This window comes from Triticum aestivum, chromosome 2B, assembly GCF_018294505.1.
Source record: "Triticum aestivum cultivar Chinese Spring chromosome 2B, IWGSC CS RefSeq v2.1, whole genome shotgun sequence".
In the NCBI taxonomy this organism is placed as follows: domain Eukaryota; kingdom Viridiplantae; phylum Streptophyta; class Magnoliopsida; order Poales; family Poaceae; genus Triticum; species Triticum aestivum.
In genome coordinates, this window is record NC_057798.1 from 125,981,561 (window position 1) to 126,053,649 (window position 72,089).

Consider the following 72,089-nt stretch of genomic DNA (forward strand, 5'->3'; position numbering starts at 1 on the left):
CAAACCTGATCCAAAGGACTTGGAGTGGAAGTCAAGAAACAAACGAGGCAGCCACGAGGGTGGAGGGCGCCCCCCTATATCGTGGGCCCTCGGGAGTCCACCGACCTACTTCTTCCTCCTATATATACCCATGTACCCCGAAAACATCAAAAGTAACCACGAAAAACTATTTCCACCGCCGTAACCTTCTGTATCCGCGAGATCCCATCTTGGAGCCTTCGCCAGCGCTCCACCGGAGGGGGAATCAATCACGGAGGGCCTCTACATCATCTCCAAGGCCTCTCCGATGAGTTGTGAGTAGTTTACAAACCTTCGGGTCCATAGTTATTAGCTAGATGGCTTCTTCTCTCTCTTTGAATCTCAATACCATGTTCTCCTTGATCTTCTTGGAGATCTATTCGATGTAACTCTTTTTGCGGTGTGTTTGTCGAGATCTGATGAATTGTGGGTTTATGATCAAGTTTATCTATGTGAAATATTTGAATCTCATCTGAATTCTTTTATGTGTGATTAAGTTATCTTTTCAAGTCTCTTCGAATTATCAGTTTGGTTTGGCCTACTAGATTGATCTTTCTTGCAATGGGAGAAGTGCTTAGCTTTGGGTTCAATCTTGCGGTGTCCTTTCCCAGTGACAGCAGGGGCAGCAAGGCACGTATTGTATTGTTGCCATTGAGGATAAAAAGATGGGGTTTATATCATATTGCATGAGTTTATCTCTCTACATTATGTCATCTTTCTTAATGCGTTACTCTGTTCTTTATGAACTTAATACTCTAGATGCATGCTGGATAGCGGTTGATGTGTGGAGTAATAGTAGTAGATGCAGGCAGGAGTCGGTCTACTTTTCACGGACGTGATGCCTATATACATGATCATGCCTAGATAATCTCATAATTATTCGCTTTTCTATCAATTGCTCAACAGTAATTCGTTCACCCACCGTAATACTTATGCTATCTTGAGAGAAGCCACTAGTGAAACCTATGGCCCCCGGGTCTATCTTTTATCATATAAGCTTTCAATCTACTTTTATTTGCATCTTTACTTTTCCTATCTATATTATAAAATACCAAAAATATATTTATCTTATCATATTATCTCTATCAGATCTCACTTTCGCAAGTGGCCGTGAAGGGATTGACAACCCCTTCATTGCGTTGGTTGCGAGTTCTTGTTTGTTTGTGTAGGTGCGTGGGACTTTTGAGGAGCCTCCTACTGGATTGATACCTTGGTTCTCAAAAACTGAGGGAAATACTTACGCTACTATTGCTGCATCACCCTTTCCTCTTCAAGGAAAACCAATGCAAGCTCAAGACGTAGCAAGAAGGATTTCTGGCGCCGTTGCCGGGGAGGTCTTCGCTCAAGTGAAGACATACCAAGTACCCATCACAAACTCATCTCCCTCGCATTTACATTATTTGCCATTTGCCTCTCGTTTTCCTCTCCCCCACTTCACCCTTGCCGTTTTATTCGCCCTCTCTTTCCCAATCTCCTCTCTCTTTCGCTTGCCTTTATGTTTGCTTGTGTGTTGGATTACTTGTCGCGATGGCGCAAGATAATACCAAATTGTGTGATTTTTTCAATACCAATAATACTGATTTACTCCAATTGCTCCTCTTAATGATGTTGAGTCTTGTGAAATCAATGTTGCTTTGCTGAATCTTGTTATGAAAGATCAATTCTCCGGCCTTTCTAGTGAAGATGCCGCTACCCATCTAAACAACTTTGTTGATGTGTGTGAGATGCAAAAGAAGAAAGATACGGATAATGATATTGTTAAATTGAAGTTATTTCCTTTTTCACTTAGAGATCATGCTAAAGTTTTGTTTTCGTCTTTGCCTAAGAATAGTATTGATTCGTGGAATAAGCGCAAAGATGATTTTATCTCTAAGTATTTTCCTCCCTCTAAGATCATCTCTCTTAGGAACGATATTATGAATTTTAAACAACTTGATCATGCGCATGTTGCCCAATCTTGGGAAAGAATGAAATTGATGATTCGCAATTGCCCTACTCATGGTTTGAATTTATGGATGATCATACAAAATTTTTATACCAGATTGAATTTTGCTTCTAGAAATCTTTTAGATTCGGCCGCGGGAGGCACGTATATGGAAATCACCTTAGGAGAAGCTACAAAACCCCTTGATAATATTATGGCTAATTATTCTTAATGGCACACCGAAAGATCTACTAGTAAAAAAGTGCATGCTATAGAAGAATTAATGTTTTGAGTGAAAAGATGGATGAACTTATGAAATTGTTTGCTACTAAGAGTGCTTCTGTTGATCCCAATGATATGCCTTTGTCTACTTTGATTGAGAATAATAATGAATCTATGGATGTGAATTTTGTTTGTAGGAATAATTGTGGTAACAATGCTTATAGAGGAAACTTTAATCCTAGACCGTTCCCTAGTAATTCCTCTAATAATTATGGAAATTCCTACAATAATTCTTATGGTAATTTTAATATGATGCCCTCTGATTTTTAGAATGGCGTGAAAGAATTTATGATCTCTCAAAAGAATTTTAATGCCATGCTTGAAGAAAAATTGCTTAAAGTTGATGATTTGGCTAGGAACGTTGATAGACTTTCGCTTGATGTTGATTCTTTGAAACTTAGATCTTCTCCTCCTAAGCATGATATCAATGAGTCTCTCAAAGCTATGAGAATTTCCATTGATGAGTGCAAAGAAAGAACCGCTAGATTGCGTGCTAAAAAAGATTGCTTTGTAAAGGCGTGTTCTTCTAGTTTCCATGAAAATAATGATGAACATCTAAAAGTTATTGATGTGTCCCCTATTAAATCTTTGTTTTGCAATATGAATCTTAATAATGATGGGAATGGAGATGAGTCAACTTTAGTTAGAAGGCGTCCCAATGATTAGGAGTTTTTAGATCTTGATGCTAAATTTGGTAAAAGTGGGATTGGAGAGGTCAAGACTTTAAATAGCATTGAACCCACTATCTTGGATTTCAAGGAATTTAATTATGATAATTGTTCTTTAGAAGATTGTATTTCCTTGTTGCAATCCGTTGTGAATTCTCCTCATGCTTATAGTCAAAATAAAGCTTTTACCAAACATATTGTCGATGCCTGGATGCAATCTTTTGATGAAAAACTTAATTTGGAAGTTTCTATACCTAGAAAACTTAACGATGAGTGGGAACCTACTATAAAGATTAAAATTAAAGATCATGAGTGTTATGATTTGTGTGACTTGGGTGCTAGTGTTTCCACGATTCCGAAAAATTTATGTGATATTCTAGATTTCCATGATCTTGATGATTGCTCTTTCAATTTGCACCTTGCGGATTGCACTATAAAAAAGCCAATGGGAAGGATCAATGATGTTCTCATTATTGCAAATAGGAATTTGGTGCCCGTAGATTTTATCGTTCTTGATATAGATTGCAATCTTTCATGTCCTATTATTCTTGGTAGACCTTTCCTTAGAACGATTGGTGCGATTATTGACATGACGAAAGCGAATATTAGAATCCTCAAATTCCACAAGGAAAAAAGATATGCTCAAATTTCAGTTTTTTAAATTTTGGTTAAATTTGGTCAAACTATGGTCAAACTACTTATTCAAGAAGTATTAATGTTGCTACATAATTATTCAAGAATATTAGTGTTACTAAATAATTATTTCAATTTTTTGAACTTTGGTCAAATCTGGTCAAACTATGGTCAAAATGTGGTCAAACTATGGTCAAACTGTTTCAAGAAATATTAGTGTTACTAACTGTTTTTTGAATAATAGTTCCAAACTCAAACCATGAAACGTGTGACCTAATGCTCAAGCTAAACTGCTTAGGGTTAATAGGATTGACAGCTTACATTTGTCAGGAAAACAACAAGTGCAGACTTGGAAAGTAGGGGGAATAGAACTCCGAGTTAGAGCATCTCCACCCACGCCCCCAAGACGCCCCCAAGCCACTTTTTGCATGCCGGTGGTAAAAAAAATCTCCCAGTCACACCCCCATAGCTTTGATTTGCGCCAGATTTGCGCAAAGTTAGTGCCGGCGTTCTCAACCAGAACCCGGCGCGCTGGGGGCGAGCTGGGAACACCGGCGCTGGCTTTTGCATGCAACTGGCCCACCCTCAGCCTCCCACCTCCCTCTCTCCTCTTTTTTTATCTGGGCCCCCCTCACCCTCTCTCCTCTCCCATGCCTCTCTCTCGCGCGCCGACGAGGCCCCGGCCTGGCCGCCCAAGCCGCCGTTGCGCTTCGGCACGCCTCACCACGCCTCCGCCCGCGCCTGCCGGCGTCCCCTCAGCGCCGCAGCTGGGCGGAGCGCGGCGGCCTGGTGGGCGAAGCACGGCGGCCTGGTGGGCGGAGCATGGCGCCGACCCTCATCCTCCCGGATGGCACCGGCACGGCACCACGAGGGCCGTGTCCCAGGCGTTTGGACGGTCTGCGGCAACGGCGTCGAGCGCGGCTGGGTCGCCGCCGTCCATGAGCTCCTCCGCGGCTAAGAGCGCGCGCGGGTCCCGCGACCATGATGTGAGCAGCAGCGGCAACCCGAGCTCCTCAGGCCGCCCCCGCGAGCGAGCAGGGGGGAGCGGCGCCCACGCGAGGAGGACGGCGCTGGGCGTGAACGGGAGCGTGGGAGGGCGCGGACGGGAGCGTGGGAGGGCGCCGCCTGTGAGCGGGAGCTGGCACTTGTGGCCGGGGCGGAGCTCGCCCGCGCCCCCTATGTGTTGCCGGGGCGGAGCTCGCCCGTGCCCGCCTGCGTGGCCGGCTACGAAGATGGCGGCCAACGCGAAGATGGACGCTGGCGGGAGCACGAAGTTGGGGCCCGTGCGCCGGTCCATCACGCTGCCCTGCTTGACAAAGAAGGTGGACGGTTGCACCGTCGTGATGCCGAACAGGAGCATGGCCCCCAGATGGGCACCATCGACACCACCAGCTTCATCTCCTCCACCCGCGTCAACGTGGCCAGCCTAGTCAAGACACCGGAGCTGCTTCGTGTGCCAGAGCAGCCTCTTCTTGACGTCGTCCTCCTCGTGCAGCTCGCCGACGTCGGCGAAGGCCGCTTCCTGCCGGCGGCCACGACGACCCGCAGCAGCGGCGTGAGCGCGCGGCCAGCGAGTAGGCGCGGCCTGGGAAGATGCGAAGCCGTAGGTGGAGGCGGCATGGCCGAGCAGAGGAGAGACAAGCCGTTGGGGACGTCACCGACGAGCTCAAGCTCGTGTGGCCCGGCAGTGCCCATAACATGTTTGTTGTAACGACAAAGCGAAAAAACTAAGACACAACCTGGGGGGCACAACGGCTGGAAATTTTTTGCACCCAAAGCCAAAGTTAGCGCCGGGGCCTCCCCAGGAGGCCGAAAAAATGCCTCCTGGGGGGCACAACGGCTGGAGATGCTCTTAAGCATGCTTAGGCTGGGGGAGTGTGAGGATGGGTGACCGGCCGGGAAGTTAGACGTTTTGGAATGAGTGATCCACACTTGAGTAGTTAATGAAGGAAATATGCCCTAGAGGCAATAATAAAGTTATTATTTATTTCCTTATATCATGATAAATGTTTATTATTCATGCTAGAATTGTATTAACCGGAAACATAATACATGTGTGAATACATAGACAAACATAGTGTCACTAGTATGCCTCTACTTGACTAGCTCGTTTATCAAAGATGGTTATGTTTCCTAGCCATGGACAAAAGAGTTGTCATTTGATTAACGGGATCACATCATTAGGAGAATGATGTGATTGACTTGACCCATTCCGTTAGCTTAGCACTTGATCATTTAGTATGTTGCTACTGCTTTCTTCATGACTTATACATGTTCCTGTAACTATGAGAAATATGCAACTCCCGTTTACCGGAGGAACACTTTGGGTACTACCAAACGTCACAACGTAACTGGGTGATTATAAAGGAGTACTACAGGTGTCTCCAAAGGTACATGTTGGGTTGGCGTATTTCGAGATTAGGTTTTGTCACTCCGATTGTCAGAGAGGTATCTCTGGGCCCTCTCGGTAATGCACATCACTATAAGCCTTGCAAGAAATGTGACTAATGAGTTAGTTGAGGGATGATGCATTATGTAACGAGTAAAGAGACTTGCCGGTAACGAGATTGAACTAGGTATTGGATACCGACGATCAAATCTCGGGCAAGTAAAATACCAATGACAAAGGGAACAAAGTATGTTGTTATGCGGTTTGACCGATAAAGATCTTCGTAGAATATGTAGGAGCCAATATGGGCATCCAGGTTCCGCTATTGGTTATTGACCAAGAATAGTTCTAGGTCATGTCTACATAGTTCTCGGACCCGTAGGGTCCGCACGCTTAAGGTTTCGATGACAGTTATATTATGAGTTTATGAGTTTTGATGTACCGAAGGAGTTCGGAGTCCCGGATGAGATCGGGGACATGACGAGGAGTCTCGACATGGTCGAGACGTAAAGATCGATATATTGGACGACTATATTCGGAGTTCGGAAAGGTTCTGAGTGATTCGGGTATTTTTCGGAGTACCGGAGAGTTACGGGAATTCGCCGGGGAGTATATGGGCCTTATTGGGCCATACAGGAATTGAGGAGAGAGGCCGAAAGGAAGGAGGCGCGCAGCCCCCCTCTAGTCCGAATTGGACAAGGGGTGCAGCCCCTCTTTCCTTCCTCCTCTCCCCCTCTTTCCCCCTTCTCCTACTCCAACAAGGAAGGAGGGAGTCCTACTCCCGGTGGGAGTAGGACTCCCCTTGGCGCGCCTCTCCCTGGCCGGCCGCCTCCTCCCCTTGCTCCTTTATATACGGGGGCAGGGGGGCACCCCATGGAACACAAGTTGATCTACGGATCGTTCCTTAGCCGTGTGCGGTGCCCCCCTCCACCATATTCCACCTTGGTCATATCGTCGCGCAGTTTAGGCGAAGCCCTGCGCCGGTAGAACATCATCATCGTCACCACGCCGTCGTGCTGACGGAACTCATCCCCGACACTTTGTTGGATCGGAGTCCGGGGATCATCATCGAGCTGAACATGTGCTGAACTCGGAGGTGCCGTACGTTCGGTACTTGGATCGGTCGGATCGTGAAGACGTACGACTACATCAACCGTGTTGTCATAACGCTTCCGCTTATGGTCTACGAGGGTACATGGACAATGCTCTCCCCTCTCGTTGCTATGCCATCACCATATGATCTTGCATGTGCGTAGGAAATTTTTTAAATTACTACGTTACCCAACAGTGGTATCCGAGCCTAGGTTTTATGCGTTGATGTTATATGCACGAGTAGAACACAAGTGAGTTGTGGGCGATACAAGTCACACTGCTTACCAGCATGTCATACTTTGGTTCAGCGGTATTGTGAGATGAAGCGGCCCAGACCGACATTACGCGTATGCTTACGCGAGACTGGTTTCACCGTTACGAGCACTTGTGCTTAAAGGTGGCTGGCGGGTGTCTGTCTCTCTCACTTTAGCTGAATCGAGTGTGGCTACACCCGGTCCTTGCGAAGGTTAAAACAGCACTAACTTGATGAACTATCATTGTGGTTTTGATGCGTAGGTAAGAACGGTTCTTGCTAAGCCCGTAGCAGCCACGTAAAATTTGCAACAACAAAGTAGAGGACGTCTAACTTGTTTTTGCAGGGCATGTTGTGATGTGATATGGTCAAGACATGATGCTATATTTTATTGTATGAGATGATCATGTTTTGTAACCGAAGTTATCGGCAACTGGCAGGAGCCATATGGTTGTCGCTTTATTGTATGAAATGCAAACGCCCTGTAATTGCTTTACTTTATCACTAAGTGGTAGCGATAGTCGTAGAAGCAATAGATGACATAATGACAACGATGCTACGATGGAGATCAAGGTGTCACGCCGGTGACGATGGTGATCACGACGGTGCTTCGAAGATGGAGATCACAAGCACAAGATGATGATGGCCATATCATATCACTTATATTGATTGCATGTGATGTTTATCCTTTATGCATCTTATCTTGCTTTGATTGACGGTAGCATTTTAAGATGATCTCTCACTAATAATCAAGAAGTGTTCTCCCTGAGTATGCACCATTGCGAAAGTTCTTCGTGCTGAGACACCACGTGATGATCGGGTGTGATAGGCTCTACGTTCAAATACAACGGGTGCAAAACAGTTGCACACGCGGAATACTCAGGTTAAACTTGACGAGCCTAGCATATACAGATATGGCCTCGGAACACGGAGACCGAAAGGTCGAACGTGAATCATATAGTAGATATGATCAACATAGTGATGTCCACCATTGAAAACTACTCCATCTCACGTGATGATCGGACATGGTTTAGTTGATTTGGATCACGTGGTCACTTAGATGACTAGAGAGATGTCTGTCTAAGTGGGAGTTCTTAAGTAATATGATTAATTGAACTTAAATTTATCATGAACTTAGTCCTGGTAGTATTTTGTAAATTATGTTGTAGATCAATAGCTTGTGTTGTTGCTTTCATATGTTTATTTTGATATGTTCCTAGAGAAAATTGTGTTGAAAGATGTAAGTAGCAATGATGCGGATTGGATCCGTGATCTGAGGTTTATCCTCATTGTTGTACAGAAGAATTATGTCCTTAATGCACCGCTAGGTGACAGATCTATTGCAGGAGCAGATGCAGACGTTATGAACGTTTGGCTAGCTCAATATGATGACTACTTGATAGTTTAGTGCACCATGCTTAACGGCTTAGAATCGGGACTTCAAAGATGTTTTGAACGTCATGGACCATATGAGATGTTCCAGGAATTGAAGTTAATATTTCAAGCAAATACCCGAGTTGAGAGATATGAAGTCTCCAACAAGTTCTATAGCTAAAAGATGGAGGAGAATCGCTCAACTAGTGAGCATGTGCTCAGATTGTCTGGGTACTTCAATCGCTTGAATCAAGTGGGAGTTAATCTTTCAGATAAGAGACTGATTGACAGAATTCTCTAGTCACCATCACTAAGTTAGTAGAACTTTGTGATGAACTATAGTATGCAAGGGATGACGAAAACGATTCCCAAGCTCTTCGTGATGTTGAAATCAACGAAGGTAGAAATCAAGAAAGAGCATCAAGTGTTGATGGTTGTCAAGATCACTAGTTTTAAGAAAAGGGCAAAGGGAAAGAAAGGGAACTTCAACTAGAATGACAAGCAAGTTGTCACTCCCGCGAAGAAGCCCACAACTGGACCAAAGCCTGAAACTTAGTGCTTACACTACAAAGGAAATGGTCACTGGAAGCGGAAATGCCCTGAATATTTGGTGGATAAGAAGGATGGCAAAGTGAACAAGGGTATATTTGATATACAGGTTATTGATGTGTGCCTTACTAGTGTTTATAGTAGCCCCTGAGTATTTGATACTTGTTCAGTTGCTAAGATTAGTAACTCGAAACAGGAGTTATATAAACAGAGACTAGTTGAAGGAGAAGTGACGATGAGTGTTGGAAGTGGTTCCAAGATTGATATGATCATCATCGCACACTCCCTATACTTTCGGGATTAGTGTTAAACCTAAATAAATGTTATTTGGCGTTTGCATTGAGCATGAATATGATTTGATCATGTTTATTGCGATACGGTTATTCATTTGAAGTTAAAGAATAATTGTTATTCTGTTTACATGAATAAGACCTTCGATGGTTATACACCCAATGGAAATAGTTTGTTGGATCTCGATCGTAGTGATACACATATTCATAATATTGATGCCAAAAGATGCAAAGTTAATAATGATAGTGCAACTTATTTGTGGCACTGCCGTTTGGGTCATATCGGTGTAAAGCGCATGAAGAAACTCCATAAAGATGGATTTTTGGAATCACTTGGTTATGAATCATTTGATGCTTGCGAACCGTGCCTTTTGGGCAAGATGACTAAAACTCCGTTCTCCGGAACAATGGAACAAGCTACTGACTTATTGGAAATAATACATACCGATGTATGTGATCCAATGAGTGTTGATGCTCGTGGCAAGTATCGTTATTTTCTGACCTTCACAAGATGATTTGAGCAGATATGGGTATATCTACTTGATGAAACATAAGTCTGAAATAGTTGAAAGGTTCAAAGAATTTCAGAGTGAAGTGGAAAAATCATCGTAACAAGAAAATAAAGTTTCTGCGATCTGATCGCGGAGACGAATATTTGAGTTACGAGTTTGGTCTTCAATTAAAACAATGTGGAATAGTTTCACAGCTCACGCTACCTGCAACACCACAACATTATGGTGTGTCCGAACGTCGTAACCGCACTTTATTGGATATGGTGCGATCTATGATGTCTCTTACTGATTTACCATTATCGTTTTGGGGTTATGCATTAGAGACAGCTGCATTCACGTTAAAAGGGCACCATCTAAATCTGTTGAGACGACATCGTATGAACTATGGTTTAGAAGTAAACCTAAGCTGTCGTTTCTTAAAGTTTGGAGTTGCGATGCTTATATGAAAAAGGTTTTCAACCTGATAAGCTCGAACCCAAATCGGAGAAGTGTGCCTTCATAGAATACCCAAAGGAAACTGTTGGGTACTCCTTCTATCACAAATCCAAAGGCAAAAACATTCATTGCTAAGAATGGATCCTTTCTAGAGAAGAAGTTTCTCTCGAAAGAAGTGAGTGGGAGGAAAGTAGAACTTGATGAGGTAACTGTACCTGCTCCCTCATTTGAAAGTAGTTCATCACAGAAATCTGTTCCTGTGACTACTACACCAATTAGTGAGGAAGTTAATGATGATGATCATGAAACTTCAGATTAAGTTACTATAGAACCTTGTAGGTCTTACAGAGTAAGATCCGCACCAGAGTGGTACAGTAATCCTGTTCTGGAAGTTATGTTACTAGACCATGACGAACCTACGAACTATGAAGAAGCGATGGTGAGCCTAGATTCCGCAAAGTGGCCTGAGGCCATGAGATCTGAGATAAGATCCATGTATGAAAACAAAGTATGGACTTTGATTGACTTGCCCAATGATCGGCGAGACATTGAGATTAAATGGATCTTCAAGAGGAAGACGGACGCTGATAGTGTTACTATCTACAAAGCTAGAACTGTCGCAAAAGGTTTTCGACAAGTTCAAGGTGTTGACTACGATGAGAGTTTTTCACTCGTATCTATGCTTAAGTCTGTCTGAATCATGTTAGCAATTGCCGCATTTTATGAAATCTGGCAAATGGATAAACAAAACTGCATTCCTTAATGGTTTTCTTAAAGAAGAGTTTTATATGATGCAACCAGAAGGTTTTGTTAATCCTAAAGGTGCTAACAAATTGTGCAAGCTCCAGCGATCCATCAATGGACTGGTGCAAGCATCTCGGAGTTGGAATATACGCTTTGATGAGTTGATCAAAGCATATGGTTTTATACAGACTTTTGGAAAGGCCTGTATTTACAAGAAAGTGAGTCGGAGCTCTGTAGCATTTCTGATATTATATGTGCAAGACATATTGTTGATTGGAAATGACATAGAATTTTTGGATAGCATAAAAGGATACTTGAATAAAAAGTTTTTCAAAGAAAGACCTCAGTGAAGCTGCTTACATATTAAGCATCAAGATCTATTGAGATAGATCAAGACGCTTGATAAGATTTTCAATGAGTACATACCTTGACAAGATTTTGAAATAGTTCAAAATGGAACAGTCAAAGAAAAAGTTCTTGCCTGTGCTGCAAGGTGTGAAATTGAGTAAGACTCAAAGCCCGACCATAGCAGAAAATAGAAAGAAAATGAAAGTCATTCCCTATGCATTCAGTCATAGGTTCTATAAAAGTATGCCATGCTATGGACCAGACCTATTGTATACTCTGCCCTGGTTTGGCAAGGGAGTGCAATAGTGATCTAATAGTAGATCACTGGACAACGGTCAAGAATATCCTTAGTGAGGACTAAGGAAATATTTCTCGATTATGGAGGTGATAAAAGAGCCCGTCATAAAGAGTTACATCGGTGCAAGCTTTTACACCAATCCAGATGACTCCGAGTCTCAATCTGGATACATATTGAAAGTGGGAGCAATTAGCTAGAGTAGCTCCATGCAGAACATTGTAGACATAGAATATTTGCAAAATACATACGGCTCTGAATGTAACAGACCCGTTGACTAAGCTTCTCTCACGAGCAAAACATGATCACACCTTAGTACTCTCTGGGTGTTAATCACATAGCGATGTGAACTAGATTATTGACTCTAGTAAACCCTCTGGGTGTTGATCACATGACGATGTGAACTATGGATGTTAATCATATACAGATATGAATAATGGTGTTAAATCACATGATGATGTGAACTAGATTATTGACTCTAGTGCAAGTGGGAGACTGAAGGAAATATGCCCTAGAGGCAATAATAAAGTTATTATTTATTTCCTTATATCATGATAAATGTTTATTATTCATGCTAGAATTGTATTAACCGAAACATAATACATGTGTGAATACATAGACAAACATAGTGTCACTAGTATGCCTCTACTTGAGTAGCTCGTTTATCAAAGATGGTTGTGTTTCCTAGCCATGGACAAAAGAGTTGTCATTTGATTAACGGGATCACATCATTAGGAGAATGATGTGATTTACTTGACCCATTCCGTTAGCTTAGCACTTGATCGTTTAGTATGTTGCTACTGCTTTCTTCATAACTTATACATGTTCCTGTAACTATGAGTAATATGCAACTCCCGTTTACCGGAGGAACACTTTGGGTACTACCAAACGTCACACGTAACTGGGTGATTATAAAGGAGTACTACAGGTGTCTCCAAAGGTACATGTTGGGTTGGCGTATTTCGAGATTAGGTTTTGTCACTTCGATTGTCGGAGAGGTATCTCTGGGCCCTCTCGGTAATGCACATCACTATAAGCCTTGCAAGCAATGTGACTAATGAGTTAGTTGCGGGATGATGCATTATGTAACGAGTAAAGAGACTTGCCGGTAACGAGATTGAACTAGGTATTGGATACCGACGATCGAATCTCGGGCAAGTAAAATACCAATGACAAAGGGAACAAAGTATGTTGTTATGCGGTTTGACCGATAAAGATCTTCATAGAATATGTAGGAGCCAATATGGGCATCCAGGTTCCGCTATTGGTTATTGACCAAGAATAGTTCTAGGTCATGTCTACATAGTTCTCGATCCCGTAGGGTCCACACGCTTAAGGTTTCGATGACAGTTATATTATGAGTTTATGAGTTTTGATGTACCGAAGGAGTTCGGAGTCCCGGATGAGATCGGGGACATGACGAGGAGTCTCGAAATGGTCGAGACGTAAAGATCGATATATTGGACGACTATATTCGGAGTTCGGAAAGGTTCCGAGTGATTCGGGTATTTTTCGGAGCACCGGAGAGTTACGGAAATTCGCCGGGGAGTATATGGGCCTTATTGGGCCATACGGGAATTGAGGAGAGAGGCCGAAAGGAAGGAGGCGCGCAGCCCCCCTTTGGTCCGAATTGGACAAGGGGTGCAGCCCCTCTTTCCTTCCTCCTCTCCCCCTCTTTCCCCCTTCTCCTACTCCAACAAGGAAGGAGGGTGTCCTACTCCCGGTGGGAGTAGGACTCCCCTTGGCGCGCCTCTCCCTGGCCGGCCGCCTCCTCCCCTTGCTCCTTTATACACGGGGGCAGGGGGGCACCCCATGGAACACAAGTTGATCTACGGATCGTTCCTTAGCCGTGTGTGGTGCCCCCCTCCACCATATTCCACCTCGGTCATATATCGTGGAGTTTAGGCAAAGCCCTGCGCCAGTAGAATATCATCATCGTCACCATGCCGTCGTGCTGACGGAACTCATCCCCGACACTTTGCTGGATCGGAGTCCGGGGATCGTCATCGAGCTGAACGTGTGCTGAACTCGGAGGTGCCGTACGTTCGATACTTGGATCGGTCGGATCGTGAAGACGTACGACTACATCAACCGCGTTGTCATAACGCTTCCGCTTACGGTCTACGAGGGTACGTGGACAATGGTCTCCCCTCTCGTTGCTATGCCATCACCATGATCTTGCATGTGCGTAGGAAATTTTTGAAATTACTACGTTACCCAACAGTTAAGAGGGGTGATTAGAGACTAAATCATCAAATAATTCAAAAAATTGAAAATCGAAAAAAAAACAAATATTTTTTACAAATTTTCGAAAAAAATTCAAAAAAAAACCTTTAGTACCGGTTGGTAACACCAACCGGTACTAAAGGTCCCCCATACCATGCCGCGAGCTCACGCCACGTGGTGGGCCTTTAGTGGCGGTCTGTGCCGAACCGGTACTAAAGGGAGGGCCTTTAGTCTCCACCCTTTAGTGCCGGTTTTGAAGCTCCGTTTTCTACTAGTGAAGGGTGCCAATTGCCATTGCCAACTAACCTACCAAATTAATTAAGTGTTGTTGATGTTGTTGAGCACAAATGCATTGCTATTTTTTCTCAGTTTTCTTTCATGTCTAGAAACTTGGCTCTATGTTTATATATATATGCTTCTAGATACTAATCGGTCTCTTCTGCTGCTTATTAGAGATGAGGAGAGGCCGTCATTGCAGGCTCTGCTCTGCCACACCGGAGTACGAGTTGGATGCTTCCGAGTTCTTCAGTATCATACTTGAGACTTCCTCCAAGAGGCAGGTATATAAAATGAGAGATCTCCCCTTCACCCATCTCATTATGATAACTCTGCTGTTTGCTACATCACTCCTTGTCCCAAACTGCAGAGGCTGCCTGACACTTTTATGACGATGTTGTACGGCCATCGGCCAAAGAATGTGAAGCTGCGACAGGCCGGCAGCGGGCTTCGCAGGCTTTGGGACGTGGAGTTGGTGATTAGGTATACCTGTGTCGTGGCTGGGAGCAGTTCTACCGTGCCTACGACCTGCGGCACGGGTACTTCTTTCTCTTCAGGTACGACGGTGACGCCATGCTCACCGTGAAGGTGTTCAACACGACTATGTGTCGCATGCGCTACCAGGACGAAGATGATGCCAGTACGTTCTGCCTCTTCTTCCTCTACATTTTGCTTTGTCTCACATTGATTGTTAATGGTCATTGTTGCATTTGGTCAGGCAATAGGAGCAGCAGCAGCGACTCTGGCTACGATGGTGGTGGAGTGGGGAAGAAGAGGAGGAGAGTGGGGATGAGGAGGTGCAGGCTGACGATGGGCAATAGATGGTGGTGGCTGAGGATGACGTAGCGACGGTGGTGGGTGATGATAGGCAAGAGATGGTGGTGGTTGAGGATGACCTAGCGATGGTGCCGCCTGAAGATGGCCTCGCGATGGTGGTGGTGCCTGACAATGACCTCGCGATGGTGGTGGCGCCGGCGATCCCAGAGCCGGGCGACATGACCATGCCAATTATGGTAGAAGACTACATCCCACTGCCTCCACCGCCTCGCCGCTCTTGGCGCATCAGGATGAGGAAGGAGAAGGAGAAGAAGAATGAGGAGTGAACTATGTTAGGTATGTCAGATCTCCAGAATGATCTATATATACTTAGCTTTGTTTCCTCCGAAATGACATAAGTTAGCTCTAATATGCTAAGTTATCTCTAATATGCTTAGTTTCCTAGGTTTGCTCAATAATGACATATACACTTGGCTTACTTGTGTAAAAAATGGCATAGTTATGCTTAGTTAACTCAAAAATGGCATAATTAGTTAAGTTAGCTCCAAAATGACCCATTTAACCTAGGTTAGCTCCAATATGATCCATTTTACCTAGGTTAGCTCCAAAATGACCAAGTTTACCTAGGTTAGCTCCAATTTGATCCATTTTAGCTAGGTTAGCTCCAAAATGACCTACTTTACCTAGGTTAGCTCCAAAATGACCAAGTTTACCTAGGTTAGCTCCAATATGATCCATTTGATCTAGGTTTGCTCCAAAATGATCAAATTTACCTAGGTTAGCTCCAATATTATGAATATATTCCCAAATTCAAATAGATTATTGATTTAAATTCAGAGAGCAAATAAACTTGATCTCTGTCTAGGAGTTGCAACTAGTTTCTGGTGTTTGTAGGTAGTGCTAGTAGTCTACCAAGTGGCACCCGGTACAGGTGATCTTGGGACAGACTAGGCACAGTGGCACGATGTACCAAGTGGCACCCGGATGCTGGGCTTGGGAACCCTGCTCACATTGTTTGGGGCCATGAGTGACACCCCGGCCGGATCTCCTTGCGGATGGAACCCCAATAGTCGATAAACCTGGACGAGAGACTTGTGTGGTTAGTCAGGTCGTGGTCGACACCCTCGCTGGGCTTCCGCTTGAAGGTTGCCGAGTACATGTCGTGTAAATGGCGCTAAGTGGTGAGAGTGTGTGTGAAGAGGTACACCCCTGCAGGGTTAACATTATCTATTCGAATAGCCATGTCCGCGGTAAAGGACTTCCGGGTTGCCTGTACAACTCATAGATAACTTGAAGTGGATACTCTAAAATGCGCAAGATAAGCGTGAGTGCTATTGATGGCGTTCTCCTAGGGAGACGGGAGCAGATCCATAGTGGTGTATTGATATGGTGAATATGTGGACTCGTGTGCGCCACCTCAAAAGAGTTACTTGCAGTCGTAGTTCAGGATAGCCCCCGAGTCAAAGCTGGCTTGCTGTAGTTAAACCCCACCATCCCCTTTGTTGATAATGATGCATATGTAGTTAGTTCTGATGTAAGTCTTGCTGGGTACATTTGTACTCACTTTTTCCTATTTTATGTTTTTGCAGAGAGACTTCAGTCTCACTAGTAGTTCCGCGTGAACTTCGACGTTTAGCTTGTTACCTCAGCTACGATCTTGAGCCCTTGGCAGGATCTAGTAGTTAGTCAGGCTTCTCAGCCTTTTTCATTTGTAGATGTCTGTACTCAGACATGTTAAGCTTCCGCATGTGCTTTGACTTGTATGCTCTGAATGTTGGGTCATGAGACCCATGTTTGTAATATCTCGCTCCTCGGAGCCTATTGAATAAAATACTTGAGTTGTAGAGTCATGTTGTGATGCCATGTTGTATTTGCACATATCGAGCATATTGTGTGTATGTTATTGAAATGCTTGGTATGTGTGGGATCTGACTATCTAGTTGTTTATCCTTGGTAGCCTCTCTTACCGGGAAATGTCTCCTAGTGCTTCCACTGAGCCATGGTAGCTTGCTACTGCTCCGGAACACTTAGGCTGGCCGGCATGTGTCCTTCATTCTTGTGTCTGTCCCTTCGGGGAAATGTCACGCGGTGTCTACCGGAGTCCTGTTAGCCTGTTACAGCCCAGTTTACCGGAGTCCTGCTAGCCCAGTTGCTACAGCCCGGATTCACTCGCTGATGACCGACACATTCGTTGTTGGGTCATGTATGCATGTCCCTGTAAGTTAGTGCCACTTGGGGTTCACGACTAGTTATGTCAGACCGGGCTCCTTATCATATGAATGCTAGCGACACTATCATATATGTGTGCCAAAAGGCACAAACGATCCCGGGCCTGATAAGGTGACACCCGTGGGAATACCGTGCGTGAGGCCGCAAAGTGATATGAGGTGTTACATCATAGATCGGTGTGCCATTGAGTCGGGGTCCTGACATATATGATCCATTTTAGCTAGGTTAGCTCCAAAATGATCTAGTTTACCTAGGTTAGCTCCAAAATGACCAACTTTACCTAGGTTAGCTCCAAAATGACCTAGTTTACCTAGGTTAGCTCCAATATGATCCATTTTAGCTAGGTTAGCTCCAAAATGACCTAGTTTACCTAGGTTAGCTCCAAAATGACCAAGTTTACCTAGGTTAGCTCCAAAATGACCTAGTTTACCTAGGTTAGCTCCAAAATGACCAAGATGGCATAATATGCTTAATTCACTCAAAGATGGCATAATTAGCTAGGTTAGCTCCATTTTACCTAAGTATATGCTTACTTCTTATTCTAGTCTTCTTCTTCTTCACTTTCTTCTTCTTCATGTTTTTCTTTTTCTTCTAACTTTCTTGTTTCCCATTTTGTAGATCTCATTTAATTCACGGAAGCTTGCATGGATGGAGTGCTTCTTTTCCCTTTCTGCTTTTATTTTGTATCGATGAAATTGCATGGATGGAACTTGTTATATGGATGGATGGATAACGGTGTTGGATGAACAATGTGAAACTTTTGTAATATGTATGGATGGAACTATGTACATGTTGGTTATGTGTGTATATATGATGAAACTTGTGTGTTGGATATGTCTTTTGTGAAATTTATGTGTTGAAATTTGTGTGTTGAAACTTGTGTGTTCAAATTGAATGAATTTAAGAAAAAACAAAAACAAATGGGGCTATACAGGATCTTTGTTGCGGACGACAAAGCATTTTGCCATCAGCCAGCGGACGGCAAAGATGCCACGTGGTAGCTCCCTGTTCAACCTGGGGCTGTCCTATTTGGTTACTTTGTCGTCCGCTAGCTGATGGCAAAGATCACCATTAGCCCCCTAACGGCCGGACGTTGTCACGTGTGCCGTCCAGGACCGTTGCCGTCAGCCGGCTGACGGCAAAGATCGTTTCATCTTTGCCGTCCGCCAGCTGACGGCAACAGGTCCGGGTTGCCGTCAGTTGGCGGATGGTAAAGAGACCTTTGTCGTCCGCCTTGTATGCCTTTGTCGTCCGCCATGGCGGACGGCAAAGAAGCTGATTCCAGTAGTGTTAGTGTTAACATGGTTCAAATGACGCTTAAAGCAATAAACCCAAGAATCAAAGTCCTTATTTTTTACAATCTTAGGGGGAGGACCAACATGATTCAAATGAGTGGAAGTAATTGGTCCACCATAAGTAAGTGGAGGTTCCACATGGGCAAAGATGTCGTGTCCATTCTTACCACTAGAAGAAGGAGCCTTTTCACTAGTAGCTTCCCCCTTGTTGGAGTTAGCATCAGTCACCTTGTTAGTGGGATCACCCACTTTCATCGGCGCGGTAGATAGTTTGAGCCCTTCTAAGAATTTATTAAACATGCTTTCAACCTCGGTCGTCATAGAGGTTTTCAATGTGTCCAAAGCCGCATTGAATTCCTCACGAGAGACTGCGGTTCCCCCATCGGCCGTAGACGAGACCGGATTCACACCGGAGTGCTCCTCCCCACCGTCTACGGTGTCAACCATACTCTTCGGACGACAAAGTCCTTAATAAAGAGATGAGGCTCTGATACCAATTGAAAGGATCGATATAGTTGACTAGAGGGGGGTGAATAGGCAACTAACAATTTTTAGCTTTTCTTTACCAATTTAAACTTTGCATCAAAGTAGGTTGTCTAGATATGCAACTAGGTGAGCAACCTATATGATGCGATAACAACAAGCACACAAGCAAGCAAGAGATGCAACACAATATAAGCTTGCACAAGTAAAGGTACGAGATAACCAAGAGTGGAGCCGGTGAAGACGAGGATGTGTTACCGAAGTTCCTTCCCTTTGAGGGGAAGTACATCTCTGTTGGAGCGGTGTGGAGGCACAATGCTCCCTAAGAAGCCACTAGGGCCATCGTATTCTCCTCACGCCCTCACACAATGTGAGATGTCGTGATTCCACTATTGGTGCCCTTGGAGGCGGCAACCGAACCTTTACAAACAAGGTTGGGGCAATCTCCACAACTTAATTGGAGGCTCCAAACAACACCAAAAGCTCCACCACAATGGAATATGGCTCCGCGGTGACCTCAACTGTCTAGGGTGCTCAAACACCCAAGAGTAACAAGATCCGCAAGGGATTAGTGGGAGGAATCAAATTTCTCTTGGTGGAAGTGTAGATCAGGGCCTTCTCAACCAATCCCTAGAAAATCAACAAGTTTGATTGGCTAGGGAGAGAGATCGGGCGAAAATGGAGTTTGGAGCAGAAATGGAGTTTGGGGATGGAAGAGGTAAGTGTTCTTGGAGAAAAAGACCCCTTTAAATAGTGGGGGGACACATCCAACCGTTATGCAGCCCGCAACCCGCATCTGGGCGGTACTACCGTTGCTGGAGTGGTAGTACCGCTGCCACAACGGTACTACCGCTGTGGCAAGCAGGCAAAAGGGCAACCAGGACTGAGGGAGAAGAAGTACACGCACTAGGGCGGTACTACTTCCCTGAGGGCGGTACTACCGCCGATAGGCGGTACTGCCGCTTCCTACAGCCGCTGGAAAACAGGGGAGGGCAGCGAGCTGAGCGGCAGTCAGAGCGGGAGTAGGAGCGGTACTACCGCCGAGAAGCGGTACTACCACGCCCTACTGTCGTCCCTACTACCGCTCCCCTGTGTGGTCCTTTACGAAAACCCGACACGAAAAATTGAGACCACAGCAGGGGCGGTAGTACCAGCGGTACTACCGACGATAAGCGGTACTACCGCCGATAGGCGGTACTACCGCCCTGGCCGCGGTACTATCGCTTAGCACAAGGCACCCCTTGTTTTGCACAACACGGAAACTCCAACGAAGCAGGAAGAAAGCGTGGGTGCAAGGAGAACGTGAACGTGATGATTCCACCCATACTCTTCCGAAACGGATCCCCTCTTGATAGTACGGTTGTCCCTATGACTCAATTCCACCGAAAAGAAACTAAGGAAAATAATCCGTCTAAAGTGAAGTCCTCGAGGGGTAACAATCGCATAGTGCCCTTATATTAGATCACCTGAAACGCTTAGTGCACACGATTAGTCCGCAAACGTATTGTCATCAATCACCAAAACTACTAAGGGATAAATATGCCCTTACACCCGACACCTTTGCACGGGGAGAAGGATGATGGGCGCCTGGAAAAGAAGAACAAGGCGTGCAACATCCTGGCGGCCAAGCGCGCAGAGCATAGGTTGTTGGAGGCTTTTGGTGAGTTGCAAGAGGTGAGCAAAGTGGAGGATGTTGAGCAAAAGATGAAAGCATAGCTGGACATGTAAAAAAACGCTCTCACCGCAAGTGATCATCACATTGAGCACTTTGGCGGGCATCGCCTAGAAGTCAAAGATAGATCTTTCATGATGTTTTTCACATGATAATGATAACCCATGATGTTTCTAGGATGAGGCACAAGAGTCATTGATGAACTCTCTTCGGCGAGTGATGGTCAGTTTGGTTGCACGTGAGCCAAGCCTAATTGCTCTGGGCCTTGACGCTATGATGTCTGACTCAGATGATGCCCCTTGATGTTGTAGTTGTTTTGTCCCTGTCCCTAAGCTCTAGTGTTTTTTTATGGTTTTCTATTTTTTTTTGTTCCCATGTTTTCATTTGATTTTTTTTATTAACCGGGAATGTGAGGTTTTTGGGTCCATTTTTCCTTATAAATTAGATCATCTCTCTTCTTCTTAATGAACCGAGGGAACCCGCTGCCCTCAAAAGTCACAACGAGGTTTCTCAAAAAAAAAAGAGGAGAAAACATCTTCTGATTGATGCCAAAAGAAGAAGACATATTCCAGTGGAAGCAGCCGCAGAACTGGCATCAGAAACGGCCATCTCAACACAATATCTGCACCAGGAATTCTGAACATCGGTGGGGGGCTGATGCAAATACGAGTGTCATATACAGAGGGGAGCATCAGAAACGGCCATCTCAAATTCAGAACATTTTTGGGTCTGACGTTGATGGATACGAGTCTCATTCATATACCAGCGTCAGAAGTTCAGAACATTTCTACGTCTGACATAGATAGATACGAGTCTCATACTAGAGAGGGGCTACATCATTTACAGTCCAAGAGTCACCAACAAGACCTCGCCAAAACGGCGGCGCAGTGGCCAGCCATCCAGCTCTTGTTCAAAGCAAATCAGGAGATTTGCCTTCAGCTCTGCCACATCAGTACCACCTCAATCCGCATGACAACCATCCATGGAAACATCTCCAACTACCACGAAGCTAACACGGTCTACACACCATTACCCCTAGTCCTAATGAAGTCCTCCCGCAATACGTTCATCTCGGATCGCCAGAACGAAACGAACGGACACACCTTCACTAGCATGCAGCTAAAGTTCACTAACTCACTGCTCCTTCCAAATCCTCCCGGTGACCCGCAGCTTGAGCTCCTTCCTGTCGCCGCCGGAGAAGCACAGGGCCATGTTGCGCTGGATGATGAGCCCGTCGTAGCTGTCCCGCACTTTCCTGTGGCTATCCCTGATGCTCCGAGGAATGCCCTGCCAGGTCATCTTACGGTTGATGCCTCCGACCTCCAGGCTGTAGGTATAGTTCTTGGCCTCGGCGTCGTCTCCCATGAACCTCAGGAAGGCGATGTAGACCGGCGCCATGCCCAGCTGGAACGCCTCGAAGTGCAGGCAGAAGTACTGCCCAAAGCAGCTGAAAACCTGGACAGATATTCTAGAGTTAGTTCCACAACTCTCACTTCCATGAAGAGGGAAAACACAAGCAGAAGCTGAATAACAATAGCATGCAGTGTCAACAGTAACCTTACTTAATGGAGTTGTTAAGTATGCACACACTTGGTAAACAATCAGCAATCCATAAGACCATAACTCATGTTATCAAAATTATCCAAGATACACCTTGGATCTCTTGGAAAGAGGATGTGAGGACTAATCTACTGCGTAGTGTTTCAGATCATAAATACAGATGTAGCTGATAATTACCGTAAGCATCCATGTAGCATTCTCAACTTCATGAGGATTTGATTTGACATAGCGATGATTAAAGGTGCTTCCACTGTGCATGTCAACCTTATGATCATCCTTCAAGTGATTCACTAGATACGGAATGTCACCAGTGACAGTGCATTCAGATCCCGCATATGGGCAAGTGTAGGGTCTGTATTGGCACTGTGATTCATGCTTCAGCTTGCAATAATAAGGATATATTCCCACGCATCCAAAGTTCTGGAACTTGCATGGAACCTCTAGAGAGGCAGCAACCTTCTCTAGAGCAAGGCATCTTATGTTACCCAATTCACTCCTGCAAGTTGGACAGCGATTATGAACCCTTGGCTTGCATCCAGAACAAATGGTATGACCATTGGAGCACTGCACGCACAAATGTGACAGAATAGTTAAAAGAACCTCTAGACACATTCATATCAAACATTCTTCTGAGCTTAAGAATATGCAGTGTAAATTCAAAATAATCATGAGATATCAAGCTCTCCTACTAGAATCATTTGATAATGAACAATCTGGATAACATTGAAAATGAAAAAGAAGACTGTTGCAATGTATAAGTTGAAAATGTTTGCAGGGAGCTAGTTACAGGTGGGCCTGATGCATCAGGATGTCACCTATTAGGGTGAAAACGATTCATAGAAAAAGGTCACCAACCAAAACCCTATTTTACCTCTGTCTACCTTGAAAGAAATCAGCAATTATATATTCTTTTGCAACTGGATATTCTTATATGATCATACATGTCAGCAAACACATGGAAAGCCAAAAGCCTAGAACAAGGCTTAGTATAATGCAACCGATATGCTATAGTTAAATGTAATTAGTTCAGCAAGAAGGCATACCTGATGAATTGGAGGATACATGGCGACCAAACACACAGGGCATTCCAATAGCTCACGCACATTGCTAGAAACTATGACATTTGGTTTCGGTGAGTGCTCGATAAGATCACCGACGAGTTCTGTGACATCTAACATCTCAATCTTTGGAGGGTCGATAACTTCAGCATCAATGTCGTCAAGATAGGCAGCTGACGCCATGACCAAACCTATAGATGCAGAATCCTGTATGGAGGAAAAAGAAATCAAGAGAATTTTTTTAGGCTTGGAAGTAATTGAAACAGATATTATTCATCATTTCAAAAGATAGGAACTTCTTTTATCCACAAAAAACATCTCCAGATCAAATTAACTCACTTTTCTAAGGAACGCACAAACGTAAATTTCATGATAAGCCAACCATAATATGACTCGGCTGCACTTAAAGGTTCTGAGAGCACTAACGATGCAGACATCATGAGCTCATATGGGTTTGATCTCAGAAAAGTTTGTAATATTTGACCCAGCAAGTCGTGTTAGGTTACATCATTACACACCAAACAGAAAACATATATGCCATTTTTCAGCAAAAGATCTGAAGGTTTTCAGCCTTTTACTACACTTTTGGTTCCGCTTTCTAGTCAACTGTTTTGTTTAGTGTGAATCCATGTAACTGAATCCAATTTAGTTAAGTACTCAGAACAACTTTGATTTGCTGAAAAATCAGTGGACACTGCACAGCGACAGCTGAAGACCACATCAATGCCACTTCTCCAGATATATCAAAGGAAACTAGTAAGAAAATGTTGGTTGGTCAGTTAACCATGAGGGCAGAGGGGCTTGGATCTCAGAAAGAGTTTGTAATACTTGACCCAGCAAGTGCTATTAGGTTACATCTTTACACGCTAAACAAAAAACATAGATGCCATGGCGCTTGTTTTCACCATTTTCAGCAAAAGATTGAAGGTTCCCTTCACTGTACGTTTGGCCCAGCTTTCTAGTCAACTGTTTTCTTCAGTGTCAATCCATGTAACTGAATCAAAATTAAATTCGGTACTCAGTACGACATTATTTTGTTGAAAAATCAGTGCACACCGACAGCTGAGAACCACATCAGCGCCACTTCTCCAACTATATCAAGGGAAACCAAGGACATGTTGGTTGGTCAGCTAATCTAGCTATAACTAGTAACCGCTTCAGTGGGAAGAGCGGAGATGCAAGAGCAGGAACTATGATAGCAAAGGGAAATGATGGAGTGGTGGAACAGGAAAGGGGAAAGGGGGTGGCACTTACATGAACCTCCACTACACCTTGTATTGCACTCTCACAAGAGCAGCAGCTGCTGCTGCTGCACAAAGTTGCAATGAACAACTGAAACAAGAAGTGCAGGGGCATGGAGTTCATCACATAAAACATCTTTCCACCTTATGTAAGGAGATGCCAGCAGCGTGCAGGAGCTGTAATCATTGCCAATCAACAGCACCCCTGCTGAATCTTGTCTATCTTCCTTTTTCAGATTAGAAATCATGACTCTTGGAAGTGGAGACGCAGAGATAAACAGAGCAACCAAAACATCATTACCTAACTCGAAAACACAAACTAGCAGGCTGCAGGGCTGAGCTTTACACCAACGAAACTCCATCATCAGATCAGCCGTACGAACCCCCGCGGCGATAACCGGATAATCTAGCAGCGATTGACCGTGTCCCGAGCTCAAGTGCCCTAGCACCGTAGCGGGCGGGGAACTATTGTAACGCGCATCTAGACATGAACGAATACTCCGAAGAAGCCACAAAATCTCCCAAACCCCAACCGAAAACCCTAACAGGCAACCGCCGCCGGCGCACCAGGCACCCGCATTCCCGACCCCACGCGCGCATCCGAGCCAGAAACCCGGACGCGCGCCTCAAAATCCGACACAAATCCAACCCCCTACGCATCCAAGAAACAAAAACAGGGGAAACGACGCTACCTCGGGAGGCGTGGATGGAGGGAGGCGGCGATCGGAGCGGCCGGCCGGAGAAGAAGGGGGGGCTGGCTGGTTTGACCTCCCCTCGGATAGATAGGGGATGGGGGTTTGGCGTGATGCTGGTACTGTGGCGGAGGGCTCGAGATGGGGAGGGGGAGGAGGACGGAGGCGAGCGCGTTCGAATTAAAGCCGCAGTCTTTGCGAGGCTCCGTCTCTGTCCTCTCTCTCTCTCGGCCGAGTCGCCTCTTTCAGTCTTTCTCTCTGACGAAAGAAAGGAGGGGTGGGCGTGTTTTCCTCGGGGTTTGGTTTGGAGGGAAGGAAGGGAAAGGGGCTGTTTTTATCGGGGCAAATCTCTGTTCATTTGGTAATAGTGCGCTGATGAGTGGGTAGGGCCCTGTCCCCCGGCCGGATCACGCAGGGATCAACGGTCAAAAACAGTTACTCCGGTCCGGCCATCTGGCCTGTACTGGTATTAAATGGAGATCAGGGGCCCATCCAAAAAAGATTGGTTGGAGATCAGGCCGGTAAATTTGATGAAAGTTCAAGACAAAGTACTTATTGAAAAAGTACTTTGAAAAATTACTGCTCGTAGATACATTTTGAAATACATGTTAATATGTAGATTTTCATACATTTTTTTCTTAAAATCTAGAAATCCTTGCATGAGTGTGGTCGCATCTCAAAAAGAAACTGATCTAGCTTATAAGAAAAACCGGATCGAAAACCTTAACAGCCCGATGAGCAAGTAAATCCGGTCAAAGAAAGAACACCAAAAACACGCACGCAAAAAAGAAACACCACCGAACAACATCTTCGACCCCATTATGCGGAATGGTAATCTTATTCGAAAGAAAGCACCGTCGTCAGAAACCGTGGATTTCGATACTCTCTCTCTCTCTCTCTCTTCCTCAATGTCTTCTAGATAAATAATATTTAAAATAATATGTTGGTGAAAAAAAGATGTTTTTTTCGAGTAGTCAAAGGGTGACCTGATATGTCAAGAAATGTTTGGAACAAGTCAAGTGGGAGGTGACAAAAACACACGACGCAGAAAAGGAGGGAGGGGAGAAACCAATGCCCGTGATCACCAACATCCCTTCGCTTTCTCGCCCTGCCCTGCCCTGCCTAGATTAGTCAGATGGTGGTCGTAAACCCCTCGCCCTGTCCCTGCGATGACATGTCGATGGCAAGCCGGCGAAAAAGAGAAGCGAGGCCTCAGGATTCAACTTCTTTTTAATTGCGTAGTGGGAATCGGTCAGCTTTGGCGCAGCAGCTTGCCAAAGGAAGGAGGACGCAGGGAGCCAGCTTTGGCAGCGCAAGTCTGGTCTTTAGTCTTTGCCCCCCAAAAAGGAAAAAACGCAGAGCAAGCATTTACTAAAGAGAAACGGAACTCGAACGCTCCTAGCTCGCCAACAAGGAAGAAGAAATTGTCTTCCACGGAAATCACCAACAAGGTTTGGTGAAGGCCTAGGTGTTTATACACTTGGTTGTTATCGAGAGAATGTTATTTTACCAGAGCACTGGTGCACGATTAAATTACTGGTCCGGCGTGTCTGAGATGAGATTACCGTTGCAACCTGTTTGAATTGCTACCTGCCAACAGGCTACAACTTGAGCCATTCAATGACACGAACCACTATACCGGATGGTGGAGATCCACCCTGGGTGCCTTTTCTTTCTGCCTCGGTGGCTCAAAACTCTTACTCCGTTTGAGCAGGCAGTAACAAGCACAAAATCCATCTCGAAAGGTGGTGGTAAAAAACAAGGAGAAAAGTACAGCGCACTTCACCTACTGTGACCGTACGGCCCCCTCCTCCGGTGCCGATCGGCGCGTGGTTAACCACAGAGTAATCACGCATTTGCTAACACTGGGGAGTGGTTAACCACCATCTTAACTCGGTGCCGCAGACTTGCTTTACTTTCACATAATAACAGTAGTAATAAAAAACCAGGTTTGGTACGCCCGGTACTACTACTACAGCGCTGCCTACTTTCACAGTGGAGCGTGGTACTTTAATGATTGCTCATAGATACTTGCCAAAGGTACGCATGAAAAACTACTTTCTAATTCAGATCCAGTTCGTTTTGCAAGGGGCAACACATGCTCCATGATGATTCAAATGTCAATAAGCAGCAGTAAAAATTTATCATTGTCATGTGTTACAACAGGCATGGAACAGACATGATACTACAAGGGTTTGCTCTCAACGCTAGGTTGAGTGAGATTACAGAATACAAGAGCTTATTGGTTTCACAGGGGTTCCAGCTTCTCCCCTACCTCGAACCAGAAGAAGACGGACCTGCGGGCGTAGATGGCCCGCACGCGCTGCAGCGCCAGGGTCCCGTTGGTCCGGATGGCCTTGGCGCCGCCTTCGATCCGGGTGCGGACGACCGTCACGCCGTGCCCCTGCTGCTCCTTGAGCGACGACGATAATGGATTGTATTCGATCGCCGTGCTGACTATCGGGAAGGACAGGTAGTCCAGAGGGTTTGGCTCGCACTGGAGCAAGCACTCCTGAATAGTTAGCTTGCCGCTCCGATGGAGCAGGCAGCATCCGAGCTCAGCCTTGATGGTGAGGTTCGCGATCTTGCAGGTGGAAAGGAACTCCAGTGCACTGCGCAGATAGGTTGGTACACAAAGACATGAGACGAGGTGGGGAATGGCAAGGTAAACAAATAGGAAACACCTAGCGATTTCTAGACTCGTACTTTCTTAGTTTACTGATGAACATTCACAAACAAAGGAGTTATAAACTACTCCCTCTGTATCCCTTTGTATTAAAAAAAACGTCTTATATTTTGATACGGAGGGAGTATATTCCCCTAGCATCTGGAAGGCAGGTGTGTCTCGAAAGCTTTTCCTTTCTACCACAGCACATGCAAAAAAGGTGCTTTCAACTAACTGTTACCAAAAACATAAAATAAAAAAGGCGGTTTGAGAAAAAAATGCTATGTGAAACGAAGCATTGTAAAAGCTAGCATAGAGCAACCTAGCCATCACGCAGGATAAATGTAATTTACAGGAAGCTTCATAATCTGGTTTGTGAAGTGTACTGAAGGGACCAATTTCAATTGCAGGAGAAGCTCAGTTTCTAAAAATGAACTTATATAATGATACTCCCTCCTTCCCAAAATATAAGGCGCGGTTTGACTTTTCTGGTCTTCATTGCACAACTTTGACTGTGATGTTCATGTATTGCATGTCTGTAAAATTAGTATACATACATATGAAATAAAATTATTTTGCAAGACAAATACGGCGATGCCATTTATACATGTTCAATCCATGTACTTTGATATATATTAGTGCTCAAAGCCGTGCATCAAAGACCGTAAAAAGTCAATCGCACCTTATATTTTGGGAAGGAGGGAGTAACACATAATGACTGGCAGCAACAGTAGGAAGCCATAAAAAACAGTACAAAACACAGGGAAATATAAAAACTGAAGAAAGGAGCATACTTATCGGAGCCACGGGAACATGTCAATACAGTGTCATCAGGAAGCTCACCCCCGCCAATCTGATGGAATAGAAAATGGCAAGCATAAGCACACAGTTGCACCAACAATACAATTGGTGAATAATGCAGGAAACATTTCACCAGAGAAAAATTCTACAGAGATAACAAGGAAGATGGATGGCAAAACTTACAATGCAAAGGGGCTTCTTTATTTGGATATTACATGCAAGATAGGTGCCACCGGCAGCAATTAGAATAGTGTCACCAGGCCTTCAACAAAGCAGAGGTCATCCCGGACATCCTTCGTCCCGCAATGGAAAATGAGATGGAAAAAACGAACCTAGCAGCAGAAATAGCAGCCTCAAGATCTGGATAAACTCCAGGCTCCTTTACATCTCTGAGCGGCCTCTCAACGCGCAACCACAACCGAGGATGGCATGCAAGGAAGCGCCATCTGTGGCAAACGAGGGCGGTGTTATACCTATCTGCAGGTTCAAAAATGAAATGCTAAAAAAGGCTCATTTCCATGGAAGAGAAATGACAGCAGTGACACAATCAAGAACCTTAGCAGTAAGTTAAGGTTTGGCTATCTAGAAATGCAATCAAGATAACTTATGCAAAACCATCATTTTCCACTGTGTATATGATCAGATTATTTGTTTTCCACTGGACCAGCTTAACCAATGGGCATGTGAGAACGATACCTGACTCACTAACTGTAGTTCTCAAGGAATAAGACCTGACATAGACCAATTTTCCATTTGTGGCAGTCTAAACAAGACCAATCAACATCTTTGCATTCACACTACATAACAAGTGCATGAACTCGTTGCTTGGTTTAACCAATGAAAACCAATCAAAGTCATTACACACATTGTTTATAAGCGGTCAGGCGACCTAAGGCGAGCACCACCTGCTCTAGCGCCTAGGCGACGCCTAAGCGCCTAAGGCGGGCATATTTGTAAGGCGCTGCCAGGGCGCCTTATCGCCTAAGCGTGTAAGGCAGGACGCCTTAAAACAATGATTACACAATCAACCGCGCCAAAATTCTCTGGTCCAGCTCAACACAATCAGCTTAGCAAAAGATTTCTTGATGTACAAAACTTTGCCCAGCACAGGCATTAAGGTATATCATTGTTATCAGAACAGCCAGCAGGCAAACGAACTAGGTGACCAATGGTTCACAATGTAGCGGCGATGCCAAAAAAGGGTTGGATATCAGTGCCCTCCTCACAACAACACATCAGCTAGACCAATATGGTATCAGCTCATAAAGTCTGTCAATCTCAGATTGAAACGTGTTCAAGCCCTGGCAATTTAGTTGGATGACCACTTGAGCAAACACTCCTCCCTAGTCCCAAGTTCAAAGCCCAAACCTACACAAGATCTAATTTTGAGTCATCGTTCACTACCAAAGGTGTTTATCCCATCACATCCAACGGTAAATCCCCAAATCCCATTAATTTAGAAAGACGTCTGCTTGAAACCAGTGCCCAATACAATAAAACACCGTAAAACCCTATCTTGTTCCTCACAGAAGCAGGTCAAACTCCATTTTTTGGGCCCACTCTCCTACTATTCCGAGTATTTAACCAAAAACTACCACAATTCACGGAACCGTGACGAAAAACTACCACTTTACGATATTGTCCCGAAAACTACCACTTTCTCGCTAATCTGTGACTAAAAACTACCATGTCGGGAAAGTGCTTGATTCGCCTCTTCTAAACGCATTTCTGACAGGATGGGCCCACCTGTCAGCATCAATCTTCTTCTTCCTCCTCCTCCTCTCTCTGGCATTTCCTCGAACACCTCGCGTGCACTCCGGTGACCCTCTCGCCCGCACTTCGCCGCGTCCACGACCACCTCGTGCAGCTCCCCGTCACCATTGTCAGCGCCCGCTGCTTCCCCTCTACTCCGTGGCCGCGCGCCGGAGCTCGTGCTCCGAGCCGCACCCGCACGCGCGCGCCCGCGGCGCTCGTGGCCGCCCCTCGCCGTGCGCACCGTGGCCGCGCACCTGGCCGTGCCCATGGCCGTCTGGCCTCGCCGCGCCCCTGGCCGCGCGCCCGTGGCCGCGCGCCTGGCCGTGCCCATGGCCGTCTGGCCTCGCCGCGCCCCTGGCCGCGCGCCCGTGGCCGCGCGCCTGGCCCCGCCGCGCTCGCCCGCGGGCGCCCCGCTCCCTGCCCACGGGCGCATCTGGCCCCGCCGCGCCCCTGGTGGTGCCCATGGCCGCGCCCCTGGCCGTGCCCATGGCCGTCTGGCCTCGCCGCGCCCCTGGCCGCGCGCCCCTGGCCACGGGCCTGGCCCCGCCGCGCTCGCCCGCGGGCGGGGGCAGCAGCGCGGCGCTGGCGGCCACGCGGCAGCGGCCGGCCCCAGAAGCTTGGTGGGCACGACGACGGCGAGGTGGGAGCGGGCGCGCGCGTGCGGGTGCGTCTCCGGCGCGAAGGATGGCCAGGGTGGCACCTGGTTCGTGGGCCCAAGCGGTCAGATTTGTGCTTAGCACGGGTTAAGCGAGCGATTTCGCGACTTGGTAGTTTTTTGCCACGGATTAGGAAAAAAGTGGTAGTTTTCGGGACAAAATCGTAAAGTGGTAGTTTTTGGTTAAATACTCTACTATTCCACAAACTCTCCACACAAATCCAATGCCAATCACGCAGCAAAGCGAACCGGACAATATCTAACGATTTCGCTCCAATAATTTGTCCCGCTAAGGTGAGCGGATCAAATAAAACCCTAGCAATTTGGTTGGACAACCACTTCAAACACTCCTAGCCCCAAGTCCGCAAAGTCCAAACCCACACATGGTCCAATTTTGGAACATTTTCGTTACTGAAAGCTCCTCTTTCCCGAATTCCACTAATTTAGCAACACCGCCGCGTGAAATCGGTGCCAACACAATATATCACCTAAGAAACCTATCTTGCTCCCCGAAGGAGCAAGTCAAAATCAATTCTTTTTTGGCCCATTCGCCTACATATCCAATAACTCTCCACCCAAATCCGAAGTCACTCACGCAGCGAAGCGACAACAACATCTACCGACTTCTTCTCAAATGATTTCTCCTGCTAAGGTGAGGGGAGCGAAATCGAACCGAACCTGGAATCGGGCTGAGGAAGCTGAAGATATGCATGAGGCAGCCGTCGTCCAGGCCGTTCACCGGCGAGCCCGGCGCCTCCCCCCACGGCGCCGCCTCGCGCAGCCGCTTCGCCATCTCCTCTCCGAAGACCCCTCCCCCCTCTCTCAGATGCGGTGCCGCCGTTGGCGAGGTCGACTAGAGCACGGGTACACGACACGATATCTCTCCGCTCCCCTGATTTTTTCTCTCTCCACGGGCTTCCTCGTCGGCCCTGTTGGGAATCATGGGCCTGATGTGATCAAATCCCTCCACTTTAATGCTAACGAGGGCTTGCATCAAAAAACAAAATGTTAACGAGGGCGCCTATAGTCAGCCCGGCCCAGTAGGACGTGCTCGTCATGCTGACGTCACTTGAATTTTTCGCCAATTTCTAAAAAGAACATTAAAAACTTAAATTTTTCGCTTTTCTATTAAATTTTTTGCTAATTTCTCAGGAAAAAACATTAACAACATGTTTCCGCTATTTTCTCAAAAAAAAAGTTCTTTTCTTGCTTTTTTACTTTTATATTTTACTAGCGCATATGCCCGTGCGTTGCAACGGAAGACTTCAAGGGAAGCGAATCAAGCTAGGAGACATGTGCTTTACTACTGTGGAAATGCATGTTACTACGAATAAGGGCTGGCAAGGTCGATAAACTGGTCGCGGGACACATGTTGCTGATGACAATAACAATGGACCGATTTATTGTAGGGTTATTCAAGACGGTAGTTCGGAACATGAAATATGATCCCGAGTCAATTGATCTGGGTGAAACACAAACTTCTAATTATTAGTGCATACAGAAATTTAAAAGTATAATAGGAAGAAATAACATTATTCATTGTCACTAACGATGCCACGGCCTGAATAGATTTTATGCCATGCAACTTGACATTATCGGTCAAACATAGTACTTGCTATATATACACCATTAATTACTGTTTAGGCATGTGGAAAGTGGAGATTGCTCGAATATGTCAAACTATTGTTTTCATATTAGTGGACACTCTAAGAAATCACAAGCTTACTAATAGGCATGACAAGAGTAATGCAAATTTTTGTAAAGAAATGCATCAACAAAAAGTTTTCATATTTCAAAGAAAGCTAAATTTCATCAGCTTGAAAGTGGGCGGCGTTTCTAGATCGAAGCCGAACGTGAAAGCTTCCATCGATATCGTTCTGCTCCATGTCCTTTGTGTCGGCGTTCTGGGAACGGGGGTCCCCAGACTTGCCTGCCTGCGGCCTGCGGCGTGGCTCGGGCAGCGGCCCAGTGCGGCCCGTCTTCGTCAACTCAAGCTCAACACCCTCGTGAGGGGCCAAGCCTCGCGGGACGGACGACAGGAAGCTTCCTCAGAGGCGGCCTCACCAGGCAGGCTCGCGAGGAGGCGGAGAGATCAAGGCAGGGTACCTCGCGAGGTGCTCATGACGCAAGCCATGACGATCGAGACCAGGCGGGCGCTAGGCGGGCGCCGGCCTGGGCAGTGTCCTTGATTCCTCTTTGGTGCAAAGAGGGCAAGCGCAAGCGCGGAGTACCGAGGCATCAGGCAAAGGTTGCCATTTCGGTGCAACAAGACCAAGACCAGCGGAGCGGCAGGATGGAGGTCACCATGGAGCCCAAGACGGCATCATCATCAGGGCCTTTGACAGTCAAAGACCAACTTTAGTCAGGATAAGTGTACTAGATGTTCCCCTTCAAAATGGCCGTTGTTGGCGCCCTTCCCGCTCAATATTTGGGAAGAGGACCAGGGCCTCTATATATAGGACTAGCCACCACAACAGAGGTGGGGGGAGACCTCACCCATAGCCAACAGAGACGAAGCAATTCCTCTCCAAACACACCACCACAAGAACTCCTCCCCTCGCGAGGCAGTTCTTCCTTTGTATTGTTCATCATCAGCCCCTGAGGCAATCCACACACCACAAACTAGAGTAGGGTATTACACCACAACGGTGGCCCGAACTAGTATAAACCTTGCGTCCCTTGTGTTGTTCATCTTGCTAGCCTAGATTCCGAGCGAGGCGTTGTGACGTGGGTTGGTAGAGGAGAGATCTTCGCGCGCACCCCAAAGTTCAAACCTCAAGGGTATGCCGGAACCCGAAATCCGACATTTGGCGCGCCAGGTAGGGGTGCGCCAGAATCCTTCCTTCCGCCATCTCGTGTTTCATCGTCCGTCACGTCCATGGCTAACGCTCGCCGAGCGTCGGGCTGCCCTCGCTGCCCATGTCGACCAGACGGCTCCTGTCGGCGGGCCTCCCCGTCGTTCCCCGCCGTTTGCCGCCCACGCCGCGACCGGCCCGGCGGGTAACGAGCAGCAAGCGTCGTTGCTGCATCCCTCGGTGCGGCGAGAAGGCCGCACCGCCACCCCGTCGCTGACTCCAGCGGGCTCGTCATCGCACGCCCGCTGCGCCCCCGCGGACGCGCACGCCGCATTGCTCCTAGCACGTGAGCTCCTGCACTACCTTCCCATCGACGACCTCTACAAAGAGTGGCTCGCTCGCATCACCGAGCTCGTCAGCGCCGCAGGGGGCTCCCCTGCGCCGTCCCTTTCGCTGCATCTCCCTCCGTCCTGTGCGGGCAACGCAGCCCTGGAGGCGCCTCCGCCGCCTCCTCCCCAAGAAGGCGTGCTACGTCTTGAGCTTGCTTTGGTTTTCCTCGAAGAGGAGAGGGTGATGCAGCAATAGTAGCGTAAGTATTTCCCTCAGTTTTTGAGAACCAGGGTATCAATCTAGTAGGAGGCTCCTCAAAAGTCCCACGCACCTACACAAACAAACTGAGAACTCACAACCAACGTGATAAAGGGGTTGTCAATCCCTTCACGGCCACTTGCGAAAGTGAGATCTGATAGAGATAGTATGATAAGATAAATATATTTTTGGTATTTTATAATATAGATGCAAAAAGTAAAGATGCAAATAAAAGTAGATTGGAAGCAAATATGATAAGAGATAGACCCGGGGGCCATAGGTTTCACTGGAGGCTTCTCTCGAGATAGCATAACTATTACGGTGGGTGAACAAATTACTGTCGAGCAATTGATAGAAAAGCGAGTAATTATGAGATTATCTAGGCATGATCATGTATATAGGCATCACGTCCATAACAAGTAGACCGACTCCTGCCTGCATCTACTACTATTACTCCACACATCGACCGTCTCCTGCCTGCATCTAGAGTATTAAGTTCATAAAAACAGAAGAATGCCTTAAGCAAGATGACATGATGTAGAGGGATAAACTCATGCAATATGATATAAACCCCATCTTGTTATCCTCGATGGCAACAATACAATACGTGCTTGCAACCCTTTCTGTCACTGGGTAAGGACACCGCAAGATTGAACCCAAAGCTAAACACTTCTCCCATGGCAAGAAAGATCAATCTAGTAGGCCAAACCAAACTGATAATCCGAAGAGACGTGTAAAGATAACTCAATCATACATAAAAGAATTCAGAGAAGATTCAAATATTATTCATAGATAAACTTGATCATAAACCCACAATTCATCGGATCTCGACAAACACACCGCAAAAAGAGATTACATCAAATAGATCTCCACAAGAGAGGGGGAGAACATTGTATTGAGATCCAAAAAGAGAGAAGAAGCCATCTAGCTAATAACTATGGACCCGTAGGTCTGTGGTAAACTACTCACAACTCATCGGAGGGGCAAGGATGTTGATGTAGAGGCCCTCCATGGTCGATTCCCCCTCCGGCAGAACACCGGTGAAGGCTCCAAGATGGGATCTCGCGGATACAGAAGGTTACGGTGGTGGAAATTGTGTTTCGTCTGCTCCTTGGATGTTTTCGGGGTATGTAGGTATATATAGGAGGAAGAAGTACGTCGGTGGACGCCCGAGGGGCCCACGCGACAGGGGGGGCGCGCCCTCCTATCTCATGGGAGCCTCGGCTGCTTCTTGGCTTGCATTCCAAGTCCTCCGGATCACGTTCGTTCCAAAAATCACGCTCCCGAAGGTTTCATTCCGTTTGGACTCCATTTGATATTCCTTTTCTTCGAAATACTGAAATAGGCAAAAAAACAGCAATACGGGTTGGGCCTCCGGTTAGTAGGTTAGTCCCAAAAATGATATAAATGTGTAAAATAAAGCTCATAAACATCCAAAAGGGGTAATATAATAGCATGGAACAATCAAAAATTATAGATACGTTGGAGACGTATCAAGCATCCCCAAGCTTAATTCCTGCTCGTCCTCGAGTAGGTAAATGATAAAAAGAAATTTTTGATGTGGAATACTACCTAGCATAATTCTTAATGTAATTTTCTTTATTGTGGCATGAATGTTCAGATCCAAATGATTCAAAATAAAAGTTCGTATTGATAAAAGAAATAGTAACACTTCAAGCATACTAATCAAAGTAATCATGTCTTCTCAAAATAACATGGAAAAAGAAAGTCCATCCCTACAAATTCATATAGTTAGGCTATGCTTCATTTTCGTCACACAAAGATGTTCCCAACTTCTATACCCCCGATGACAAGCCAAGCAATTGTTTCATACTTAAATAATCTCAAACTTTTTCAACCTTCACGCAATACATGAGCGTGAGCCATGGATATAGCACTATGGGTGGAATAGAATATGATGATGGGGATTGTGTGGAGAAGACAAAAAAACAGAAAGTCTCACATTGACGAGGGTAATCAACGGGCTATGGAGATGCCCATCAATTGATGTTAACATGAGGAGTAGGGATTGCCATGCAACGGATGCACTAGAGCTACAAATGAATGCTCAACAAAAGAAAATTAGTGGGTGTGCATCCAACTTGCTTGCTCACGAAGACCTAGGGCATTTGAGGAAGCCCGTCGTAGGAATATACAAGCCAAGTTCTATAATAAAAAATTCCCACTAGTATGAAAAAGACAAACTATGAGACTCACTAAATGAAAAACATGGTGCTACTTTGAAGCACAAAAATATGAGACTCACTACATGAAGAACAAGGTGCTACTTTGAAGCACAAGTGTGGAAAAGAGATAGTAACATTGCCCTTTTTATTTATTTTATTTTTTTCCTTTTTCTTTTTCCTTTTTTTTCTTTTTTCTTTTTCTTTTTTTGGGCCTTTTTTTGGCCTTTCTTCTTTTTTTCCTTTTTGGGCAATGTTCTAATAATGATGATCATCACACTTTCATTGATTACAACATATGAATTACAACTTGAAACTAGAACAAGATATGACTCTATAGGAATGCCTCCGGTGGTGTACCGGGATGGTGCAATGAATCAAGAGTGACATGTATGAAAAATAATGCATGGTGGCTTTGCCACAAATACGATGTCAACTACATGATCATGCAATGGCAATATGAGAAAAGTAATGTATGTCATGATGATGATGAACGGAACGGTGGAAAGTTGCATGGCAATATATCTCGGAATGGCTATGAAAATGCCATAATAGGTAGGTATGGTGGCTGCTTTGAGGAAGATATAAGGAGGTTTATGTGTGATAGAGCGTATCGTATCACGGGGTTTGGATGCACCGGCGAAGTTTGCACCAACTCTCAAGGTGAGAAAGGGCAATGCACGGTACCGAAAAGGCTAGCAATGATGGAAAGGTAAAAGTGCGTATAATCCATGGACTCAACATTAATCAAAAGAACTCATATAATTATTGCAAAAATTTAGAAGTCATCAAAAATCAAGTACTACGCGCATGCTCCTAGGGGGATAGATTGGTAGGAAAAGACCATCGCTCGTCCCTGACCGCCACTCATAAGGATGCACAAGCCAGGTACACTTTATGTTTCAAATTTGTTACACAACTTTAACCATATGTGCATGCTACGGGACTTGCTAACTTCAACACAAGCATTCTTTAAATTCATAATCACCCAACTAGCATGACTTTAATATCACTACCTCCATATCTCAAAACAATTATCAAGTATCAAATTGATCATAGCATCCAATTCACTTTCTATGATAGTTTTTATTATACCCAACTTGGATGCCTACCATTCTAGGACCAATTTTATAACCATAGCAAATACCATGCTGTTCTAAAAGACTCTCAAAAAGATATAAGTGAAGCATGAGAGACTAGAAATTTCTTCAAAATTAAGACACCACCGTGCTCTAAAAGATATAAGTGAAGCACTAGAGCAAAAACTATCAAGCTCAAAAGATATAAATGAAGCACATAGAGTATTCTAGCAAATTCTAATAAAATAGGCTTCTCCCAAAAGGTGTGTACAGCAAGGATGATTGTGGTAAACTAAAAAGCAAAGTCTAATATAATACACGACGCTCCAAGTAAAACACATATCATGTGGCGAATAAAAATATAGCTCCAAGTAAAGTTACCAATGAACAAAGACGAAAGAGGGGATGCCTTCCCGGGGCATCCCCAAGCTTAGGCTTTTGGCTATCCTTGAATATCTTGGGGTGCCTTGGGCATCCCCAAGTTTAGGCTCTTGCCACTCCTTATTCCAGTCCATAAAAGCTTTACCCAAAACTTGAAAACTTCACAACACAAAACTCAACAGAAAATCTTATAAGTGAAAGAAAACAAAACCACCACATAAGGTACTGCAATAAACTCATTCTTTATTTATTTTGGTGTTAAACCTACTGTATTCAAACTTCTCTATGATTTATAAACTATTTTACTAGCCATAGATGCATCAAAATAAGCAAACAACACACGAAAAATAGAATCTGTCAAAAACAGAATAGTCTGTAGCAATCTGTAACTAACGCAAACTTCTGAAACTCTAAAAATCCTACCAAAATAGGAAGTCCTGTACAATTTATCTATTGATCATAATCAAAAATAATCAACGCAAAATCACGTTCCAGTGATTTAACAAAACTAAATTGGTGCGCGCAAAGTTTCTGTTTTTTAGCAGAATCAAATCAACTATCATCATAGGTTATCCTATAGGTTTTACTTGGCACAAACACTAATTAAAAGATAAAAACACATCTAAACAGAAGGTAGATGCAAGATTTATTACTAAACAGGAGCAAAAACAAAAACATAAAGAAAAATTGGGTTGCCTCCCAACTTGCGCTATCGTTTAACGCCCCTAGCTAGGCATAAAAGCAAAGATAGATCTAACGAGTGCCTTCTTTGGCACTAAATTCATAATTAGCCCTCATGATAGATTCATAAGATAATTTGACTTTCTTTCTTGGAAAGTGCTCCATGCCTTTCTTTAATGGAAATTGGAATCTAATATTTCCTTCATATCAATAATCGCGCCAATCATTCTAAGGAAAGGTCTACCAAGAATAATAGGGCAAGAAAGATTGCAATCTATATCAAGAACGATAAAATCTACGGGCACCAAATTTTTATTTGCAACAATAATAATATCATTGATCCTTTCCATAGGCTTTTTAATGGTGGAATCCGCAAGGTGCAAATTTAACGAGCAATCATCAAGATCATGGAAATCTAGAATATCACATAAAGTTTTCGGAATTGTGGAAACACTAGCACCCAAATCACACAAAGCAAAACACTCATAATCTTTAATTCTAATCTTTATAGTAGGTTCCCACTCATCATTAAGTTTTCTAGGTATAGAAACTTCCAAATTAAGTTTTTCATCAAAAGATTGCATCAAGGCATCAACAATATGCTTGGTAAAAGCTTTGTTTTGACTATAAGCATGAGGGGAATTAACAACGGATTGAAACAAGGAAATACAACCTTTTAAAGAACAATTATCATAATCAAATTCCTTGAAATCCGAGATAGTAGGTTCAATGTTATTTGAAGTTGTGACCCCTCCAATCTCACTTTTACCAATTTTAGCATCAAGATCTAAAGACTCCGAATTCTTGGGACGCCTTCTAGGCAAAGTTGATTCATCATCAGTCCCATAATTATCAAAATTCATATTGCAAAACATAGATCTAATAGGAGACGCATCAATAACTTTAAGATCTTCATCATTATTTTCATGGAAACTAGAAGAACACGCTTTTATAAAGCTATCTTTCTTAGCACGCAATCTAGCGGTTCTTTCCTTACACTCATCAATGAAAATTCTCATTACTTTGAGAGACTCATTGATATCATGCTTAGGAGGAGAAGGTCTAATTTTAAGAGAATCAACATCAAGCGAAAGTCTAGCCAAATCATCAACTTTGAGAATTTTTTCTTCAAGCAAAGCATTAAAATTCTTTTGAGAAATCATAAATTCTTTCACACTATTCTCAAAATCAGAGCGCATCTTATTAAAATTACCATAAAAATTATTGTAGGAATTTCCATAATTATTAGAGGAATTACTTGGGAACGGTCTAGCATTAAAGTTTCTTCTATAAGCATTGTTTCCAAAACTATTCCTACCAACAAAATTCACATCCATAGATTCATTATTATTCTCAATCAAAGAAGACAAAGGCATATCATTGGGATCAAGAGTAGTATTTTTAGTAGTAAACAATTTCATAAGTTCATCCATCTTTCTACTCAAAACATTGATTTCTTCTATAACATGCACTTTTTTACTAGAAGATCTTTCGGTGTGCCATTGAGAATAATTAGCCATAATATTATCAAGAAGTTTTGTAGCATCTCCTAACATGATTTCCATAAACGTGCCTCCCGCGACCGAATCTAAGAGATTTCTAGAAGCAAAGTTCAAACCGGCATAAAATTTTTGTATAATCATCCATAAATTCAAACCATGAGTAGGGCAATTACGAAGCATCAATTTCATTCTTTGCCAAGATTGGGCAACATGCTCATGATCAAGTTGTTTAAAATTCATAATATCGTTCCTAAGAGTGATAATCTTAGCAGGAGGAAAATACTTAGAGATAAAAGCATCTTTGCACTTGTTCCAAGAATCAATACAATTTTTAGGCAAAGACGAAAACCAAACTTTAGCATGATCTCTAAGAGAAAACGGAAATAACTTCAATTTGACAATATTGTTATATGTATCTTTCTTTTTTTGCATATCACACAAATCAACAAAGTTGTTTAGATGAGTATCGACATCTTCACTAGGAAGGCCAGCGAATTGATCTTTCATAACAAGATTCAGCAAAGCAGTATTGATTTCACAAGACTCAACATCATTAAGAGGAGCAATAGGAGTACTAAGGAAATCATTATTATTGGTATTCGAGAAATCACACAATTTGGTATTATCTTGCGCCATGGCAACAAGTAATCCAACACACAAGCAAACAGAAAAAGGCAAGCGAGAGGAGAGGAGGAGATTGGGAAAGAGAGGCCGAATAAAACGGCAAGGGTGAAGTGGGGGAGAGGAAAACGAGAGGCAAAAGGCAAATAATGTAAATGCAAGGGAGATGGATTTGTGATGGGTACTTGGTATGTCTTGACTTGAGCGAAGACCTCCCCGGCAACGGCGCCGGAAATCCTTCTTGCTACATCTTGAGCTTGCGTTGGTTTTGCTCAAAGAGGAGAGGGTGATGCAGCAATAGTAGCGTAAGTATTTCCCTCAGTTTTTGAGAACCAAGGTATCAATTCAGTAGAAGGCTCCTCAAAAGTCCCACGCACCTACACAAACAAACTGAGAACTCACAACCAACGCGATAAAGGGGTTGTCAATCCCTTCACGGCCACTTGCGAAAGTGAGATCTGATAAAGATAGTATGATAAGATAAATATATTTTTGGTATTTTATAATATAGATGCAAAAAGTAAAGATGCAAATAAAAGTAGATTGGAAGCAAATATGATAAGAGATAGACCCGGGGGCCATAGGTTTCACTAGAGGCTTCTCTCGAGATAGCATAACTATTACGGTGGGTGAACAAATTACTGTTGAGCAATTGATAGAAAAGCGAATAATTATGAGATTATCTAGGCATGATCATGTATATAGGCATCACGTCCATAACAAGTAGACCGACTCCTGCCTGCATCTACTACTATTACTCCACACATCGACCGACTCCTGCCTGCATCTAGAGTATTAAGTTCATAAGAACAGAATAATGCCTTAAGCAAGATGACATGATGTAGAGGGATAAACTCATGCAATATGATATAAACCCCATCTTGTTATCCTCGATGGCAACAATACAATACGTGCCTTGCAACCCTTTCTGTCACTGGGTAAGGACACCGCAAGATTGAACCCAGAGCTAAACACTTCTCCTGTGGCAAGAAAGATCAATCTAGTAGGCCAAACCAAACTGATAATTCGAAGAGACTTGTAAAGATAACTCAATCATACATAAAATAATTCAGAGAAGATTCAAATATTATTCATAGATAAACTTGATCATAAACCCACAATTCATCAGATCTCGACAAACACACTGCAAAAAGAGATTACATCGAATAGATCTCCACAAGAGAGGGGGAGAACATTGTATTGAGATCCAAAAAGAGAGAAGAAGCCATCTAGCTAATAACTATGGACCCGTAGGTCTGTGGTAAACTACTCACAACTCATCAGAGGGGCAAGGATGTTGATGTAGAGGCCCTCCATAGTCAATTCCCCCTCCGGCAGAACGTCGGCGAAGGCTCCAAGATAGGATCTCGCGGATACAGAAGGTTACAATGGTGGAAATTGTGTTTCGTCTGCTCCCTGGATGTTTTCGGGGTACGTAGGTATATATAGGAGGAAGAAGTACGTCGGTGGACGCCCGAGGGGCCCACGAGACAGGGGGCGCCCTCCTATCTCGTGGGAGCCTCGGCTGCTTCTTGGCTTGCACTTCAAGTCCTCTGGATCACGTTCGTTCCAAAACTCACGCTCCCGAAGGTTTCATTCCGTTTGCACTTCGGTTGATATTCCTTTTTTTCGAAATACTGAAATAGGCAAAAAAAAGCAATACAGACTGGGCCTCCGGTTAGTAGGTTAGTCCCAAAAATGATATAAATGTGTAAAATAAAGCCCATAAACATCCAAAAGGGGTAATATAATAGCATGGAACAATCAAAAATTATAGATACGTTGGAGACGTATCAAGGCGTCCTGGCTCCAAGGCGCGTGGCCCCTGGGCGAGACCCACTGCCCCCAGCGCCCGTGCAGCAGGAAAGGAGTTGCCAAGAAGTCCCTCGCCCTCAAGAAGGCGCTCGTGTGCTTCCTGCACCGGTGCGTCATGATCGCGTTCCTGCTCCGGCGCGCCAAGACCCTGCGCTGCTCGTGGCGGCAGCGCGCGGAGACCCCCAGAATCAAGCCCTTCGTCGGCAAAGGCCCCCGGTGGCCACCGCAGGCTGTCGCGCCTTCACCGCCGAGCTGCGCAGCGTGGCCTGGCCGGGCAAGTTCAAGCCGAATCTGCCTCCTCGCTATACGGCACCGCTGACCCTGCTGAGTTCCTCCAGCTCTATGAGCTGGGCATTGAGGCGGCCAACGAGGAAAAAAAAGTCATGGCGAACTGGTTTCCCATGGCGCTCAAGGATGGTGCCCGCACCTGGTTCCTGAACCTGCCTTCCAGCACGATCTCCTCTTGGGACGAGATGCGTAGCCGCTTCATCGCCAACTTCCAAGGCACTCGCGACTGGCCCCGGCCATGAGTGACTTGCACCGCATCAAGCAACAACCTGGAGAGACCCTGCAGAAGTACATTCAGCGCTTCAACAACGCTTGCCTCAAGATCCCCAGGGTGACTGAGGAGGCCATCATCTCAGCCTTCTCTGATGGCGTCCGCGACATCAAGATGAAGGAGGAACTGGCGATCCATGAAGACCTGTGCACATCTTTGGAGCTGTTCAACTTGGCGACCAAGTGCGCCAGGGCTGAGGAGGGGCTCCTCTCCCTCCTCGAGCTCCCAGCCGCTGACCCTGAAGAGAAGAATCCCAAGGCCAAGGACGTGAAGCGTAAAGGAGAAGTTGTGCTCGCAGCTGAGCCACACACCAAGCGCGGCAGAGATCAGCCGGAGTCATCCAAGGGCAGCCAATACTGCGTGTACCACGACCTCCACACTCACAACACCAACGAATGCCAAGAGCTCAGGGCCGTGCGAGATGGACGTGTCGGCCGACGCCCCGAGCGCAGCGATCAGGGCTACGACCGAGGAGGAGGAAGAGGTGGAGGACGATGGGATGATCGTGGCCCTCGTCAAGGGTGGCGTGACCGCCCTCGCGAGGACCGTTGGTAGGACCAGCCTCGGGAGGGGGCTTGGAAGGATCAGCCTCATGAGGATCGCCCGTAAGGCAACGCAGGCCTCCCTCCTCTGCCACCGCCGCCAAGGAGGAATGAGGACCAGCATTAGGATGAGGGGGCTGGGGGCTTCCAGGAGCCACGTGCTATCGCTTGCATCTTGGGCGGGGCTCAAGCCCTAGCCTCTCAGCGCATCTTCAAGCAGTTTGCTCGCGAGGTGAATGCAGTCCTCCCAAAGCTCGAGGCCTCGCGCCCTCTCAGGTGGTCCACATGCGCCATCACGTTCAGCTCAGCGGATCAGCTCAAGTGCGCAGCAATAGACGGGGTTCTCCCGATGCTCTGTTCCCCAGTCATCAGCAATGTACAGGTCACCAGGACCCTCATCGATGGTGGCGCGGGGCTCAATGTTCTGTCTGTTGAGACGTTCAACAATCTCCAAGTGCCATATGATCAGCTTCAGCCAACCAACCCTTTCTCAGGAGTCACTGATGGTTCTACCACCCCGATAGGGCAGGTCCGCCTCCCGGTCACCTTCGGACAGCGCAAAAACTATCGTACTAAGCTCATCGACTTCGACGTTGCCCACATTCGCCTGCCGTATAACGCCATCCTCGGGTATCCAGCCCTAACCAAGTTCATGGCAGTGACTCACCATGGCTACAACGTCCTCAAGATGCCAGGAAGCGGCGGAGTCATCACAGCCCCCCGTGAGGAAAAGGATGCAGTGTGTTCTCTCGAGCGTGCCTTCCAGGCCGCGTCAATTGAAGACCCAGATTGTAAAAGCAGGAGCCTTCCCGAGGCAGTTCCCAAGAAGAAGAAGACATCACCTGGTCCGAGCCCTCAGGAGGCAGGCACCTCCAGTGGCACGGCGCTAGGGTCCGCGCCCGTTCAAGGGACGCCTCCCTCTGTCGCATAGGAAGGTGCGCCCGGCGCCCTCCTTGGGCAAAGCTCGGGGGCTCTCTCCTGGAGGGCCACTGACTTTGCCCAGATCTTGAGGGAGGCGCTCGGGCACCACTTGGAGGCGTGCCATACGGCACATTTTCCTCGGGAAGGTACAAAGCAAGGAAGGTCCCACCCTCAGGAGTTCATCACTAAAACCACCCAGGAGCTACAGGAGTCAAAAGTCATGCGCGGCAGCCGCCGCTTACTTGCCGTAGCTCCCCATCCAGGCGAGGATGGTGGGCTGCGCATCTGCATCGACGTACCGGGGCTCAACCGAGCCGCGTCTCAGGAACGCCTCTGGCCTTCGCGCGTGGGACGTTGCGAGGGTCCGCCTCACGGCTACGTTCGCATGCCTCTCGGCCTGCCGAACGCGGCCGCTACTCATCAGCGCCTGGTGCGGAGCATTCTGGAGGCTTAGGAGGTCAGGCGCAGTGCGGTCCTGGCAGAGATGGAGATGGTCCTCGAGGAGCTGCCTAGGCCCCTGGAGCCTCCCGAGGCTCAGGGCCCTGGGGGCTCGTGAGGGTCGGCTTCCTCACCGCGCGTCGTCAGCTACTCCAACACTCCTTCGTTTCCAACGGTATCAGGTGACATCTTTCAAGTTCCATTTCAACTGGGAGCACCCCCAGGGCTGCATCATTCCCGGGTCGCGTGGGTCCATCCCTGCGGCATGTATCTTTTTCGTATGTCTTCAGTTTACCTTGCTGGGGGCGCCCCTCGGGCTGCATTATCCTCAAGCCGCTCGGGCCTGGCCCAGTGGCGTGTATCTTTCTCGCGTCTATCAAAGTTGATTTGTTCCTTCATGATTAACCTGCTTGGGACAATCTCCTGCTCGATTGACACCTACCTCTGGAGCTGCTCGCTCTCGCACGGCGCTTGCGCATGGGTCCGTCCCTGCAACACCGACAAATCTAAGTGGTCGAGCTCTGGCCGTGGCAGCCCCGCATAGCGCTACCTCACCAGGCCCTCAGTGCCTCAATCACTCCCTCGGAGCAACCAATGGGTGGCTGGCAACCGTAATGGCATCCCTTGTTTTCCTCATATTGGTGTACAGGATCCTCCTAATAAGTAGCACGGTGGGCATCGTGAGCCCCCTCTCCCTCTCTCCTGTGCAATCCGCTCGCACGTTAAAAGGGGGGCACCTGAGCATCGCGACTCATGGGCCCTTACTGGCTCTCCAACCCTCACTCCCCGGCCTTGACCCACGGCATCGTGACCTGTCATACCAGCGGCGGCTGAGCTCGCTCGAGGGCCAGGACTTGAGGACGTAGAGCATAAAGGAAAGTGCGGGGAAGAGGGGAGAGGCTCACGAGTACCCAACCCAGTGACACCCCTGCTGCCGGCATGCGGGCCGGGCACCTCGCCGGATAACAGCTCCAAACCCGCAAGATAAGTCACGCCTCTGCAGAAGATAGATCAACACAACATCAAACCCTCGCCCAGTACGGTCCTGTCACGGCGATGCTGCCTTCCTTTCTCGCCCAGCGGAGGCTGCTTGTGCGCTAAAGGGGACCTCCCGAGCATCGCGCCTCGGGGGCTCTTACTGGACCCTGGGCCGCTCACCTCCTGGCCTTGACCACGGCATCGCGACCTGGCATACCAGCGACGGCTGAAGCCTGCCTGGGGACCAGGACCTGTCAGCGTAGAGCACCAAGCCCTCGTGAGGATAGAAAGGGGGAGCCGAGCCGAGACAGGGCAAGCACCTCGCATCAATTGATAATAAGGATAATACGCACAAAAGGCATGGCAGACGCCTTACATACCACCGCGGGGTGTTGCTTCGATTCCTCGCAGGGAACAAAAGGTGCTAATCCTAAGGAGTGCTAACTACACGTGCCTCCGCAGGAGACGCCATCATCAACAGTGGGCCGCCAGGCGCCGGCGCCGACCCCATCCAGATCAGCAGCGTCGGCGGCCAGACGAAGCTGCCCTGCTCCGAGCGCGGCGCGAGCATGGGGGCTCATAGCTGTCGTCACTCGTCTCCGGAGTCGCAAGAAGCTCGGGAGAGTCATTGGATGCATCGGCTCCTCCGCTGCTGCCTGAGGAGCTGCTGGGGAAGCGGTTGGCAGGCCTGGTCCTCGCCACTCCCATGCCCCGACCGCTTTCCTTGGGGCAGCACTCCACCCGGCGTCCTTCCGCATCGAAGACCTTGAAGAACATCAAGGAGGCGCCATCGTATTCAAGATGAATTATGAGGGCACCCCGTGTCCGACAGACCCGGGCAATCTCGCCCCAGCCTCGGGTCATGAAGACCTTGCCCGGGGCGACAACCTCGACCTCCGCCTCGGTCGCGGGGGTGCTGTAGTCGGCGTGCTGCAGCCAGAGCTCCCGAGGCCCCCTCGGCGGTATCTCGAAGGCGAAGGAGAAGAGGCGAAGCAAGGAGAGATGGACTGGAAGGGCTCAAGCCGTTCCGTACTTATAGCTGGAGGAGGCCAACCGTCGGCCTCCACGATCGCAGGTAATCATGACTCATTTTGCATGCAGGGACTTGTCATGTCGAGCAGTTGCCGAGGCGTCATGGGGAAGCGGAGACGCCCACGCCCAATCGACCGTCACGTGGTGCCCAAGGCCGCAGGCTGTTGGGGCCCGCGGCGCTTCGCACTTGCCCCTTCGCTTCTCTGCCAAGCCAAGTCTAGGCGCGCCTTGGGCCCGGGGGCTACTGTCGGCATTCTGGGAACGGGGGTCCCCAGACTTGCCTGCCTGCGGCCTGCGGCGTGGCTCGGGCAGCGGCCCAGTACGGCCCGTCTTCGTCAACTCAAGCTCAAGACCCTTGCGAGGGGCCAAGCCTCACGGGGCGGACGACAGGAAGCTTCCTCAGAGGCGGCCTCACCAGGCAGGCTCGCGAGGAGGCGGAGAGATCAAGGCATGGTACCTCGCGAGGTACTCATGACGCAAGCCATGACGATCGGGCGCCAGGCGGGCGCCGGCCTGGGCAGTGTCCTTGATTCCTCTTTGGTGCAAAGGGGGCAAGCGCAGGCGCGGAGTACCGAGGCATCAGGCAAAGGTTGCCATTTCGGTGCAACAAGACCAAGACCAGCGGAGCGGCAGGATGGAGGTCACCGTGGAGCCCAAGACGGCGTCATCGTCAGGGTCTTTGGCAGTCGAAGACCAGCTTTAGTCAGGATAAGTGTACTAGATGTTCCTCTTCAAAATGGTCATTGTTGGCGCCCTTCCCGCTCAATATTTGGGAAGAGGAACAGGGCCTCTATATATAGGACTAGCCACCACAACAGAGGGGGGGGGGCGACCTCACCCATAGCCAACAGAGACGGAGCAATTCCTCTCCAAACACACCACCACAAGAACTCCTCCCCTCGCGAGGCAGTTCTTCTTTTGTATTGTTCATCATCAGCCCCTGAGGCAATCCACACACCACAAACTAAAAAATATTAAAATGAGAGGTGTTTTTGTCTAATTAAAAACTTTCATGAGAGCGGAGAAGGAGAATGATGGTGGTCAAAGGCCCAGCGAGCACGTCCGAGCAGGCATGCATGCAGCCCGACATCTCGTTCTCCGTGCATTCATGCTTCCAACTCACGTATATACATCACGTCCTCTCCCTCTTTGAACATAGGCACGGCTGCACCGTTCCTTCTTCACATCTTCCTTATTTACCTATCCACTCTTTCCTTTCTTTCACAGACTTGAAATCCCTCCTTTCCATCCTTATTTTCCCCTCTTTCCCTTCCTTATCGGGACAACTTATTTCCTTCCTTATTGATTCCCGAAATTGTTCCTTGATACTGAGGAAACTCGAAGATCTTCTTAAACTACGAAGTTTGGATTGAAGGGAGCAATGTGGGACTATTTTAAATGTGTATGAACCTTCCCTTTCAACATGTAGGGATATATAGTTTAGTTGGTCGTATCATGTGTTGTTGGGCATGAGGTTATGAGTTCGATTCCGTGCACGATTTTTGCACTGTTGGGCTGGGCGGGCCGGAAAAATAGGTGGGTTGTTCACCTCCGATTACTTTTGTATTATTTGGCTGGGCGGGCCGAAAAAATAGGTGGGCTGTTCACCGGGCTTTGAAACCAGAGCGTGGATTTAAAAGATCGAGCATCTCGATCGAGCCTGACGTATGACGGACGAAAAATATCAGACGTACGAAACGGATGAAAATTTAGGAGGAAGAGAAGTAATAGCCCTTTTATTATTACTAGTATAAATGCCCGTGCATTACAACGGGCGATATTTTTTAAACATGCTCTGTGTGGCATTACACAACACTTCTTATATCCTAATGGCATTTGTCAGGACCTAATTCAGATCCGCGGTCTCATTCGATGAAAGAATAGTTGTGCATGGAATAGTCAAGCTATTTTATTTTTTCTTGCCTGCCATTATGTAGAATGAGTCATACTATGGAAACCTAAAAAGCATGCAACAAAATTACCCATTTACATAATCTAGCAAACTTTAAGCTAGCAATCTTGTGACCACAAGTTTATTACTATGGACATTTGCATTTGTCTACTTCTAATATATGAAAGAATTAAAGGGGTAAGCTATAGCCCATGCCATGCATTTGAGGCGCTGGTGGGTGCTCACTCCTAGGCTGACACGTTGTATGCAAAAAAAATTTGACTTCTTTTAACTTTCTTTCAAGGATCTGCCGCTGAGGGCCACCGAATAATCTAGAGCACTACCCACCCCAATCCATCGCTCCTTCCCTAATAATCTTGAGAGGGAGAGAGAGAGATGGAGAGAAAGAGGAGCTGCACTGGAGTCTCTTTTCTCCCAGCTTGCATAATGCGTACATTCCTGAATTATTTAATCAAGTTACAAGGAAATTCATTAACAATACTGAAAAAGGTCTGCCTATATTGCTTCTAATTGCCAACAATTGAACTTTATAAAAAAAATGTACATTCAGGAAAAATAGTAATTTTTGTTTTGCAATTTGCCAAATATTTTGTACATGCCAAAAAACTATAGATATGCACGACACACCTCTTAAGGGACATTAGCCGCAATTCTGATCTTCCGACGGTCCTTGAACGAATTCCTAGGGTATGAGAATTCATAAGACAAAAGGCAGGAACACTACCTGAACTGGTTTTCGTCATGGTGGACTGTCTGGTTAGATCAATCATATACCTTATATTTTATTATGTTTTGCTTCATGTAAAAAGCTTAGGACCGTGTCTAATGAAAAATTAAGTTATTCTGACAGGGAACTACCATGGAGTAAATGGTGCCACAACATAAAACAAACAAGTTCAAGAATAAACTGAAAGCAAGGCGCTCTCTACCGAATTCGAAATTTTGATCTTCAGGATGCCAAGAAGATTTACAAAGCAGTGACTTTCCGTTGAGAATTTGCTTGCTAAAAAAATATTGGCAGTAGAGATGCAGTCTGAGCTAGAGAATTTCTCCATCTTTGCTACTGTCTTCAATTTTTTAGTATTGGCAATGTGAATACAGCAAAACACTTTGCTGTCAGGTAAATATTTCTAGAAGCAATTCAAGTAGCACTATATGCAAGTAAAAATGAGAGCTGATATGCAGTTATTGTTTTTCTCTTGCGAAACCAACAACAAGCATTTAGATGGGCTGTTTCACAAGCGCGGCGTGCCGCCGCGCCTCTGCCCGCTAGTATAATCATATAATGGGCAAAGCACAAGTTTCCAGTATAGGATATGCATACACACACAAATGTGGATCAAATTTCATTGGCTAGAAGCAATATATCATGTAAATGCAGAATAAATTGATCCAAGGCCAAAGAACCATGATATGCATCATGTGACAGTAGCATCATTTAAGGGAAAATACTCTGCCAGGAGATTGAGAGCATACAGGCTGATGACTACATTGACCTTTAGCGAATTAGCATCACTCTTTTTCAGTTTTGACGGCAAAATAACAGGAAGAAAGGTCCCAATCTGAATAAATGAAACTTACAGTATGCATGTCGGTATTATCCAGCGTCATTGGTGCAATGTCCGAGAGCTAAACCTCCTTGGCCTCCACCTTAGTTAGATCGGACACCTTTGGCACCTACACGCGCACACACAGCAGAGACATCAAAACCAGGCCAAATCAAACAGAGGTCACACCAACATATAATTCTACAATAAGGAGGGCAATCATGGTGATGCTGCAACTAAGTCCCCCTTCTTCGTCCTTCCTTTCACTGGTGTTAATGCACAGCACAATCAGCTAGGTACAAATAAATCTACTGAATCACGTGAGACTGTCCCCTCTTAAATTTGGAGATGAAAACAAGTTTAGTCAGAATTGGCAGTATTTGTACAGATTAATGCACAGGCATTTGTTACAATATCAAGCCAAAGTGAATATATAGTTTCAGTTTTGTATAAATACACCTCTATGCCAATTTGCCTTAGATTATTTCACTAACTAAAAAGAGTTGTACAGAAAGAGGGTAAACAAACTAACTAAAAAGACAAAAAGATGAAAATCCTACAGGTAAGCAAAGCAACCCCTAAGAGAGAAAATACCCTCTTTATGAACATGACTCTTTATCATTGTGACGCCCCCGATTCAATCGTACACTAATCATGCACGCAAATGTGTACGATCAAGATCAGGGACTCACGGGAAGATATCACAACACAACTCTACAAATAAAATAAGTCATACAAGCATCATAATACAAGCCAGGGGCCTCGAGGGCTCGAATACAAGTGCTCGATCATAGACGAGTCAGCGGAAGCAACAATATCTGAGTACAGACATAAGTTAAACAAGTTTGCCTTAAGAAGGCTAGCACAAACTGGGATACAGATCGAAAGAGGTGCAGGCCTCCTGCCTGGGATCCTCCTAAACTACTCCAGGTCGTCGTCAGCGGGCAGCACGTAGTAGTAGGCACCTCCGGTGTAGTAGGGGTCGTCGTCGACGGTGGCGTCTGGCTCCTGGACTCCAGCATCTGGTTGCGACAACCAGAAAGAAAGGAAAGGGGAAAAGGGGGGAGAAAGCAACCGTGAGTACTCATCCGAAGTACTCGCAAGCAAGGAACTACACTACATATGCATGGGTATAGGTGTAAGGAGGCCATATCAGTGGACTGAACTGCAGAATGCCAGAATAAGAGGGGGATAACTAATCCTGTCGAAGACTACGCTTCTCGCAGCCACCGTCTTGCATCAAGTAGAAGAGAGTAGATTGAAGTCCTCCAAGTAGCATCTCCAAGTAGCATCTCCAAATAGCATCTCCAAATAGCATCTCATAGCATAATCCTACCCGGCGATCCCCTCCTCATATCCCTGAGGTAGAGAGACCACCGGTTGTATCTGGCACTTGGAAGGGTGTGTTTTATTAAGTATCCGGTTCTAGTTGTCATAAGGTCAAGGTACAACTCCAAGTCGTCATGTTACCGAAGATCACGGCTATTCGAATAGATTAACTTCCCTGCAGGGGTGCACCAACTTACCCAACACGCTTGATCCCATTTGGCCGGACACACTTTCCTGGGTCATGCCCGGCCTCGGAAGATCAACACGTCGCAGCCCCACCTAGGCAAAACAGAGAGGCCAGCACGCCGGTCTAAACCTAAGCGCACAGGGGTCTGGGCCCATCACCCATAGCACACCTGCACGTTGCGAGGGCGGCCGGAAGCAGACCTAGCCTAGCAGGCGTTCCAGTCCAATCCAGCGCGCGCCGCTCCGTCGCTGACGTCTGAAGTGCTTCGGCTGATACCACGACGTCGGGATACCCATAACTACTCCCACGTAGATGGTTAGTGCGTATAGGCTCGTAGCCAACTTAGATCAAATACCAAGATCTCGTTAAGCGTGTTAAATATCCGCGAACGCTGAACAGGGCCAGGCCCACCTCTCTCCTAGGCGGTCTCAACCTGCCCTGTCGCTCCGCCACAAAGATCCACACAGAGGGCCGTCGGGACAAAGGTCCTTTCAGCCCCCAATCCGTGAATCACTCGCGGGTACTCTTCGAGCTGACCCGACTTTAGTCACCATCTGTATAGTATGTATGTATGTATAGTATATACCCGTGATCACCTCCCGAGTGATCACGGCCCAATAGTATAGCAAGGCAGACTGACAAGAATGTAGGGCCAATGATGATAAACTAGCATCCTATACTAAGCATTTAGGATTGCAGGTAAGGTATCAACAGATGTAGCAACAATGTCAGGCTATGCATCAGAATAGGATCAACGGAAAGCAGTAACAGGCTACACTACTCTAATGCAAGCAGTATAGAGAAGAGTAGGCGATATCTGGTGATCAAAAGGGGGGGGCTTGCCTGGTTGCTCTGGCAAGAAGGACGAGTCACCAACACCGTAGTCGAACTGGGGGTCACCGGCAGTCTTGGGGTCTATCGGAAAGAAGTAACGGAGAGGGAACACAATAAATAACAGAGCAATCAAGGCATCACAAAGCGTAACAAGACAATACGCGGTGTTCGGTGTGCCCTAACGCGGTAGTAGGTGATACCGGTTAAGGGGGGAAACATCCGGGAAAGTATTCCCCGTGTTTCGCGTTTTCGGGCACAGGAGCCGGAGGGGGAAAGTGGCGGGTTCGATAGGTTAGGGGTGTGTGGCGGACGAACGGACTGCGTATCCGGATTCGTCTTGTCGTTCTGAGCAACTTTCATGTTGAAAATATTTTAATCCGAGTTACGGATTAAAAGATATGATTTTCTAAAGATTTTTTTAATTTTTGGAATTTAACTAATTAATTAATTAATTCAAAAAAATGGATTTATGACGTCAGCATGATGTCATGCTGACGTCAGCAGTCATCAGGGTTGACTTGGTCAACCTGACATGTGGGTCCCGTTCGTCATACTCTGTTAGTTAATTAACAGTAGTTAATTAGGTTAATTAGCCATTAGGTTAATTGATCAGGATTAATTAAATTAATTATTTACTTAATTAATTAATTAATATTTTAATTATTATTTATTTATTTTTTTAACGTTCTGGGGTGGGACCCTGTGGTCAGTGGCACTGAGTGCCCAGTCAGCATTGTTGACCACGGTCAACGTGGTCAACCGAGTCCAGGGGGGCCACGGGCAGCGACCCAGAGGCGGGCCACGTCGGTGCCAGGTTAGCGCCGGCGCCGGAGCAACGCCGGCGAGGCCATCCGCGGCGGCCGAACGCCGGAGATGGCCGGAATCGCGCTATGGCGCGCCATTCGAGCCCTGTTCGGGCGCGTTCGAAGGGTGGGGCTGGGCCGCATCCAACCGTGATGGTGGCGCGGGCCGTAATGGCCAGAATCTTCGCCGGCGGCGAGTGGAGGCGGTGGTGGCGTTCGGGAGGTTGCGGGAACGGGGCTACGGGGCGCAGGGGGCGTGGCCAGGGACGGGGCGAGAGGGAGGCGCGGGGTGCGGCAGTGCGCAACCCGGTGTGGCGGCGACGGCGGCCCTCGGGCGCGGGCGTGCTCGCCGGGGCCGTGGCTCGCTGGTGGCGATAAGGGGCGCGGCCGGCACGGGGCTACCCGAGCGGTGCCGAGGCGAGGAGGAGCTCCGTGTGGGAGGTCCGGCGAGGGAGGGGAGGCCTCCGAGCGGCGGGCCGGCGTGCGCGGCCACGGCGGGGCTCGCGCGGTCGCGGGCGAGGAAGAGAGAGGGAGGGCCGGGGGCGGAACGGCCTGGCGCGGCGGGGGGGGGGGGGGGAAGAGGCCCCGGCCGAGCGGAGGAGGCGCGAGGGGAGGGGGGTACGCGGGCGCGGCCGAATCCGGCGACGGGAGCAGAGGGGGAGGAGCGGGGCGATGCTCACGGTGGGGGGAGGGGCGCGTAGGGTCTAGGCAGCGTGCTCGGGGGCGGTCGGGGACGACCGGCGAGGAGGAGGGCGGGGAGGCGTTCGGCGGCGACGGGGCGGTCCGGCGTGTGGCGGCGGTCTCCTCCCGATCCAGATCGGGGGGGAGGGAGGATATTTCAGGGGGAGTGGGGGAGGCTGTCGGTGGGGAGTGGGGGGGGGAGTGGATAAGGGAGAGGAGTGGGGGGGGCGACCTGGGCCGGCCTGGTTGGCCCGATGGCCAGCTGGGCCGCGGTCCAGCAGGGGGGGCTTCTCCTCCTTTTGTTTTTTTTTCTTTTTGTTCTGTTTTCTTTTCTATTTTCTTTCTGTTTTAAATCATTCTAAACTATTTAGGCCTTTTATAAAAATGTGTTTACCTCACCACAATTACCTTTGTAATATTTGACAATCACCGAACATTTTAGTCTTAATTTTTGGAAACTTTTATTGTTATCATTAACTTGCATTTGAATTTCAAAACAGTTTTGAATTATCCTGAGATTAACTACAGTGACAGAGGTGACGTGGCACCATCAACGTGAGTTTACTATAGCATGATTATCCGGGCGTTACAATCATATAGCATCCAGTTCTTGTCACGTTGACAAAACGTGGAAAACTATTAGTCTGCCCATGATGTAATGCTAGGAATTGTTCGATTTTACGGTTTCTCTGGGAGAAATTAATGCTATGTTGCAGCAACACATGCAGAAGTTTTGAACCTTTTGATCCTACCAAGTGCATCATTCAACTCACACATGCAAATATTGGCAATGTGATATATACATGCAACTAAAAAATACTTTATGAGAACAATTATGTTATTCCAGAAATGCTAACTTGAGTTTACCTTAACTCTGATGTAATACGAAGCTTCGTAAAAGATAAGCAAACACGTACGATCACTGCTACTCTAAGTAGACTTACGCAAAAAATAAAGACCAGAGCAGTAACTATCAATCAGATTTATCGCAAAGTGAATCCCCACCACCCCCTAACTGAAAAAGGTAATGATATTGGCATTTATATTACTGAAAGTACAGTACACATAAGCTATATATATATACTTTCAGTTTTGCTACTCTATGTTCAGGAAGTAAACATGGGTTCGGGAGATAAACTCATATGTTCAGAATAGATCCAACTGGGAAAGGCTTGTTACACTTCAAATATATGTTGAAAAGCACACATATCCAACATAAGTTGTTTGTAGTACACGCTGAGATATCTATTCATGTGTATGCCACTGCAAAGCTAATTGATAACTGAACAAATGATTCTTTCCGGTGATTAGCTTTCAAGGGTAGAGATGTCTGCAGTACGAATGATTTTTCCATGAGGCCAAGCTCATGTCAGAAATTCCTACAGCATAAAAGAGCCTAACAATTTCCATTTGCATAGCAACCGCAGCTATTTGTTAATAAAGTTTTTACAAACCCAACAGATCAAATATGAAGATATCCATGCGAAGAGTTGACACTTGAATAGTCCAATAAAACTGGAATCGAGATGCACATTTCGGCAAGGATACAACTCACTTCCCTAAGAAGAAATCGTGGCTTGCTTTCCTACTGCAAGTCCCAGATCGAGTTGCAACCTATGCTTTGGCCCATTGCAGGAGTAGCGGCCAAAGTTCAGTCAAGCTAGCAAACAATAGTGTTATGTATGCAATGCAATACAAGCAGGGACCATGGATGATATCTTTGTAGAGCTAGTGGTAAAGACATATAATTAAACTATACTACTTTGCAACAACATAATACAAAATATATGATGCCCACTGCCCACTGAAAAGGAACCAGAATTCTAACTTGTTCCATCTACTGAATTCTGAAATCTGTAAAGCTTGCTCTACTTGTCCAAATCAAGCAAATGAGCACACTACGGATATCATCAGGAAATTCATGTTGCGACGAAAAACTGGTTCTGCCTGTAATAAGTAGACTAATTCTTGCAAAACATAAATCTGCTTGGACAGAAAATCCTCTAAGACTAATAAGCATAACTGTTATTTGGGGATATCTTGACCATCATTATTCTGAAATTGCACAAACTTAGTACCTTTTGATGTAAACAGGGGATTCCATTCAGTGAATATCAAGGGGATACATACCTCTGGTGTAGCTCAGGCGACAATGGACGGCTGGACGGATGTTCTTGTTCCTCCGGCGAACTCGACGCTTCTTCCTCGGGCGAACTTGGCAGCGTCGGAGAATGAGAAGAATACGACGGAGGAGTCCGGAGAGGACTGGAGGCAGCGTAGAGGTCACAGGCCGGCGGCGGGCTCGCGGAGGCGTGGAGGTCCGGCGGCCGTGGCTTTCTGCAAAGGAGAGAGAGAGGGAGGTGAGAGATAGAACCGGAGGGAGGAGGGAGAAGGAGAGGAGGGCAGGGCGGCGCGTTGGTCCAGCAGCGGCGCTCCGATGGCCGGCCGGCGCGGGGCGGCGGCCATGGCTTCCGCTTCCTGCAAAAGAGAGAGAGAGGGAGGTGAGAAATAGAACCGGAGGAAGGGGAGGGAAGAAGGAGAGAGGGCATGGAGGCGCGCTCTTCCGGCGGCGGCGCTCCGGTAGCCGGCGGCGCGGTGCGGCAGGGAGGCACGAGCGCGAGCCCGCGCATGGAGGCGCTCGGTGCGGTCGGCGGCGGCGGGCACCGGCAGATGCAGGGTGTTTTTTGTGAAAACGATTTTATCAGATTCACTTAAAATAGTACTGCGGGTTTAATACGTAAACGCATAGGGACTTTTTTGCAAAAACGTCAGCGACGTACGACCAGAAGCAATCGCTGGTTTATTAGTAGGGAAAGACTAGATAGACTAGACTAGACTAGACTAGACTAGATAGATTAAATTTCTTTTTTTTTTATAAAAAGGGTCCTTTTTCAGCTAGCTCACGTACCAATCCATCCATCCCTCATCCAGCTTAATTCATCTAGCCTACTACATGTAGTTTCACAAACGCATATAAATTGGTATAATTGTATGTAAAGAAGCAATGCAAGACTCTTTAAAAAAATTGCCTTATTTCCTAGGTAGTTAGGCCGGCTAAGTTGTGTTGGCAGTGAAAGGCCCAGGCACCGAAACGACATGTGTTTGTAAGGCTTGAGTAAAAATCCAAAAAAAAAGACAAGTTCAAGGGTCGAACTCACAACCTCAAAGACCCGGCCAAGTGTTGTCGGCCACTCAAACAAACACGTCATGCTAACCAATAACCAACACGAATATGTAAGAATATACTACAGGGTCAGATTCTATTTTTTTTTTGAATTTTTTCAAAATACTCAAATAATAATAATAATTATAAATTGCAAAATATTTTTGGGAAGATGAAATTTTTTTCAAATCCCGGACTGTTTTAAAAAACCGGAACATTTTTTTTTGAAAATTCTATACATTTTAGCAAAAACACAACTTTTCTTGAAACATGAACATATTTTAAAATTCACAAACATTTTTTTGGAAACATGAACCTTTTATTAAAACACAAACCTTTTGTAAATTTGTGAACAACTTTTTAAAATGGGAACATGTTTTGAATATTCAGAAAAGTATTAGAAAATGTGTATTTTTTTAACACGGACATTACTTTGAATTTGTGGAAATTTCACTAAAAGAAAAATACTTTTCGAATTTGGAGCATTTTTTAAAGTGCTATCTTTTTTTTTGATAATCTTGATCAATTTAAAAAAACACGTTTTGAAAAAAAGGGAAAAGTTTTTTTCATTTTAAGCAATTCAGGGTCCTACTCCAGCTAGCTCGCGTACCAATCCATCTATCCTTCGTCCAGCTTAATCTATCCATCCTTCATCTAGTTATTAGTACATGTAGTTTCGAACATGTATATAAAATGGTATGACCATATGTAAAGAAGTAATGTGGGACTATTTAAAACATTTTTCCTTGAATTTATGAAAACTTCACTAAAACAAGAATAATTTTCGAATTTGGAACATTTTTAAAATGCATTTCCAACTCAAACTATTTTGGAAAACACAAACATTTTTTGAAAAATGATATTTTAAAAATAAATAAATAAATTTTGGAACAATAACAAAAGCTTAAAGGTTCCAAACAGCTTTTAAAACGGGAAAAAGTTTGGAATTCTGAACATTTTTCAAAAACTAGAACAAAAACTGAAATTCTGAAAGTCTTTTGAAAATTTTGAATTTACAAGAAGAAAAATAAACTTGGAAGAGAAAAAAAAGAACATGAAAGAAAAAGAGAAAGGAACAAAAAATAGAAAAATGAAAAAAGAAAGAAAGGAAAAGGCACCCTGTGGGAGGCTCCGACTATTTGCCGGCACAGGCGGCAAATATGGTTTCCCAACTACGTGGGTAGAAAAATAGTGAGCTCGCTGAGCCATAGCACGTGCGGCCCACATACAGAATTCTGTACAAACCGTTTTTGATTTTCTAGCAGACGAACACACAAACATTTAGTACCACCTTGGAAAAAATAATTTGGAAGTGAACAGATGAATTAATCGGAGACACGCGCCTTGCTTTTATTAGTAAAAAAAGGTAAAGATATTAAATACATATATTTCAAAGACTTAGATTTACTTTAAAAACATTAAAAACACGAATTTTGGAAAAAAAATAACATAGTATAATTTTTTTTGTTGGCGTAGTTTTTTAAAAATTTGCTAACTTTCAAGAAATATATTCACGATAATGAAAGAAATGTTAACGCATCTCAAAAAAATATACGCTAAAATTTTAAAAAATGCATATACAATGTAAAATACCACTAAAAATGTACATGACATTTTATAAAAATATTATAGCGTGTCAAAAATATGTTTGTAGGCGATTCCTATTACGAACCAGTATAGGCGACATATAGCCCTGGCGGGATATTAGCGGACTAGTTGCAGATTCCTTAGCACAAATTATCTCCCCCCCCCCCTCCCCTTGATTTTTACGAGGTGGGCCCCTCCGATATGGCGTTCTACTCTATGGTCGGTGATGGATCTGTGTGCTACTTTGGGGTGGCGTGGCAGCGACAACATCTCTGTGGTGGACTTGTGTCCTGGGCCTCCGTCATTGTGATGATGTTCACTCTAGCGTCGACACGGAGCATAGGAGGTTGTTCAAGAGCGGGGCACCACGGGTGATCACCATTGGCGACAACTAGAAGATAATGGAAGGAGGCACGTCCTCATGTCAATGATCCACTTGTACATGTCATAGCTTAAGTGTCCTTGGTCGCGTACGTGAGGTGGTCTAGACCCAGTGTGTCCTCCCAGACCGAGTGTCAGACACACATGTCGATGTCATCCTTCATGCCGGTGTAGGAGAGATCGATGAGGGTCGTGGCGAGGCCAACTAGTCATGCTCCTTCTCGTTGTCGATGATCTTATATTGCTTTTGGATGTCAACAAGATTCATGCAGAAGGTGGTCGACTTACGGAGCACCTTTGCATCATCGGCGGTGTCCATTGTAGCTAATCCGTGATCAGGGCTATTGACAAACCTAGCAAAATTTCACAAGGCACTGTGACCCTGTAATGGTGCTAGACGAGGACGTGCTAGTGCACACACAACTAGCGTCGACGACTTTCTGATTAGACCCGACATGCATGCGGGTGTACTCGAGGTCGACCCAACCACCTTGTACTTGTCCTCCCTCAGGAACCGCTCAAACGAGGTGATGTAGAGGTCCACCCATTGCGGCTCATTGGTGTCACCACTATGACGTCGGTGGTGCCGTGGGACCTACGGTGAACGTTCACGCGTAACCATTCACCCTTGGGATCACCATTGGAGAAACCTCGATCCTCTCTGTTTAGGTCGGTGCGGTTCTTGAGGTTGTGGAAACACTACTGCAGGATGCTGCTAACGCGACACTACAATCAGAGACCCTTCGACGAAACTGTGTGCGATGCATTAATCGCAAACAATGATGTAATAAAACCATCAAAAAAGATATAAAACGTTTGCGACGGCGGAGACATCAAACACGATTCAGATTATAGTTACGTGTGTGATGCGTGGCATACGGTTAATCCATAAGAATTGTTTACGATGATCCAAAACAACAGAAACATGTAGCCATATGAAGATGCGTGCGATATACGACATACAGTTCACTCGGATGAACTATTTGCGAATAGGGAACGCAACAGAAACGACCAGCTAGATCAAGGTGTGTGTGATATACGACATATGGTTCACTCGGACGAACTATTTTTGATTATACAACACAACAGAAATGGTTCAACTTAACAAGATGTGTGTGATATGCGGCATACAGTTCACACAGATGAACTGTTTGCGATGAGCCAAAAGAACACAAACGACTCATGTAAACAAGATGTCTGTGATACACGGTAAACAACCCACTCGGATGAACTGTTAGTGATGAGAAAATATAACACAGACGGTTACTACAGTTAATTCGTGTGTGATTCTATGTGTAAAAAAACTTTAAAATGCAACTAGTTGCCTGTGGTGGCTAGGAGTATCACACACGATGCGTATGCGAGTAGTCGTGTGCGATGATTAGTAAGTTATACATACGTTTCATTATGTTAATGTGTGCGGGATAACATGTGACACCGCATACGGTTGTCGGGTTGTGTGCACCACTTAGTCTTCTCGCGCTCCAGTGAAGGCTTCCCGCGCTCCACAGGGGGTGAATCATAAAATCTACAATCCCCTAGCCAGCTCCTAGCTATAAATAACCACATCAATGGCCGCCGGCGGTGACTCGCTACTTATCCACTTTCTAGCTAGTTACCTACAGATATCGGCATACCCCCAACGACCGACGACAGGATGGATTTGCGCAACGGGAACGGGCACCAAAGATCATAGTTTAGGTTAATTAATTATACCTCCAGAGTTGGATGATTCCGGGTCTGGAGGTATAATTAATCAACATAATCTGAGATCAAATAACTAAAACTTCCCCATCATGATCGTGCGCCGTCCCAACCGCTAGCAGAGCACGTGCGGAGGGACGTGGCCCGAGCGTGCCTTGGCGCCTAAACGACGAGCAAAGCATGTCACGGCCGCCTAAACAACGAGCAAGCACATGCATAATTATTGCATATAGCAGTTGAACATAGCAGGGAATAGCCGTCCAACAATATTATTTTTGATGACATGCATTAATATATTCTTAGTTAAATTTAAGGTCAAATTTTGGTACTACAAAATACGAAGGGGTCCAATAAACCATGACGGAGCTACTACCTATACCAACACAGACACCCAGTGCAGAAATTAATGACGTTATACACGTGTCCCGCAATCCACGCCAATGCTTCCTGCCTCTTCCCTCATTAGTATCCCGCCACCAGCTAGTGGTGTGACACCCCCGATTCAATCGTACACTAATCATACACGCAAATGTGTACGATCAAGATCAGGGACTCACGGGAAGATATCACAACACAACTCTAAACACAAATAAAAGAATACAAGCTTCATATTACAAGCCAGGGGCCTCGAGGGCTCGAATACAAGCTCGATACACAAGAGTCAGCGGAAGCAACAATATCTGAGTACAGACATAAGTTAAACAAGGGTGCCTTAAGAAGGCTAGAACAAAAGCAACAACGATCGAAGAGGCAAGGCCTCCTGCCTGGGACCTCCTAACTACTCCTGGTCGTCGGCGGTCTCCACATAGTAGTATCAGTCAGCGGTGGCATCTGGCTCCAGGGATCCACCATCTGGTTGCATCAACCGGAAAGAAGAAAGAAGGGGGAAAAGGGGTAGCAAAGCAACCGTGAGTACTCATCCAAAGTACTTGCAAGCATCAGATCTATACTAAGTATGCATTGATATCAAAAGGAAGATTTTTATCTGTGGACTGAACTGCAGAATGCCAGAATAGAGGGGGAAGGCCTAGCCTATCAAAGACTAGCATCTTCAAGCAGCTCCAAGCATCTTGCAGCAAGTAGAAGAGTAAAGAATAGCAGTTTAATTAACAAACATGTTGTAACATCAACGCCCAGAGATCCTTCCTCGACTCCCTGCGGGAAAGCAATCTCGGAGCCATAGATCCATCACATATCTCAAGTATCCATTTCTAGTTATATAAGATCAGGATATAAGTCGGAACGTCCATTACCGTGGACACGGTATTCGAATATATAACTTCCCTGCAGGGGTGCACCACGTTACCCAACACACTCGATCACTCTGGCCGGACACAACTTTCTGGGGTCAATGCCCGGCCTCGGAAGATCAACACGTCGCAGCCCTACCTAGGCTCAGTAGAGAGGTCCCCGCCGGTCTACATCCTAAGCACTCTGGGGTCTTGGGCCCATCGCCCGCAGCACTCCGGGTCGTTGCGAGCAGGGTGGATACCAGCACCGCCTCGTATGGCCAGCACGATCCGACCGTGCCGCACTACTGAACTGGACGTCTGACAAAGCTTCGGCTGATACTACGACGTCGAGGCCCATAACTATTCTCGCGTGGTGGTTAGTGCGTAAAGGCCAGAGGCCAACTCAGAACAAATACCCAAACCTGTTAGTGCATTGGGGGCTCGCGGAGACAAGCAGAGACTCACGATAATGTGACCCTGTCGCCCCGTCTCGTGGACTTACGGCAAGGGCCCAGACTGCCTGGCCGTGCCACGTGGAAAACTCGGGGTGCTCAACGGACCCGCCCGACTTTCACATCAACTCATGGGTACCCCTCAGGGCTGACCCGACTTCAACAATGGTCTCAAGTAAAGTCAGGGTAACCGTGTGTCCAAACATCAAGGGGAAAACCCGAGGAATCACCCACGGAGGATTCCACTCGATGTAATCATCAAGGTGAACGTAAGAGGATCCACACTCGAGATTCACACTTGAGGTGTTGCACGACAGCCCTATCGAGAATGGTGAAAGAGGAACCACCCTCGTTGACCACGACCGAATAGCTACACTATAGAGATCTCATCAGGAGTGATGTATGAGGTTCCACCCTCGGCACTCGATGGTAACTCTGCAGAGTCGAGCATCAAAAGGGGCGTGATGTGATGTGAGGCGTCGGGCTCTGGTCGTCGATCACGTTGATCGAGGCGTCGATGATGAAGCAGGGGCAACAAGGACAAGGTGGGGGTCACTGATGGATCACTAATCAACCTATACTAAGCAGTTTAGGGTAAGCAGGTAAGTAACAATAAGCAGGTTACAAAAGCAGGCTATGCATCAGAATAGGAGCAATCAAATACAGTAGCAAAAACTAATGCAAGCATGAGAGAATGGAATGCGCGATATCGAGATGATCAAAAGGGAGGGCTTGCCTGGTTGCTCAGAAAAGAAGGAGGGTCGTCGTCGACGTAGTCGATCACATCGGCATCAACAGCTGTCTCGGGGTCTACCGGAGAAGAAGAGGGGGAAGAAACAATAAATACAAAGCAAACAAGAGCAATACTATGCATGATAAGAAAAAGCACCACTAGAGGTGTTCTAACGCAGGGCTACACGATACTGGCGAAGGGGGAAACATCCAGGAAAGTTTTCTCGGTTCCGGACGTCTGTTAGACAAATGAACCAGAGGGGAAAGGTTCGATGTTTGCTATGCTAGGGACGTGTGGCGCGCGAACGGATCACGTGTTCAGATTCGTCTCGTCGTTCTGAGCAACTTTCATGTACAAAGTTTTTCGATCCGAGCTATGGTTCATTTTATATGATTTATTGAAGTTTAAAAGATTTTTCGAAATTTCTAGATTTATTTAATTTCGAAAATATATTAAATGGAAATGGCTACATGCACCCGAAAGTGTACCCAGCCAAAGGACAGAGGGGCTGACAGGTGGGGCCAGGTCGACTGTTGACTCAGCAGTCAACAGTTGACTGGTCAAATGTGAACAGTGCGGTGGGTCCCTGCTGTCTTGGACTGATGTGTTAACAGTTTTATTTATTTTTATTAATTTAGCAGTGGACCCACATGTCAAAGGGGTACAACTAAAACTAAACCTACAATAATAATAAAAACTAACAAAAGGGGGGTTGTTTTTAATTGGGGATTAGCCCCTACGTTAAACAGAGGGCCAGCCCCTGACGTGAAGTGGCCAAGGCCATCGCTGGGGCATAGGGGGTGCCCTGTCCAGCGAGGCCGGCGGCCAGCGGCCAGGTGCGTAGCGGGGCAGTACGCAAGAGCAGCAGCAGTATGCAAAAGCAGCAGTGCGGCTAGCCGCAGAAGCAACAACAGCATCGCAGTAGCAGGGAGAGAGCAGCGGCGGCAGGCACAGGGGCGCGGCCAAGGGCGGCTGGGCGCGCGGGCGTGCGACAGTGGCGGGCGCGAGCAGGGGATAGTGGCTCGCGGCTGGACGCGGCTAGGGGACGCGGCCTGGCGGAGGCCCGATGCGGGGAGGCGGGCACGCAGCACGCACCAGTAACTGAAGCGGCAGCAACATGTATAGAGGAGCTCGGGCTCCGGCCATGGCGACTATAGACGAGCACGAGAGCGGCAACAAACGACATAGATCGAAGGGGCAAAGTGAGGGAATCGGCAGAGAGGATCACCCCGGTGCTTGTGGACGAGGTTGGGAGGTCGGGGGCGGCCCGGAGTAGCGGCAACCGGCGATGGACGTCGGCGCCCATGGGAGAAGATGAGGACGATGGCGAGGCTGCGGGGCGTCCGGCACGGGTTCTTCGGTGTAGTCGAAGGAGACGACCGCATGGAAGCTCCTGGGCATTCTAGCCGGTGACGGGGAGGCCGGTGGCCGCGGGATCGATGAGGTCCATGGCGACCACGATGCGGTTGTTCACGGGAGAGAGGGAAGAGGCGCTAGGAGGAGGGGGAGAAGCTAGGGTTTCGGTCGAGTGAGGGATGGCCGTCACATCACCTGGGGGGGGGGGGGGGGGGGGGGGGGGGGGGCGGCCATGGTGGGATGGCTGCCACGATCCCCTTCTGCTCCCGAGGAGGGAGATGAGTGGGGTGTGGGTTGAGCCTCCCAGTAGACCTAGGGGCCAAGTACACATTAGGTAGGCTTTTTGTTCTCTCATTTTTTTGTCAAATAAATAGCTACTGTTTGCATTTATTTGAGTGAGCAAACAATCCTTGTTAAAGATGAATCTTCACACATAAATATATGTCATTACTCTAGAGAGGCCCACAAAGTTTCAAGTCAATTTGAAAATTCATAAACATTTATTTGTTTTGAAAAGGCAAAAATATTTGTTTTAGGACAACTCATTAATTTACTAGGAGTTTATTGATGAGTCAAAAGAAGTTGGTTTAAACATGACAACGATCAGGGGAATTTATAGAATTATTCGAACATTTTAGTTTTGACATTTAAAAACTTTTAATGCTTAGCTTGATTTTGAATTTTTAATATAGAGTGGGTTTGAAACATCATGAGTTTATCAACAGTAATCATGATGACGTGGCATCATTAGCAGATAATTACTGTAGCTTAATTATCCGGGCATCACAATTCTCCTCCACTACAAGAAATCTCGTCCCAAGATTTAAGGGTGGAGTAAGGGGGAAAGACTTGGGAAGGACGGAGCTCAACACAAGATAGGTACTTGGGGGCTATCTTAGTGAACGTGGCATAGAGGCATCTCTCGAGTTGAAAATCAAGAAAGTCATCGAGAGCAAGGTAAGAAGGTGCAATAAGAAGCTTCAACCGTGTAGGCAATCATTCGATGTCTGAAACAGAGTGTGAAAGGGGTCCAGAGCATCGAGAATAAGTATTGCATCTGATACCAGAACAGACCACAAGAAGGTGGCTCGTGAATTACATACGAAGCCAAGCGCAAGGAACAATTTTGGGAAACAGGGATGTACAGGAGAGTCAGGTTTTGATCCTGTGGAACTGTGGGTTATGGGCCCACCATGTGGAACAAAAATTAGGAAGGGTGATGTCATCTTGCATGATCTTGATAGCAAGGCATGTCAGACAATAACATGTCAGTTATGTCGGCAACAACATCGGTGCCAAGGGCGAGGGACGAAGAGAACCATTTTCCTGCTCGTTAAGACGAGGCGGACCAATAGGCAAAGTTCTCGTCCATCGGTGGCTACCGGAATGTCATCAACAATAGTAACAAGGTCTTACTGACAGAGTTGTACACCAAGGTGTTTACATAAGCAGGGTATTATCACTGCTCAGATATGTTAGGTTACAAGAAAGGTTAAACAAAGCAATGGAGACTTGAATCAGTTATCGGTGTTCTCGAGGGTCTAACAACTCAGAACCCGTGGAAACTTCAAATCAGCGAGAAATAATAGTTGATGAAGAACTCATAATAAGTTATGTAGTTCCGTGATATTCTCGAGATACCAAAGGGTAATACTCAAAGATTGAGGAGAATAGAGGTTGGACAGGTGAAAAGATTTGCAGAAGGCAAGTACTTTAACTTGTCCGATAAATGGACCAAACAAGAACAATATGGTCGGAACCACAGTGGCAAAGGACCAAACATAGATACAAGATGAACTTATCAAAAGGGGATTATTATTATTTCAAGAAGCTTCCATGATAAGTTCCACATCGGGTCCATGGGCATGAACGCAAAGGCTCAAGGTCGACTCCCACTTCATCAATGCATAACCTATCATTCACTTCTCATTTTCGACAAAGCCAGTGTTCAGATTTTATCTAGCATAACACTAGTAGAGTATGACCCGTAGAAGTTTCCGGGTTCACACAGATTGTGGAAGGCATAGGTTCAACCCATCGGGGCATCTTAGGAATACATACCACAAACTTTAGGAATAAATAACTCAAGCTTGGAAGCAGAGCATGGTTGACCAAAGCAGGGGATACAATTTACCAATGGCATTATGAATCCGAGGAAAAGCTCACAAGGTTACTGAATATGAAGGACCCTATTGGATAAAACCCAACAAAGGACCTGTAGGTCCACAATGGATATGATGTGAGTATCGGTACTCAACCAGAAGAAGAAAGAATGCAAGGAGGTCAGGTTATAGAAACAACTGACTAATTCAAAGCTCAAATGCAAAGGAATTATGGTTTCCAAATCGGGGGATCAGAAGTAGAGGCTCTGATCAAAGACAAGTAAGTTGGATAGACATAGATCGACAATCAATCAAGGTTTGATTTGTCGAACACCACCTCATGTCTGGAGTGATGTCTGAGTCAAGGGAAGAATTCTAATTAGGATCGATGATCGCGAGCATTCACAAACTTATCGAACCAAATGCTCAAAATTATGATGACAAAGGATGCTAATGAGTATTGCTAGACATATGGAAGTAACGATAATGCAAGCAGTTAAGGAGGAACAAGAGTAATAGGCTATTGAGCACTTTCGGAAGATCAAATAGTTTTTCAAGGCATCTTGTAATAACAAGAGAAATTGGGGATGAAGGAATGAACGACAATGTAGGTAGTTACCCATAAGGATTTATCGGTGGTAGGGATCGCAACGACGAAGGGCACAAGTGTCTCGAGAAAACTTCGGAGAGTATCTTCAGAATCTTCTGGTGCACCAAGTAATCATCTAGAGTGAGGGGCTCTCTGCGAGAAAGTATTTACGAGAACCTAGAGTTGTTAGAAAAATCATATAACCCGAATAGAAGAGAGATCAGATTCCCAGAGTAAGGACGAGGAATAAAAGATCCTAATACCACCCAATGGCGACATAGGCCCGTAAGCCATACAACCATGTTAGTAAAACAGTTTTTCAAAGACTAGACTCAACTTCGACCAAGGAGTTGGAAAGGAGGATCCTACAGGCAGTCGGCTCTGATACCAACTTGTGACGCCCCCAATTCAATCGTACACTAATCATACACGCAAATGTGTACGATCAAGATCAGGGACTCACGGGAAGATATACTGTTGGGGAACGTAGTAATTTCAAAAATTTCCTACGCACACGCAAGATCATGGTGATGGTATAGCAACGAGAGGGGAGAGTGTTGTCCACGTACCCTCGTAGACCGTAAGCGGAAGCGTTATGACAACGCGATTGATGTAGTCGTACGTCTTCATGATTTGACCAATCCAAGCACCGAACGTGCGTCACCTCCGTGTTCAGCACACGTTCAGCTCGATGACGTTCCCCGGGCTCCAATCCAGCAAAGTGTCGGGGATGAGTTCCGTCAGCACGACGGCGTGGTGACGATGATGATGTTCTACCGGCGCAGGGCTTCGCCTAAACTCCGCGACGATATGACCGAGGTGGAATATGGTGGAGGGGGGCACCGCACACGGCAAAGGAACGATCCGTAGATCAACTTGTGTGTCATGGGGTGCCCCCTGCCCCCGTATATAAAGGAGCAAGGGGGGAGGAGGCCGGCCCTAGGAGGGGGCGCGCCAAGTGTGGAGTCCTAGTAGGATTCCACCTCCCTTGTTGGAGTAGGAGAAGGGGAAAGAGGGGGAGAGGAAGAAGGAAAGGGGGGCTGCGCCCCTTGTCCAATTCGGACCAGAGGGGGGGCGTAGGCCTCCTTCCTTTTGGCCTCTCTCCTCTATTCCTGTATGGCCCAATAAGGCCCATATACTCCCCGGCGAATTCCCGTAACTCTCCGGTACTCCGAAAAATACCCGAATCACTCGGAACCTTTCTGAACTCCGAATATAGTCATCCAATATATCGATCTTTACGTCTCGACCATTTCGAGACTCCTCGTCATGTCCCCGATCTCATCCGGTACTCCGAACTCCTTCGGTACATCAAAACTCATAAACTCATAATATAACTATCATCGAAACCTTAAGCGTGCGGACCCTACGGGTTCGAGAACTATGTAGACATGACCTAGAACTGTTTCCGGTCAATAACCAATAGTGGAACCTGGATGTTCATATTGGCTCCTACATATTCTATGAAGATCTTTATCGGTCAAACCGCATAACAACATACGTTGTTCCCTTTGTCATCGGTATGTTACTTGCCCGAGATTCGATCGTCGGTATCCAATACCTAGTTCAATCTCGTTACCGGCAAGTCTCTTTACTCGTTCCGTAATACATCATCCCACAACTAACTCATTAGTTGCAATGCTTGCAAGGCTTAAGTGATGTGTATTACCGAGAGGGCCCAGAGATACCTCTCCGACAATCGGAGTGACAAAACCTAATCTCGAAATACGCCAACCCAACATGTACCTTCGGAGACACCTGTAGAGCACCTTTATAATCACCCAGTTACGTTGTGACGTTTGGTAGCACACAAAGTGTTCCTCTGGTAAACGGGAGTTGCATAATCTCATAGTCACAGGAACATGTATAAGTTATGAAGAAAGCAGCAGCAACATACTAAACGATCGTGTGCTAAGCTAACGGAATGGGTCAAGTCAATCACATCATTCTCCTAATGATGTGATCCCGTTAATCAAACGACAACTCTTTTGTCCATGGCTAGGAAACTTAACCATCTTTGATTCACGAGCTAGTCAAGTAGAGGCATAGTAGTGACACTATGTTTGTCTATGTATTCACACATGTATTATGTTTCTGGTTAATACAATTCTAGCATGAATAATAAACATTTATCATGAAATAAGGAAATAAATAATAATTTTATTATTGCCTCTAGGGCATATTTCCTTCAGTCTCCCACTTGCACTAGAGTCAATAATCTAGTTCACATCACCATGTGATTTAACACCAATATTCACATCTGTATGTGATTAATACCCATAGTTCACATCGTCATGTGATCAACGCCCAAAGGGTTTACTAGAGTCACTAATCTAGTTCACATGGCTATGTGATTAACACCCAAAGAGTACTAAGGTATGATCATGTTTTGTTCTTGAGAGAAGTTTAGTCAACGGGTCTGTCACATTCAAAGCCGTATGTATTTTGCAAATATTCTATGTCCACAATGCTCTGCATGGAGCTACTCTAGCTAATTGCTCCCACTTTCAATATGTATCCAGTTTGAGACTTAGAGTCATCTGGATTGGTGTAAAAGCTTGCATCGTTGTAACTTTTTACGACTGGCTCTTTTATCACCTCCATAATCGAGAAACATCTCCTTAGTCCTCACTAAGGATATTCTTGACCGCTGTTCTAGTGATCTACTTTTAGATCAAAATTGTATTCCTTTGCCAAACTCAGAGCAAGGTATACAATAGGTCTAGTACACAACATAGCATACTTTATAGAACCTATGACTGAGGCATAGGGAATGACTGTTCATTCTTTTCTATTTTCTGCCATGGTCAGGTTTTGAGTCTTACTCAACTTCACACCTTGCAACACAGGCAAGAACTCTTTCTTTGACTGTTCCATTTTGAACTACTTCAAAATCTTGTCAAGGTATGTACTCATTGAAAAATCTTATCAAGCGTCTTGATCTATCTCTATAGATCTTGATGCTCAATGTGTAAGCAGCTTCACCAAGGTCTTTCTTTGAAAAACTCCTTTCAAACACTCATTTATGCTTTCCAGAAAAATTCTACATTATTTCCGATCAACAATATGTCATTCACATATACTTATCGGAAATGCTGTAGTGCTCCCACTCACTTTCTTGTAAATACAGGCTTCGCCGCAAGTTTGTATTAAAACTATATGCTTTGATCAACTTACCAAAGCGTATATTCCAACTCCAAGATGCTTGCACCAGTCCATTGATGGATCGCTGGAGCTTGTACATTTTGTTAGCACCTTTCGGATCGACAAAACCTTCTGGTTGCATCATATACAGCTCTTCTTTAAAAAATCCATTAAGGAATGCAGTTTTGACATCCATTTGCCAGATTTCATAAAATGTGGCAATTGCTAACATGATTCAGACAGACTTAAGCATAGATACGAGTGAAAAACTCTCATCGTAGTCAACACCTTGAACTTGTCGAAAACCTTTTGCGACAATTCTAGCTTTGTAGATAGTAACACTATCAGCATCCGTCTTCCTCTTGAAGATCCATTTAATCTCAATGTCTCGCCGATCATTGGGCAAGTCAATCAAAGCCATACTTTGTTTTCATACATGGATCTTATCTCAGATCTCATGGCCTCAAGCCATTTTGCGGAATCTGGGCTCACCATCGCTTCTTCATAGTTCGTAGGTTCGTCATGGTCTAGTAACATAACTTCCAGAACAGGATTACCATACCACTCTGGTGGGGATCTTACTCTGGAAGACCTACGAGGTTCTATAGTAACTTAATCTGAAGTTTCATGATCATCATCATTAACTTCCTCACTAATTGGTGTAGTAGTCACAGGAACAGATTTCTGTGATGAACTACTTTCAAATAAGGGAGCAGGTACAGTTACCTCATCAAGTTCTACTTTCCTCCCATTCAGTTCTTTTGAGAGAAACTCCTTCTCTAGAAAGGATCCATCTTAGCAACGAATATCTTGCTTTCGGATCTGTGATAGAAGGTGTACCCAATAGTTTCCTTTGGGTATTCTATGAAGACGCACTTCTCCGATTTGGGTTCGAGCTTATCAGGTTGAAACTTTTTCACATAAGCATCGCAGCTCCAAACTTTAAGAAATGACAACTTGGGTTTCTTGCTAAACCATAATTCATATGGTGTCGTCTCAACGGATTTAGATGGTGCTCTTTTAACGTGAATGCAGCTGTCTCTAATG

At 46.0% G+C, this 72,089-nt stretch overlaps 2 protein-coding genes across 3 annotated transcripts; both read right to left on the reverse strand.

Moving 5' to 3' along the window:
• Nucleotides 1-21,499: 21,499 nt before the first annotated feature.
• LOC123043860 (E3 ubiquitin-protein ligase DIS1) lies at nucleotides 21,500-25,621 on the reverse strand. 2 transcript variants are annotated; one of them, XM_044466447.1, is made up of 5 exons: nucleotides 25,316-25,621; nucleotides 24,637-24,714; nucleotides 23,368-23,589; nucleotides 22,502-22,888; nucleotides 21,500-22,219 (listed from the first exon to the last, which is right to left on the reverse strand). In XM_044466447.1, exons 3-5 carry the CDS (start codon nucleotides 23,563-23,565, stop codon nucleotides 21,899-21,901), a joined length of 906 nt encoding a protein of 301 aa, XP_044322382.1. In that variant the 5' UTR covers nucleotides 23,566-23,589; nucleotides 24,637-24,714; nucleotides 25,316-25,621; the 3' UTR covers nucleotides 21,500-21,898. The 2 variants fall into 2 exon arrangements, with proteins under 2 accessions (XP_044322382.1, XP_044322381.1); XM_044466446.1 differs by lacking the exon at nucleotides 24,637-24,714 and having other exon boundaries at nucleotides 25,316-25,620.
• A 1,774-nt stretch (nucleotides 25,622-27,395) lies between these two features.
• Nucleotides 27,396-32,126, reverse strand: LOC123043861 (F-box protein SKIP5). Its single transcript, XM_044466448.1, has 5 exons — nucleotides 31,870-32,126; nucleotides 29,114-29,258; nucleotides 28,965-29,043; nucleotides 28,775-28,833; nucleotides 27,396-27,927 (listed from the first exon to the last, which is right to left on the reverse strand). Exons 1-5 carry the CDS (start codon nucleotides 31,982-31,984, stop codon nucleotides 27,564-27,566), a joined length of 762 nt encoding a protein of 253 aa, XP_044322383.1. The 5' UTR covers nucleotides 31,985-32,126; the 3' UTR covers nucleotides 27,396-27,563.
• Between the last annotated feature and the right edge of the window lie 39,963 nt (nucleotides 32,127-72,089).

Bases quoted from the DNA above. Each gene is read 5' to 3' on its own strand.
- LOC123043861 (XM_044466448.1), bottom strand. From the start codon at position 31,984: ATGGCGAAGCGGCTGCGCGAGGCGGCGCCGTGGGGGGAGGCGCCGGGC. The intron at 28,834-28,964 runs GTAAGTTTTGCC...CTATTCCATCAG, and splicing joins TAAAGAAGCCCCTTTGCATT to ATTGGCGGGGGTGAGCTTCC. The intron at 27,928-28,774 runs GTATGCTCCTTT...CTATCTGCGCAG, and splicing joins TGTTCCCGTGGCTCCGATAA to TGCACTGGAGTTCCTTTCCA.
- LOC123043860 (XM_044466447.1), bottom strand. From the start codon at position 23,565: ATGGCGTCAGCTGCCTATCTTGACGACATTGATGCTGAAGTTATCGAC. The intron at 22,889-23,367 runs GTATGCCTTCTT...TTGTGCGTGCAG, and splicing joins TGTATCCTCCAATTCATCAG to TGCTCCAATGGTCATACCAT. The intron at 22,220-22,501 runs GTAATTATCAGC...ATATCTGTCCAG, and splicing joins ATGCTACATGGATGCTTACG to GTTTTCAGCTGCTTTGGGCA.